Source organism: Myodes glareolus, chromosome 2 (genome assembly GCF_982192425.1).
Source record: "Myodes glareolus chromosome 2, mMyoGla1.1, whole genome shotgun sequence".
In the NCBI taxonomy this organism is placed as follows: domain Eukaryota; kingdom Metazoa; phylum Chordata; class Mammalia; order Rodentia; family Cricetidae; genus Myodes; species Myodes glareolus.
Window position 1 is genome coordinate 76986364 of NC_142027.1, and position 72089 is coordinate 77058452.

The window sequence follows — 72089 nt, forward strand, 5'->3', positions numbered from 1 at the left end:
GAGAAGCAGAAGGTTTTGTAGAGACAGGGCTTCCCCTTTGGTCTGAACATTAGTAGAGTTAAGAACTAGTGGATGGCTGTTCTGTTTCTCTGATCCTTCACCTTTCACCCCATGATAACTGACTCCGAGTTTTTATTAAGACCAATTAGAATTCACGCTACACTCTGTTGGAATCCCAAAGAAATTGTTTCTAATATCAGTGAAGAAATACAACAGTCATAGGCTTGATAAATTTGTCAACTAAGGTGAAAGCAAGCAGGCAAAAAGTGATGTTCTCTCCTCCCATCTCTGGTGATGCAGGAGGATGTAAACATCTCTTGCATGCCAAGAGACTGGGACTTTTTTTTTTTTTTGCCAAACTCACAGCCAGAGTTAATTATGTACCTGGAGATCCCTTAAGACCTATGACTGCTATCCTTCTGTGTGCTCAGCCTGTTTGTTTAGCCTGCTTTTAAAGACAGCAATTTAGCAACTAGCGTACTTGTCTTGTATCCCCCATGCAATCAGCTTTCCTAACCTAAGGTAAAGCATAGCTGTAATCTTAAGTTATGTACTCTTCCAAGGCCATGACCGAGAGTAGGGCAATCATATTCTAATCATTTGCCAAAACCAGCAAAAATAAAGATTAAAAGCAATCATATAAAATCCACTGTAAATGTTGAATACAACATACAGATATTACTTGATGAACAGTGTGATGCTTGTAATGCTGCTTAGTATCTGGGCCAGTTGGAATCAGTGACTTAATCCCTTATAGAACAACCACCTATTTTTGTAAAGAAGCTCTTATTCCTTCCCCACATGATGCTTTCTGTGCTGTTTAATAAATACATACCTAAGATCTTTGTTAGGGACACACAGACACAGGCAAACACAGATAGACATGGACACAGACAGACACAGAGAGACACAGACACAGACAGACATGGATACAAGACAGACACAGACAGACACACAGATATGTACATGGGTACAGACAGACACAGACAGACATGGACATGTGATATAGGATACCCTTCTGCATGCTGTGATTATGTGTTTCTATTATTGGTTGGTGAATAAAGCTGTTCCAGCCAATAGTCAGGCAGAATATACCAAGGCAGGAAATCTGAACAGAGATACAGAGAGAAAAAGAAGGCGGAGGAGGGTGGGGGGAGAAGACATCATGTAGCCACTCAAGAAGAGAGAGACCAGCAGCAGCCTAAGAAGAAAGATGCCAGAAGAGAGGTAAGGCCATGGCCATGTGGCGGTACACAGATCGGTAGAAATGACTTAATTTATAAGAGAGAGCTAGCCAGTGAGAAGCCTAAGCCCCTGGCCGAACAACTGATACTAAGCCCCAGAGTGGTTCTTTCGTAAGCAGCTATGGGGACCCAGCAAGAGGAGAGAAACTGGTCCAGTGGGACCAGCAGGATGGAGAGAGCCTTCCATTTACAGACATGGACACAGGTAGACACAGACAGATAGACAGACAGAGGTAGGCATAGAAAGATATGGGGGAGATTGACAATATGACCTTCTATCAGGCACAGATTCAGAATCACATAACAGACAGGCGTGGGACAGAAGACAGAACAGGGGATAGGGGAACAAAGTTGAGAATTCAGATCTGGGTTGTCTTAGTTAAATGACCCCAGAGGGAAATGCTTTGATCTCCTAAATGTGTCACCAGCACATTATTGGTGACTCGGAGTTTATCATTAATGTGTTCAAACCAACCACAAATTTCCTTTTAGCTGGGCTGCCACCAAAATGTGGCACCCAGAGTTAGGGTTGTCCCTTATAGAAACTGAGCGGGTAAGTCCCTTATAGAAAGTGCCTAGTAACTTGTATTTCAGTTGATTCCAGACCTCATCAGGTTGACAGTCATCACGAAGCCTCACAAGTCCACCCCTTATCAAGTTGACACCCAATCACATCTCCTTAAATCATGTTTAGTTTCCATAGAAAAGGAGAGCAAGATCATAATTTTACCAAGCATAACACCATGATTCCAAATACAATCATAGGCACAGTGTGCATTTTAGATAAAGTGGCAAAGTCCCTTGAGGAGTATTTAGTCTTTGAATGTCTCATAACTTAAATGCTATAACACAGACTCGCAACACTTAACCACTGATATTGTCTGTAATTGAAGCTACATATCACGATAGAGAAATATAGAAAAGAGAACACAACTCTCAGGTTAATATATGTGTCTATATGTAGAAACACAAAATAAGATAACACACTCGTGTGAATTACTATCTTCGTTTTTTTTTGCATCTGGTTACATGACTTAAGCTGATATTAACATCCATCAGTAGTCCAATGACCCTTTCCTGGGTCTCTGCCCCGGTATATATGATGGCGTGAATGAGTGAGACATCTCCCATAGTCTCAGGCATTTGAATACTTAGTCTCCAGTTGATAACACTATTTGGGAGGTTGACGAGGTGTGGCCTAAATGAAGGAAGTGTGTTCCTTGGGGCGGGCTTTGTGCGTTAAAAGACTTGGGTTGTTTCTCATTCTCTCCCTGTTTCATGCTTGAGATTCAAGATGTGAGCTCTCAGTTTTCTGCTGATGGTACCACGCCTTTACCTGGCCACCATGTCTGGAACTGCAGGCCCAAATCAGCCTGCTTTTAATAAGTTGCCTTGGTCATGGTGCTTTATCACAGCAAGAAAAAACTAACATGGTGTAACTAGATAGTTTGTGGCCACTCTCTTTTTTATAAGGGTCCTAGAGCTCAAACTCCGCCCTTGTTTATCTAGGCAAGTGTTCTTCTACCTCTGAGACATATCCATAGACCAGACATCCTGATTATTTTAAATATAAATTAATTTAAATAAACATGTAAAAATTAAAAATTATTTGAGGGTATTATACAATGCTTAGAGATACATGTATACACTGTGTAATGTTAAAATTAAGACGGACATATCTGTTTCCTCAAGAATTTATTACTTATTTACGGTGAGAATATTCAAAATAACTTTCCTAGTTTTTTGAAATATCCAGTATAGCAACATTATCCTTAGTCACCCTTGTGTGCAAGTGCACACCAGAACTCTTTATTCTTGCCTCATCATTGAGTTGATTACGAGCCAACAGGGGCTGGAAGAAGGTAGGGAGAGCTAAAGTCCTGGAATATTAGTGGTGGTAGAATGTGGTCAGCTGCTGTTTGCTCTGGCTGCTGCTCACGGATGAAAGGGCAATGCGGGCAATGTGCCTTCTTCGCTAGGCACCACTATTGGGTGCCTGTGAACTTTTCTGACCCGGAGGACTGTCCTAAGACTCCAAGGTCATTTCCACCTAAAGAGTGGCTCACGGACCACGGTGAGCTGAGTGCTGTGGTCTGTAGAGGGAGAAGCCTTTCAAAATAATTTGCAAAGGGTCCACCAAGGACCTTCTAAGGTTATTTGAACTTGGAGACAGAAAGGTATAACACCGCTTTTGTTTCCCTGGATTTCTTTAGCAGTATCACGAGCCATTAAGTTATTTAACTTCAACTTTTGGGACCCAATGGGTTAGTAGATGCCCATCAGTAACAATGGCTTGCTGTGGGGGGACTCAGCCCAGCATGGAACTGGTGGATGGTGACTGTGTTCCCTAAAGAGCATGTGCAGACATCTCCGGGGGGTGACTCCCAGACGATTCTGGTTTACATACTTTCCTAGCTTTTCATTGCTTCTCCATGTTAGGCCCCACACTGATGTGTCTATCATACGGTATTCTGACAATTAAACTCTAAATAATGAACATTTTGCAAAAGCATTTATTACTTAGCATTCCATACAGGAGTACAAGAGTGGCCCATTTTTCTTGTGGGAGATGGGTGGACAGTGTTATTTTATTAAGGTTAAAATTAGTTCATTGTAAAGAATATCACCCAGAGTGCTGAGGAGGAGGCTCTGAACCATGAGCTGCCAGTAAACAATGTACCCACATGGAGAGCTTTTGAATGGTGCAGCCCAGCACCACACTGAGAAGACCGAGGTAGTAATTGCTACCTTGTTGTATAGTAATTGCTACACCCATTGTCTAGTCATTGCTACACCCATTGATGGTACCCCAGGAAAGACTTTCCAGCACAAAGGGCACTGTTGTACAGAAAGATGAACAACATTGTTCTCTGCTTAAAGGTTTCATTCTAACTTAAGTGTGATCCTGTGCCTATGGGGATTGCATCATCTGAGGGAAACGCAAAGCAAAGCAAAACAGATGAACCCTGGCAATCCTCGTGGTCCCTTTGTCTTCCCTTCACTACCATGTGGTCTGGGAACAACGGCATAGCATAGTACGTCTCAGAGCTGGACCATGGCACATAGCTCTAGGCCAGGCCAAATCTGCTCTCAGCTTTCTTCAGTTCCTGGAAATTCCTGGGTCCTGCAGGCCGCCTGCTTTGTAGCTGATTACAGGACAGTCCTCAGGGAGCCCCCCAGCCCTGGGTTCCTTTGGGGAGTAGTTGCCTATTTCTAGGCCCCGGTTGTCCTGATTCACTATGAAGAGATTTGGGTTGGGTGTGGTGGTCTAAGCCTTTAGTCCCAGCACTAAGCAGGTGAATCTCTCTGAGTTTTAGGCCAGTGTGGTTTACATAGGGAGTCCCAGGCCAGTCAAGGCTACATAGTGAGACCTTTCCAAAAAAGAAATAAATAAAAATAAATAATTAAAAGTAAAAAGAAAAAGGAAAGGAAAAGAGGGCTGGGGTGTGGGGATTTGAGTTGAGAACAAGAGAAAAATCAGAAATCAGTGTTCTTCACGGCTTTATAACACAGCTTCGTCCTTTCTGAGGTTGTGGGCACAAAGGTAGAGGAAGATCTCGTCTCTACTCTAAAGGACACCAGAGGACACCCGGTGGCACTGCTCCAAACTCATCCCACATGGGAAAGATACGGAGGCACGTGACAACTCTGGAACCCTGCAGCCCTGAGAACTCCCAGTCCCAGCAACCCTCTTTAGTTCTGCACGCTTCTGCTGTCTCCAGGGCTCTAGGGAGCCAGAGCGTTCATTAAAGAACTGACAACTGACGGACAACAGGCATCATGGATCCCTCACAGCTTTCTGAGCAGAACCCAGGTATAACACCACACCCACTGGGGTTCTCCCTGCCCAAGACTGCCTTCCCTTTGCCGGGGGAAATCACCTTCTCCTGGATTATGTAAGCCTAGAGTTAAGTCCCCTCTGGTCTCTAAAGAATTTGACTTGGGCATCAGGGAGCTGAGGTGTTCTGTTGCCTGCCCTGCAGCAGCTGAGGCAGCAGCAACCTGCAACTCTGAAGGAACTGGCTCCCCTATCAGCAGCCTCAGTGAGCCTTGGGAGCAGGGCGTGGATGTTGCAACTGTGTAGTCTGAATTGCCCTCATTGTGCTTGGTGTATTACATTACTTCGGTCTCACCAACTGGACCGAGAATTCTCCAGCGGAGGGCTAAGTGTCATTCCTCTCTTAATCACTCTGCCAGGAGCCTAATTACTCTTGCAACAATCAAAGGGATAGGTATCGTTTGGGAAGGCCTGGATCTGAACTGTGGATGAGCTTTTGGGGGTTATGTAAGCCTGTTTTCTGATCTGTCTGGGCTAATGCACAGGTCAAGTAGCTAGTGTTTGGCACGCAACGAACAGTGGTCTGAGGGCATCAGCAGTGTGGGAGCGTCAGGTCCCTTACCTCCATCCTGTTTCTCCAGGGCTCCCTAGGGTACTACGGTTGCCATAGCACACAGCTGGAGAAAGTGTGGAAGAGCAGTGGGGTGAACAGGGCCACCACATAGCCTTTGTCCCCTGGGGACCTCTGTCAGCCCCGGGTAGTTTGGGCTGGGGCTCACCCACTTACTTGCTTTCTCCACCTGGTCAGTATTCCTACTCCTTTTCCTCTATGGTCTAGTTCAGAACCCTGGAACTCCCACTTGGGACTTTCCTCCTCCCTAGTTCTGGCTCCTGGTACCTGCCTGGCTGTCATAGCAACGGCTTCCAGGGTGACCAAGAGGGAGCTGGGTCTTGTGGGTGAGGCTTTTTGGACCCCAGAGACAGCCCGAGCTGCATCCATCCACGCTTTCTGTGTTCTTCTTCAGACAGTGCTCACATTTCCATCCAGGCCGGCGGGATCATGTCCACCAGCCTGACCACTTGCGAGTGGAAGAAGGTCTTCTATGAGAAGATGGAGGTGGCAAAGCCAGCTGACAGCTGGGAGCTCATCATAGACCCCAACCTCAAGCCCAACGAACTGGGCCCGGGCTGGAAGCAGTATCTGGAGCAGCATGCCTCAGGCAGGTGAGAGGCTGGTAGGGGGGGTCGTGTGTGCAGCACCTCCCCCTTGCTGGGGAGGGTCCACAGACTTTCCAAGTCTGGTCCGGCACTGGGTCTCGTCATGTCAGCTCAGGTGACAAGCAGAGAATAGACAGCCTCACAGGCTTGGCATCTAACCACAGCTCTTCAGACTCCCCCGTTACTCGGAGCAAATTGTGTTCTGCATTTGAGTATCAAGTTTCCATGAAAAGATCAAGAGTGGTAATTCTTCAGTGCCTTGAAAATTCAGGTGCTTGGTGTAGTTGGAATGGAGAGGAGATGCCAAGGGGATTGCCAACCTAGGAGTCAGGGGACTTGTGCTCTGGGCCTCCCGTGTCTGTCTGCTGTCACACGCAACTGGACTTGAAGACAGAATAAGTTATTGAACACATGGTGCATTTGAGAACTTGATTCCGTAGCTCTGCGGACTTGGGCATGTCCTCTTCTTTCCCCGACTCCCAGCATATCACACCTTAGCTCCTCTCAGCATCTAATTCAAACCCTTCCGACTTCACTCTGTGAATGGACGATGAAACTGCTGACCTCAGGCAGGGCTTCCCCTAGACTCTCTTTCTTTTTTCCCTTTTTTGTCATTTTATGATGACTTTTCCAAAATGTATTCTATATGTCTTTTCCATCATGTATCTTGATCCCATTCATTCCCCTGTCCCTTTCCACCAGCCCTTCAAGCCTGAACCACCGCATCTCCCCAAAATAAAACAAAATTTCAGAGAAAAAATTTGAAAAATATTTTAAAAGGGAAAAGAATTAAAAATCTCATCATGGACGCCGCAATGTGACACATTGAGTCATGCTATCAACCCCTTTGCCCATGTAGCTTTCGCAGCAAGTGTTCACTGCGAAGAGTCCTTGGTCTGGTTTGAAGTCTCTGGTTTCTCCTACATAATGGATACTCAGTCCTCTCTGGGACTCTTCCTGGAAATCCTGTTGTTGCCCTGTTCTGTGGAGATCCTGCAACTTTGGATCTGCAGGACAGGTTCCTCCACATGCTTCAGTAGGCCACAGATGGGGTGGATGTTGGGGTGGGCCACGTCATAACCCCAGGTCTAGGCCTGGGTAGCTGTAGGGTTAGCCGGCCGGATGAGAAGCGGGGACAGCTCTCCCATGTTTACAACTTTGGGGATGGCTCACTCACACCTACAATAACAGGGTTGTCTTTCCTGCTCTTATGACCACAGGGCCAGCTCTCCCACCTGCTCCAGGCACTGATGGGCATGGGGGGAGGGAACATGTGGCCACAGTGCATGCAGGGTAATGGGAATAGCTCTCCCATGCTCACAGTTTCAGGGCTGGCTCACCGATACCTGTGTGAACCATGTTGGCTCTATTGCGCTGTCCTGGTGAGATGCAGGGCTTGCTCTCCTGAGTGTTGCAGTTGGTGGGGGTCAGAGACAGCGCCCCCACGCTTATGACCACAGGGCCAGTTCTCCCACCTGCATCAGACAATAGAGACTCTCCACTTTCTAAGTGTTCCTCACTTCCCACCATGCCGAGTGTCCCTTGTGGCTTTCTAAAGCCGACATCATTTCCCCTTCAGACTGAGGCTTTGGGACTGGGGTCACAGTTTCCCGCTCACACGGCCTCCAGCCCACCTGCAGGAGCGCTAACCAGTTCTCCTCTTTGGTCATTTGAATTCATGTGAGACCAGCTGGTGATTAAGTTGTGGAGGTGTGAACAGAACAAGGGTTGCCCAAAGTGTATGGGTGCGAAGCCTCTTGGGTAGAGAACGGCATGAGGGTGGGAGCAGAAAGAGGCAGATTATGGGCGGGGACTGAGCATCTGGAGTCTTACCGCCGACCGCGCAAACCTTCATTGACATCAGTCAGAGAACAGAGGCTGAAGGGTTTATGTTGGCACCTGTTACAGACACTGGGCACAGGGAGGTCCTCTAAGTAGCTGCATGTTCTCTTATTTCTTATGCTTCAGTTTCATTGCTCCCACAATGCTCTCCCACGTCAGGTACTTCTGGAGATGTGGGGTTTGGCTTGAGAGAGGGGAAATAATTCTGGATTGACTTATTTAAAAAGATATAGGAGACTGAAATCACAAAGCGTTTGAACCTCCTGGAGGACAATGTGCAGAAGGCTGGAACAGGTATGTGGGGCTTCCGGAGTTTAGGGACAGCTCCGAAGGCTCTTAGATCTTCTTATCTCAGGGCTTAGTTCCAGCCAGCCTCCGGAAGAACTGAAACACAGTCATTCTGTGCAAAGCTCTTCGGCTTTTAATCTTTCATATGTATTCAATCTCAGGCCCGACAGTGCAGGGATGGAGGAGAGCAGAAGCCTTCCAATTCAGGACCAGCCCGATTCCCCTTCCCTTTTGACTATGTCTTGGGTAGCGTATCGTTCAATGCTCATGCTGTCAGTGACTTCCAGGGGTCAGAGGTGGCTTTGCTTTCACTGCTATTCCACAGTGGCTGAGGAGTGCTTAACACACAGCTGGTGCTGGCTAGATTGATTGAGTTCTTCCTCAGAGGTCCTTTGAAGTCTTTGAGCAGCGAGGACAGAAACGGCCCAGTGGACATGCAAGCGCCTCTGAAGCTTTTGTGAGCAGGGGCTTACAAGGGGACATTCCAGGGTCACAGGTGCCTCCCTGGAGTTAAGGGGTGCTCCATCACAGGCTAGTGTAGGAGGAGCTGGGCTTGGCCTGTGAGCCCCAGGCCACCTCCCTCCAGCTGTCTGGGGCTGTGGCTCTAGGAGTTCAGATTAGACAAAGTGGCCTGCATGAAGGTCAGGGTGGGGGTGGGTATGCGAGGGAACAGAGTCTAGTTTTCCCATCTCACACAGGATCGCTGTGGTGCCTAGGGGTGAATCGTTATAGGCAGTGAAGGTGTAAGAACCCAACTTAGCATTCTTTTCTCTGATCCTGTCTATTGCAGGCTGTCGATCTATCCTGCTTTTCTGGCTAGCTTACTACAATTCTACACTCTGCTCGGATCTGAGCTTGTACATCATCTCCTCGGAGCAGGCCATATTCAGGAGTCAGAGGGTGACGTTGCCGCCCCTTTTCAGATTGATATCTGAGCGCAAAGCCCAGCATGGACACCATCAGGCTGCAGGTAGCAGATGAGAAACGAGTTGCAGAAAAGGGGAGCCATACTTTCTTTGCAGGTTGACCGGATGTCACTCTGCAATAGGCTGGGAGAAGGGCAGAAGCCATAGGAGGGCCCACAGAAGGCAGCTTCCAGATGATAACTGACCGGTTACCCAGTGGCTCCAGTGCTAGGCTAAGGATGCTACTTGGGTCCCCCAGAGTGACCGCTAGGAGGATATGGTCGCTGGTTACCTCCAGTGATAATAAACCCACAGACTGGTAAACATGTTCTTCCATTTTCAGCCTCCAAGGCTCTGGCCTTTTCTTACCTGTGCTCCCCAGCTCTGACTGTCCATGAGAGTCTCACCTGCTCTATTCCTCCTTTCTTTCCTGCCAGGTTCCACTGCTCCTGGTGCTGGCACACCTGGCAGTCGGCTAATGTAGTCATCCTCTTCCATATGCACCTTGACCGCGCCCAGCGTGTTGGTTCGGTGCGCATGCGCGTGTTCAAGCAACTGTGCTACCAGTGCGGCACCTCACGGCTGGACGAGTCCAGCATGCTGGAGGAGAACATCGAGGGCCTGGTGGACAACCTCATCACCAGCCTGCGCGAACAATGCTACGACGAAGATGGTGGTCAGTACCGCATCCACGTGGCCAGCCGACCAGACAGCGGGCTGCACCGCGGCGAGTTCTGCGAGGCCTGCCAGGAAGGCATCGTGCACTGGAAGCCCAGCGAGAAGCTGCTGGAGGAGGACGCTGCCTATACCGATGCCTCCAAGAGGAAAGGCCAGGCCGGTTTTGTCTACAACTTCTTCTCATTTCGCTGGTGTCTGTTTTGGGGTGCCCTCTGCCTGGTTATTGTCTACCTGCAGTTCTTCCGAGGCCGCTCTGGCTTTCTTTAGGGAAGCTGGTTAGGAGAGGGGGAGAGGGAACGGTGGGGTTGAGACTGAGGACTCGGTCTCTTGATTCTGCTGCAAGTTCAATCATCTGCACCCTGCTCACTCGTCTACCAAACAAGGAAGCTGCCCTCGGAGATGCTCAGTGGTCCTTCTACTAATTTGACAGCAAGGAGGGGAAGGAGGGAAAGGTGGGAATTTGGGCAGCTTGCTGGGCTTCGGTGTGAGTCTGAAGTCTACAGGGCTGTCTTGTCCCCTTCATTTCTCACTCTGCAGCCACCTCCAGTCCTTTTTTTGTTTTATGTTCGTAGCCTTAGGTCTCCTCTTGCTCCTGTCACCTCCTCATGCTCACTTTCAGCTCTCTCTTGTCTTCCTGCATGGTTCCCCTTGGAGACAGCGGTGCCTCGTGCCTACCTTCCGTTCAGTGTACAGGGACAGTCACCTGGTCCTCCTGGGCATCTGGCTTCTAGTGCTGTGAAAGATTTCACTCTGGTGCTAGCTGGGTCTGGAATAAGAGTGGAGGTGGGAGTGGTGGAAATCGGGGTGGGTTGGGGGGGTTGGATGGTTAATGGCACATGCCCCAATGGGTTAGCCACTGGCCACGTGTGGCTGTTTCCACTTAAATTAATTAAAATGAAATACAAACTGTTCCTTAGAAGTTCTGAGCTCAGTTAGACTTTTACAGAATTTGTCCCCAAAGGGACAATTGCTCAATGGCAGACAAGGGTGACTTCTAGGAAGAAGAACACCAAAGGTTTGGGTATCAAGTAGTTCCCAGAGGACTTCAATCCCCGCTTTGTCTACCCTGGGATCCTCAAGGCAACACTGAGCGACAGGACTGGATAAAGAGGCGCCAGCCTGCATCTCTTGCTAAAATGTGGTTTTTGTGTCTAGAAACATATCGCCAAGATTCTGTCAAAGGGGACAGGTCATGTCTCAGATGATCAGGAAAGCTGGAGCATTTGGCCACTGCCTTAGAGGGAGGAAACCCTGCTGCAAAATGGATGCAGGGCAAGGAAGCTAGAATAGGTGAAGAGAAACAAGGCGGGGCATTTCCAGAAGAAAAGTTTTTTCACTAGCTAGTTTTTCTCAGAAAAGAATGATTTCTTCATTTGCATGTTTAGCTAGAGTGAGCTTGTTCCCTGACTTGACATCTGTCCTCTCCCAACCATAGCGATGTTTTTACCCTTTCAGGATTGAGGGAGTAGATTATGTTTGTTTCCAAGACATATGTCCTCTTTAATTCATTAAATCTCATTTCTATGCCCCTACAGCCAGCACTCCAAACTTCACTATCAAAACATTGGCTGCTTCTCTGTTTGTGTCTGTCTCCTGTGTCTGCAGCCTTCACAGGCCTCCTTTTCTGTAACTGCTCTGTTAATTGAAAAAGAGAGTTTCACTCTCCTGTTCCCATACACACAGACCATGTATTTAGACCACACCCACCCATCTGTCACCTTTCCTGGTCCCCTTGTCCCCAAGCGATCCCTTTCCTGCTTTCATATTCGTGTTTAAAAATCTCCATTTCACACACGAGGGAAAGCATATGATACCTCCCTCTCTTAGTCTAACTTATTTAGCTTAATATGATCTCCAGTCCCATCCACTTCCCAGTAAATGGCATTATTTCATTTTTCTTTATGACTGACTATATTCCATTGTGTGCATATCACATATTCTTTTCTGTTCATTGATCTGTTAATGGGTACCTTCCTTGTCTGATTTCATAACTTGACTATTGTAAATACTGTCATAATAAACATGGGTGCGTAGGCACTTCTGTGCTTCTCTGACTTAGATTCCTTGGAGTATATACCAACTTCTAGTTTTAGTTTTTTTCTAGGAACTTCTATAGTGGCTGCATGGCACCAGCTCTTCATATTTAATCATCTTCCCTCTCCATTGCAATATTCTTTGGGGACATTTCCTCTCATTCATCCTTTCTATGCTTGGGGTGCCCAAGATTCCCGTCTTCTCAACTTTCTCCTCACAACTTGGATTCTTACCAAATATGACCTCTCAGTCTTTATGGGTTTCCAAGCTTTTTCACGGAGCTCCAGACACAAAAACCAGGCTCTCTGACCACCAGGCGCTCCCTACCAAATTGGCCTGGCCAAACCCAGGTCTTCTGCTTCTTTGCAATCTGGTATTCTCTTCTTGTCTTTCTTTGCCTCTCTGCCCCACTCCACAGAATCTGTTCACCATGTCCCATGTAGTGTTGAGTGTTGTTTGCTCATCCCGCTTCTTTGCCTTACTCCACCCCATGCGGCTTGGCCACCATTTCCCATGCCATGTTGGTTGTATGCTGTGTTCTGTTCTCCCGGACTGTGCTACCTCACCCCACATGGCTTAACCAACACTCTCTGTCCTTTACTGAATGCTGTCTTCTCACCTTCTTCACTGCCTATTCCACCTCCCATTCCTTGGCCACCATGTCCCATGTTGTGTTTGTGACATGTTGCCATCAGATGCCTCGTTACTGCTCTACCCCACCCCATAGGTCTTGACCACAAGGCTTGATTCTATACTTCTTGGCATTCTGGGTTCCAGTACCAGCTTCCAGGCAATTACAAAGCTTACAATACTGACTTCACTAAGCCTCAATTTCCTGGGTCAGTAACTATAGCATGTAAATCCTGAGTTATTAGGAATAAATTAAAATGTGAGTGATGGCTCAAAGTCAAGATTTTCTTCTCATCTCTACTGGAGGAATTATAATCCGTGCAATTTGTCCTTGGGGTAAAGAGAGGTAACATAAGGAATATCGTACTCAACAGGACAAGAATTAGTCAACTGTGCTTATTAAACAGTAACTCTGTATTGGGTATCGGGGACCAACAGATGAAGAACAACTTACAGTGACACCACAAAGCCTGCCCCCTAGTGACACACTTCCTTCAACAATGCCACACCTACTTTAACAAAGCCACATCTAATAGTGCCATTCCCTATGAGCCTGTGGGGCCACTTTCTTTCAAATCACCACATTCTGGCCCCCATAGGCTTGTAACCATATCATAATACATGAATACATTAAGTCTAACTTTAAAAGTACCCAGGATCTATAATAATTCCATCACAGTCCCTAACTTGTTTTTTGGTCATGATGCTTCATCATAGCAACAGAAACCCTAAGACAGACTGGTATAGGAGGGAAGGCCCGCTTGTTCATCCCGGCCACCCGGCTAGCTTAGACCTGAAATAACCACACAGAAACTGCATTAATTAAATCACTGCTTGGCCCATTAGCTCCAGCTTCTTATTGGCTAACTCTTACATTTTAATTTAACCCATCTTCATTAATGTGTGGATCACCGCAAGGTCATGGCCTACCAGCAAAATTTCAGCATGTCTATCTCAGGCAGCGGCTCCATGGCATTTCTCTCTGACTCCACCTTTCTTCCTCCCAGCATTCAGTTTAGTTTCCATGCCTACCTAAGTTCTGCCCTATCAGTAGGCCAAGGCAGTTTCTTTATTCATTAACCAATACAAGCAACACATAGACAGAAGGACCTCCCATATCAGACTGGTACCAGGACTGTGGGGTATTTTTGCTACTGACCTGACCGTGTTGTTTTGAGGAGGATTGTGGAAGTACTTTGGAACTTTGTACAAGCAAAGTACATTGAGTGTCTAGTGCTTGGTGAGCTGTTCTGCAGTAGCTTGAAAGATAAGAACATTGATAACACTACAGATGATGGAGGCCTAGCTTGTGAAGTTACCTAGGGAAGCAAAACCTCTTTGGGGCCATTTGTGTGAAGAATCTGTGGTGTCTGGTCAGCTGGAGCTAAAGAATCAGCCATGATTAACAAGAGACCAGTACCGTAAAGTAAAACCTTCAAGTTATTGGGAGAGTAGATGCTGGTTAGCCAGAGCTGAGAAGTTAGCAGTGAAAAAGGGACCGGCACCATTGATGTGAAATCTTCTGGAAAATGTTTCCTGAGAACACACAGAAACTATGTTCCAGAGGGGGCCAAGGTTATACCTGACACAAGGAGACACACTTGGTAGTGTAAGAGTCATCCAGGTGGTACTGGTTTTAAAGGCATGAAGGGGTCATAGAGAGCATCTGAGACTTGGCACTGTGAGAGGCCAGGAGAGGCCACTGGTGAAGGTGCAACCTCAGTGGCAGTTGAAGGCTCAAGATCGAAGGGGTCATGGGGGGAACTCAAGGCTTGGCACCATGAAGAGAGCCTAGGAGAGGCTATTGGTGAAAGTGTAACCCAGTTGCAGCAGAAGACCCCAGCATTTTGGAGACGCCAGAACCATGGAATGACCATCAAGAACAGCAGCAGCAGTGGAGTGGAGCCCCCTGGATCCTGGAAGACAAACTGTGCGTGTTGTAGGGGGTGGAGCTAGAGAAGTGACCCAAGCCCCTTGGAGGAGCCCGGAAGATTGTGAGTAAATCCCGGATAGTGAACGTTGAGTTATTTACACTGTTGAAGTAGGGTTTTGCTTTTTTTTTTTTTTACAGATTGTATCTGTGCCCTGGCTCTTTCCTCTTGAATTAAGAAAGCATTTCATTTAGTTTTGATTTTTATAGGCGCCCACAGTGGAGAGACTTTGAACTTTTAGAAGAGATTTAGGATTTTTAACTGAACTTGTAATGTGTTTGAATCTATAAAGACTTACACTTTAAAAGTTATTTATGTTTTATATTGTGATACAAATATTAATGTGTTATACTGAGGACAAAAGAGAAAGGAAGGCTTCTAATTGAAAAGTGATGTTTGCGTGTCAAGTTGTGCTGGTTGGTTTCATGTCAACCTGACACAAGCTAAAGTCATCTGAGACAGAACCTCAACGGAGAAATGTCCCAATAAGATCAGGCCTGTAGGACATTTTCTTAATTAGTGACTCATGGGGAAACAGCCAGTCAATTGTGGATGGTGCCATCCCTGGCATAGTGGTACTAGGGTCTAAAAGAAAGTAGGTTGAGCAAGTAATAAGGAGGAAGCACCCTTCAAAGGCCTCTGCATCAGCCTCTGCCTCCAGGATCCTGCCCTGCTTGAGTTCCTCCCCTCGCTTCTTTTGATGATGAATTGTTACATGGAACTGTGAGTGAAATAATTCCTTTCCTTTCCAAGTTTCTTTTGGTCATAGTGTTTCATCACAGCAATAGAAACCCTAACCAAGGCAATAGCTCATCATGAGGCTCAATTCAAAGGCCATTGCAAGGACCATGACACCTTGTCAAGAGAGCAGAACTGAGCCACTAATATCTGGGTGACAGCTTGGCTTCCCAGCACCATCTGGAGACAGAAAGTAATCTGTTTTTAAAAGCACAACGTAATAACCAACCTTATTTGCCTTGGATTTCCCATGTAATCAATTTTTGCAAACTAAGCTAATACACAGCTGTAATCTTAAGTAGCATGCTCTTCTATGCCCCTGACATAAGCAACACACATGTATCGTTTGCTGAAAGCAGCAAATCCAGAAGTTAAAAGCAACCATTTATGGATATTGCTTGATAAATGATGATGCTTGTAGTCTGGTTCAGTTGGGATCAATTGCAACCAGTTACTCCATCCTTGGAAAACTCTGTTAAAGATTTCTGTAACCTACCTTTTCTTCCTTCCCCAGTGTGATGCTTTCTAGCCTGTCCAATAAAGACAGAATAAAGTTCTTTGTTAGGGAAAGACACACATAGACAGAAGACACAGTTCCACATACAGAGACAGGCACAGATGCATGGACAGACAAATTTACCAGACAGCCTTTTCCAGGCAGTCGCAGATAGGGACTCACTCAACAGTCAGAAGAATGGAAGATGCAGGTGGAGAGAATTCAGAGCTGGACTAGTTCTTGGTCACATGACTCCAGTGGGAATGCTTTCATTTCTTTCCTTAAAGAAACAGTGGTGCGTTATTGGTGACTTAGAGGTAATCGCCAATGCATTTAAACCACAAATGTTCCGTTTGGAATACCCACAGAGGTCAGAAAATTAGTGAGGGTCCATGGCTGGGAGATTTAAAGAGAGGGTAGATAGAAGACAGCACTATAAAGGGTTAAATGGAATAATAGTACAAGAAGGATTCAATGGAGAGAGGGATGGGAGGGCATCATAGATGAGGGGATGGGGGTAAAAACAATCTAATGCTAAAGACATTTTTAAAAAGTAATATAGAAACTTGCTACTGTATAAGCTTTTGAACACACACACACACACACACACACACAGAGAGAGAGAGAGAGAGAGAGAGAGAGAGAGAGAGAGAAAGTGTGAGAGAGAATGCTTTTAAAGAGTATTGCCATTTTTGGAGTTGTTGGTCAGTGAGGTCCCACTGACACCCTATTGCTAATGGTACCACACACCTGAGTCCTAGACAATGGTGAAATCAACCTGGGGCATCCCTGAAAGTTTCATCCCTACTAGCTAGCTATCTCAAAACCGGAAGGGTCTATGCATCCTACCAGGGAAGAATAACCATCAGCTTTATCCAGAAGTGAATGCAGAAAGTTGCAACAAAGACCTGCCTGTCAAGACATGCCCACTGGTGAAGTATTAGTATGAAGGGCATGGGAGTAACCAACCTCTGGGTTGGATTTAAGGCCTGCTCCATAAGTTAAAACTAGCACCTGACATTGTCACTGGGGACAAGAATCTGTGGTTAGACAGGTCATAGACCGCAGAAAAGAATCTACTATTATTTGTGCTCAATGGGTATAGTGCTGACTTGACTCCTAATTCATCATTTCTTGATAAATAATTTATCAGTACTTCTCAGTATGTGCATAGATTAATGCACCAGTGAACCCCCATCAAAGGAGCTGCCTTTTGTAGTACATGGCACTTAACACAGAGACCCACAACTGGCCAAGGTGCCAAGAATAAGAGATCGTAGAGTGCCCAGCCCTGAATGGAATGTTTATAGCACATCCGTCCCTCCCAGGACCATTGCCTTCAAGGAGTCATTGAAGAAAAGGGGACAGAAAGGTTGGAACTGTCATAGACATGACAATGAATGACTCCAGGGAGACTCTTCTTCAGACACGGCAGTCACACATATGAACTCCCAGCAGTTGAGACAGCACACATGAGACCTCCACAGGCTCAGACCAGATAAAATTCCAGCACGGAGAGGTGGACATAAAGCCCCACCCTTGGCTTAGGCGTTCCAGGCAGTTGGCAGCTACGGGAGGAAGAAGAGTTAGTTTGCTTTAAGGTGGACTACCCTCCAGGGAAGGCCACACCTGCCTCTTCCTGGGGGTGAGATTCCTCTTCCCCCAGTCTTGGCACTGCTGCCAGGACCGTGGGCCTCGATGTATCAAGTGTACACCCAAGATAAAAACTGTTCCCTAAGCTCTCTAACTAACTCTACCCTCTGTCTCTAGTCTACATCTGTCACAGCAGATCTCCTGTCAACTATGGATGTCCTATTGCATGCCTGCAATGGGCCAGCCCCAGGTGTTCTTGGAACCTGCATCCCAGATGGCTCCAATCAGCCTGTACTTCCCTAGGCCCAGGTGGTCCTGAGAACCTGCGCAGCTAGTGGATCAGATGTCTCCCGGTCTCTCCTTTGACCATCATTCCAGTCCTCCTGGGCTCCCTGACGATGATGCCCTGATTTCAGCCAGAAGGAGGTAGAGAAGAGATTGTCACCCATTTTCTCATCGACAGAAGGCAGAGATGCTAGGTCTCGATCTCAAGACAGGTCTCATTTAGTACCTATGGCTACCAAAGCTCTCCTGGTATCCTTCAGTACCCATGGTTCCTCTCAGCAATTCTTACCACACCTCCTAGGAACCGCTCACCCTCAGGGGCTGGCTCAGCTTCCAATTCCCTTCCCTTAGACCAATCCCTCTATAATTCAGCCATTTTGGCTACTCCAGTCTCCTGGTCTCTTGACCTGGGTCACTTCTTGGCTCCTCTCTTCCTTTCCTTCTTCTTCTCTCCTCTCATAGTCCTGTTTAGTCTGCCAGCCATATTCAGTCTGGACTTTTCTTTCTGCCTGCTTTCTCTCTTATATTCACAGTAAAAATCTTCTCCATACTTGAAGAGTAGTCTTGTCTTCCTCCTTTTATTTCATTCATGGGGAAGTTTGTAAATATAATCAAAATAAATTATATAAAATTCTGAAAGAACTAATAACAGCTGAGAAAATAGAAAGTTTATGCAAGAGCCTCTATAGAACTCATGCAAGTTGATTCTGCAGCTGTGTCCACAGACCCTAGTTTTGTTTGTGTATAGTCCGTACCTGCCCCTGCGTTGTATGCATTAGTCGAGGCTCTGCTCGTTAAATGCCTTGTGTTTCTTCCTGCTCACTTTGCACCCCTGAATAAGCAAGCCCTTCACTGACTGCTGTCTGGCAGACGGTGACAGTCTACTTGACAAAGAGGGCAGAAGGCGTGCGAAGGAAAGCGCGTGCTGGGGCTCCAGAAATCTCACCGCACTCAGACAAGGCAGTCGAAGGATTGAGTCCGTTATCACCCATGGGAAAACAAAGCACTAAAGAGCCAACCCTGTTGGCTGATGTGTGGGTGAGGCAGCCCCAAAGTCGTGAGCATGGGAGAGCTGTCCCCATCACTCATCTGTCAAGTGGTGGCATGGGCGGAGGTGGGGAGTGATGCTTTCATATCCCTTCCGCCCGCCCTTCCACACCAGAGGTGGGTGGGAGAGCTGGCCCTGAGGGCATAGGAGCAGGAGGGGCTGTCCCTGCCCCTCATCAGCTGCAGCACTCAGGACAGTGGTGCATACACCTCACCTGGGTAGTAGAGCTGACCCTGAGGGTGTGGGTGTGGGGGACACACCCTGAGGATATGAAAGCAGCAGAACAGGCCCCACCCCTTGTTCATCACTGTAAGGGGTGAACTAGCCAGGGTAATGCAGGAGAGCTCACCCTGGTGGTGAAGACAGGGGAGAGCTGGCGGGCTGACCAACCCTGCAACTATCCAGGCTCAGAACCAAGATTATGGTTGGCCCACCCCAACAACCACCCCATCTGTGATCTGCCAGATCACAGGACTGTGGGGTCAGTCCTGTGGATTCAGGGCTGCAGGATCTCCACAGCAAACGGCAGCAGCAGAATGTCCAGGAAGAGTCCCAGGGAGGGTCCAGTGTCAGTGGTGTAGCAGAGGGCAGGGGCCTCCAACCAAACCAACAGTTCTTTGCGGTGAACTCCTGCATGTAAAACTGTATGTATAGCTGAAGGGTTTACTGTGTGACTCACTGTGGCATATTGCAGATTTCATGATGAGATTGTCCCTTTCTCCCCCCCACTTTTTTTCTCTCAAATTTCATTTTGTTTTATTCTGGGGTAGGGAGAGAGAGGGAGATGGGTGGGATCAGAAGACCTGATGTGAAAGATACAGAGAATAAATAAAAAGAAAGTTAAAAAGTTGTGTTGCCATAGTATCCATACCTTTAATGAATTATGATTTGATATTTTGATTCATGTGTCTACTGAAGATCATAAATTCAGGATACATAATGTATCGATAACCTTAAGCTTTTATCATTTTCATGAGTACATTAAATCCTTCTCCTTTAACCACCTCACAACAAATTAATAAATTAATGAGCTAATAAATTGATAGCTCTTTGTTGATGAAATCTTTTGAGACAAAGTTTCACCACAGAGCTCAGCCTAGCCTGGAACTTAGGACCCCGCCTTGCCTCCTGAGTTCCAGGTGTGCATGAACACACCCAGGAGAATAATAGCTTCTGATTGAATAGGCAGACATTTGTACTTATTTGTCAAGGTATCTGTACAAGGGCAGAGAGAGGAAAAGAGCCCGTTCTGTTTGGGAGCTGGCCTGGCATTCACAGGCCAGGCTGTGAAGTTCACCTGTTCAGTGCGAACAATTCTGGACAGTACCATTTTCATCCATGACCACGATGGGATGACAAGCAATCAAGGTAAGGTCAACTTCACTCCAGAATTATGTTGGGACACAGACACCAGCATGAATAATTCCAACCACGGAAATGCTTCCTGTTCCCCATTCTGGGCCAGAGAATAGTTGCAGTTTCTTTGTTAGTCCAAGTGTTAGCATCATTCTCTTTCCAATTTGTCTCAGCACTGCTCCTGTCAACTTTGAGCTGCGAGTCAAGCTGGGGACAAGACAGAAGCCTTCCCAGCTCCTGATATCACCAAGTGCCTTGGCATCCTTGGATCATCAAGCAAGAATTCAAGAAAGAAACAAGGGGCTCTGCTTCAAAAGCCGCTGCGGTTTTATCTTTGTCCCAGGAGGTAGACCTAATCATGACCATCTATCAGTCTCATCTAGGCGACATGTTCTCACACTGGAGCTGCACTTCCATGGCCCTGTGCCTTGTCCTTTAAGCTGCTTCCTGCCCTTAAACACCCAACCTCCCAGCCTACAAGGTCTGATTCTCATTCTCAGCAAAAGGTGGCTTATTCTAGTCCAACCAACTGTGCTAACCTTGACTGTCAGTCAGTGTCTCCGTATCAGAGACTTTCTTTGTGGTCTGAGGTAGAATTAGAGACAGCAACATCCCATCTAGCACGTCTTCATATTCTCTCTCTTGAATCTGTTCTCAGTGAGTGCATCTTGTCCTGCATCATCAATGTTGATATAGTTCCCTTTCTCTTGCTGTAAAGTATGGGGTTTTTAGAGGTGAGCAACATTTTATGTTCGTCTTTACCACCCCCCCACCAGGCAACTTTCTTGAAAATTTAATTTAGAATCTTGATCCTTACATATTTCGATCTCTTTGTGCACTGAATTTCTATTAATCTCCATACTCTGTGAAGATAGAGTTCTGTATTTATAAGAATTAAAAGTCCCTCCACCCTTTTTGGTTTGTCAAGACAAGCGCTGGCTGTCCTGGAACTTGCTTTGTAGACCAGACTGGCCTCAAACTCACAGAGATTTTCCTGCTTCTGCCTCCCAAATACGGGGATCAAAGGTGTGTGCCACCATAGCCAGGCAACATAACATTTTCTTTCATAAGGAGCCCATGCCACCCCATACCAAATTGCAGGAGCTCCACTTTCTTCTGGAGGCTAGGAAGCAGAAAGTTCTGAGCCAAGTGCGTGCTAGCGGAGATGGGTGTGGCCATACTACAGCAGTCTTAGGGAATGGTGAGCACACGTGACTTCTGAATGAGGCCATGTGGCCATGTGTGCATTGAACAAAACTGAAGAAGTTAGAAGGTCGTTCTGAAGGACCTCAAGACTCAGTGTCAGGACTGGGGACCTCCCACGCATGCAGATGGCAACGATTTCTACGTAAATTATTTAGTGGAGACAGTTACACGGTCCAATTAATATTAGAAGTTGAGTGAGGACACATGCTATAGGGTAAATCGGAAGGGACAGAGTTGGTGGTGCTGATGGGGAAACCAGGTGATGGGAGAGATAGTTAGAAAGCTTTTTAAAATGTCTACAAGAGAGAGACTGTGGTCCTGAGTTGGAGTGGGGGCTTAATTTGATGATAATGGAGAGAAACTTAAGAAGAAATACTTAAATAACCCACAAAGGCTGTAGTTAAAAACAACATCAGAAAGGAAAGAGACAGAGGGACAAAGAGGCAGGCAGATGAGGAAAGGGGGTGTGTGTTAGTTTAGAAGCCATTTGCATAAAGCTGATAGCTGAAGATTATGATTGACATTACACATTCATGCAATGCTCTGTAAGTGTTTTTGCAAGAAGTTACTATATATATCCAGGCAGTTTTCAGGGCAAACCAAGGCAAGAAAGCATGTCTCTAAATCTTAAGAAAAGCTCTCTGGTAACAAAGGCAAAGCCTCTTTAACAAGGAACCAACAGACAGGAGAGCTAAAGACAAATAATAAAGCAATTGCTATAATGAAAAACAAGCAAGCATCTAACATGTCTTGTTTCAGAATTATTTAGGAGTACGTTTGCCCCTTTGTCCTGTGGCTTCTCAGAAGGCAGGATGTATGCTTTTGCCTGGATCCTATAGTGTGTAGAGGGCCAGGACTATAACTCACTGAGAGAACACTTGCCTGGCATGCACAATGCCATGGCTACAAAAATGCGTGTCCTCTTTTTAAGAGAGGAAAATACAACCCTCGATGAGCATAGGCCGAGGCATGAGTGTTGGTGGGGGTGGGGTGAGAGAAGAGCATCTTCTGCACTCCTCGGTACATTGCAGGAATCCTTCCTGCCTGGGGCTCATCTCTCCTTTGGAGGCATCTAAGAACAGCTTTCTGCTGAGCCAGTCCTCTTGGTAGGAGCCCAAAGTTGACATCTGCTTCCCTGTGACTCCTGCTGTCAAATGTTGCTTAGCCAATGGTTTATTTTCTTTTCCCGAGGCTTGACACTGGTTCATCAATTTATCTGAAAGTTTTCATGAGTCAGAGGTGCCGAGCTAGGGTAAACGAGAGTGTGGGAGCGATGAGTCCCTTCCAGCAAGTGGAGCAGATGGCAACGGAAACAGGTTCAAAGCTGTTTCCGTTTTTGATGCAAAACTCTCCCGTTGCATTTCGCTTTGACCTTGCCTACCTAGTATATCTTCTTTAACGCTATTGGAATGAGGTAAATATCCCCAAACTCTTCCTCATGATGTTGCTAACAGTCACCTGTCTCTACTTCAGTGTATTTTGGGCAAACCTTCTCACTCCTTGGGACTTGAACCCTCCCACTCAGCCTACCATATTGCTCTAGCAATGCTAAGCCTGGCTTTCAGGTCAACAAGAGTGGCCAGCAGCGTGCCCCCAGTTGGAATTTAACTGATTAAGACGGAGCCGGATGACCGTCAAGGAACTCGCTTTAAGTGACAGTGGTAAGTAGACTCTAGAGGCCTGAGTAGGGTCTAGTCTTTGGGGAAAAGCACCCGGATGTCTGGGCCTGGCTCTGGGAACCCAGTTGAGGTGGACCGGAAGTGTGGTCCCAGTGTAGAGCAGAATTGAGCCGGTCTTAACTAGCTCTCTGGGCCAGTCTGAGTCAGGAGAACGCAGAGAACAGGGTAGTGGTAGTGTGCTCCCATGGCTGCTATTAATCGTTACAACGACAGTGACTTAAAACCGAAGAAATGTCTTCTCTTCCAGCTCTGGGGGTGGGGATGGAAATCTAAAACTGAGGTGTGGGCCAAGGCCACACTTCGAAAGATGGAAGGGTAGAAGGCTTTGTGGTACCTTCTAACTTCTGGTGGCTCTGTGTGTACCAGGGCTCAGGGTCGTGTCCCTTCCCTGCTGGTCTTCAGTTTACACAAGGCCTTCTCCACCGCCTTTTCTTTCGTCTCCAGTAAGGATTCCGGTCGTTGGCTACAGTCTCCCCTGGATAACCCAGGAGACCTAATGGGGAGATCCCTAACTGACTTCCTTCTGCAAATTCCCACTTCTCTTTGTTTTTCTTAAAAATGTATTTATTTATTAGATATGCATTGTTCTGGAAGAGCCGTCAGTGTTCCTAACCTCTGAGCACTCTCCAGCTGCCAAACTCCCATTTCGGAATACGTGCATATTGGAAGTTTCTAGGGGTTCAGAAAGAGATGAGAATTTGGGGAGAGGGGCACCACTCAGCCTACTACGGTTAGTAAACTCTGTGTTTCAATAAACAGGGAGCCGGGCAGTTCCATGATGAGATTGTGTAAAAGAGTGGTTCTCAACTTTTCCTGATGCTGGGAGCTCTCATACACTTCTTTATGCTGTAGCAACCCCCAGCCTTAAAACTATTTTCGTTACTCCTTCATAACTTTAATCTTGCTACTGCTATGAATAGTCAAGTAAACTCTGTGTTTACCAATGGTTTTAGGTAACCCCTGTGAGAGAGTCACGTGAAGCCCAATGGATCGCGGCCCACAGGGTAAGAAACACTGGTCTAGCAGGATGGGAGAGAAGAGGGGAGCACCAGCGTCTCCAGAATGGAAGGGCAGCTACAGAGCACCCAGTCAGGATTGATGAGCTGCAAGAAAACACTGAGCCGGGAACTTCAGTGGTCCAGCCATTTGCCCTGCGGGGTTCCGGGGACCTAGGCCCCAAAGTTACACAGTTCATTTCTTCATGGAAGATTAAATAAGAAGCGTCAGAATTTATTGCAAATATTTAAAAGCAAGTATCTAAGAATTGGATGCATGTGGGCATTAGGGTAAGAAGTAAGGCGTTTCTCTGCGCATCAGGAAGAGAGGTGCTGATCAGGAAGGGTTCTTGGTTCCCAGACAGAGATTCACTGGGAGCCCTGAAAGGCCTTGTAAGGCACGGCAACAATGCAGAGAAGAGCCACAAGAGGGAGCTCACAACACACAAGATTCCTCTACTTCCGCCGGCCAGAGAAGTGAGATCTGCTGGCGTGAAGGTGAGAAAAGGCCGTTAGGTCCGTGGTTCTGGCAGCAGCTTCTTAGAAATGCGACACCGATTGTACATATAGGTTCCGGAGTGGTCCATTCTCATACAGGAGAAGAGTTAGTTCTAGAATCCTTGCCGTCTAACTTGGTTTCCTTTCCAGCTCTTGTTCTTAGGAAACTTTCTGACATCAACCTGTCAATTGGGCAGAATTCCTGAAATGCACATGCTCTCTCTATCTGGGCACTCCCTGTGTGCGCGGGAGGGGGTAGTCCCCAAATGCCTTTGGGAAAGGGGGAAGGGAGGAGAGAGAGAGAGACAGAAAGAGTGAGAGACAGACAGAGACAGAGACACAGAGAGAAAGAGACTGACTTAGAGAGGGTTGGTGGCCCCTTTTAGTGTTAACCCTTTCATCCTATGGCTCAGGGGGAAAAAATCTGTTACTGGCCAAGCCCTTGGAATCTTCCTGAAGCCAAGCCAAGGATGGAGTCTTGCTCATGTCTGATTGCTCAGCATTTAACACAAACTGTTGAAACACTGGAAGTTTGAGAACAGAATTGATTTTGTGTGTTTTTGTGGGATTCCCACTTCAAGCACAATGCCTACAACACTGAGAATGAAACTCTGGCTAAAACCAGCCCTAAGCAGAATGTTCATCTGCTCTTGGTGAAGCCAGCAGAGGGCAGAGGAGCTCAGTTAACAACGGTAGACTCCCCTGTGAGTGCAGCCCAAGACAGCACAGCAGGTCTGGCTGGTTTTATGAGATTAGAAAACACCCCAAAGGACAGAGACATGGCATGTTAGCCTCTAGGATTTCCACATTTCTGCCTACTGATCACCAAAGCTTTTCCTGAAGGATAATACCCTTGTTGGGGAGTAAATCTCTGAGGCTTTGGGCATGCACGCTGTGGATCTGTAGAGAACAGAACAGGAGCTGCCACGATCACAGCATGGTTTCCAAACACTGGAGGGTGGGTGTGTGTGGAGGGGGGAGCAACCAAGGATTAACTCATGGGGTACTTGTCACAAGGCGAGAAAACAAACCAAGGGAAGTCAAGGTTCTGAATGGTGCCGGTCATGCAGCCCCAGCAGCGCTCCTTGTTTACTTGGCTTCTGCTTTCCTGTATGTGAATGAAGGTGCTTTCCAAGGCTCTGGTCTAGACTAGGCTTCATTTCCCACCGCAGTCCTGCCTCTGCCCTCAACCTGGGGAAACCCTGGGAAAGCTGCTGAGCAGGTTCTTCAGACTCCACAAAGCTGAGCCCGAGAGAGAAAGGGAGGGGGAGATTGTGATTGAGACAAAAGAGAGAATGGGAGCCAGGAAAACAATTGGGAGAGAGGACCAACAGGGAGGGACACAGCGAGGAGGAGGCAGAGGTGAACATGGGATGGAGGAAATGGACAAACAGGGGATGGGCAGTGGGTTGCAGTGGCCCGTGACCATAGATTGCCACAATTTACCTGTTCTGACCTCCGTGTGCTGGAATTGCAGGTACAGGTCACCAAGCCTGGCCTGTGTCTAACGAGAAAGCAGACATGGTTGGGACAAATGACTGTACTTCATGAACCCCTAGGCTTACAGATGAGGTGGAGACCCTCAAGACACAGAAGTATATAGAATGACCTGGGAGGGTCTCGGACAATGAATGCAGAAGACCCACTTTTGAGCACAGCAGAAAGCTGGTTCGTTCTTAGTATGGAGTCATTAGAAATATCTTGGAATGAACTATATACAACCTAACTGTCAGAGAGGGATCAAAGATATTCCAGCAAGAGGAGACAGCAGGTACAAGTGGCTATGGGAGAGAATAGGGCATGTGCACTGAGGAACCAGAGCTTAGGGGACCAGGAGGACTGACTGATGAGGAGTGGCCTGCTGTCAGCTTGATTAGAAAAGCCGGATCTGGGGAAATATGCCTGATTGGCTGGTGTGTCTGTATTGGGACTTGAGGGCAGTGAGGCCTCATTTAAAGCTTTTGCGGTGGAAGGGGAGAAGAGAAAGAAGAGATGAGATAGTTCCAAGATGTCACCACACATCCCTCCCTCCAGGCAATGTTAAACCTGCAAGCTTTTCACTCTTTATTATCTACGGCAGTCACTGTGGTATGGGCTCTGTGGAAGTTTGCAGCAGCATCTGTCTGCATCGGCATCAGCTGCTTCACGGGTGCAATCTGGACTCCTAAAGCCGAGAGGAATCCTTAGAGGACTATGCATGCTCATTCTTCAGCTCCTTGATGGGAGGGGCACTTAGGAGGAAAGGTCCTCATGGGAGTTTTGCTCAAGCAGCTTCACCCTTGGGGAAGAATAGGTTCTATACAGCTTGCTCTCATTTCCAGTACCAAACCCTGGCAAATCTGCTCTCTGTAAGGAGAGGGTTGTATGCTGCAAGTTCATCTTCCTCCACCTGACTTAAACCTTTTGTGAGCCAGCTCTAAATCTAGAAAGCAATTCTAGTGAAACCATACAAAAGAGTTAATCATTTCTAAATTACACCACATTTGTTTCCACAGTAAAGGTATGAAGGAGAAAAGAGGGTTTTCTAGTGTTTGTGTGGGGGTGAGGGTAGGGAGAGGTCAGCATCCATCTGCTGCCTATTTGTGTAAACCTCTTACTTGGCCTCTAGGGTCATGCCTTCTATGCCCCCAGGAGGAAAACTTGTCTAACTGGACCATGACATCAGCTTGAACAGCATACTTCCTACAGTATTTGGCTGACTCATTCGGTATCAGCCCTCAGGGTAGGTTTGGCTACTTCCATCTAGCAACAACAGCAACATCTTGCCTCCGTAGTCCCCCACTGATTCATGGCTACAAGCACCTTTACTTCCATTGCCTGACCTGGTCCTTAAACTTTGTAAGGACTGTTCTGGTGATGGTCAGCAAGAAAAACCTGGATGTCTGTGCCTGGGGTCTCAGACACGTAGCCCGTGTCCCTCTAGACTGTGTGAATTTACCCACCAATGGCTTTGTTCTCAGTTTATTCTCTCTGGAATGTAAAAAGGTTTCCATTTGCGAGATGCCCAAGAGAAGTCATTAGCATATGCCCAGGCTCCTCAAATTTTCAGGAACTCTCAGAAAAATTTCTTACATTTTCAGAAATGTGAAAACATTTTAGAGGAACACAGATATTGTTTGATGTGTGTGCATACATGCCCTAACGTGCGCCGTTACTAATAACAATTAAGCAGAAACACGCTAATTACAAACCGTCTTTCTGCAACTGGCCTTCGCTGGTGTTTATAACTACCTTCCTCTGTGTTCTGTGTGTCCTCCACTCTCAGACAGCAACAGGGCAGGGTTGGATTCTTTTTCTGGAGAAATGGACCCTATCTTCCTTCCCGAAGGGCCCTTTGACATCCTGCCTGGGTTAAGCTGCTGGTGTTTCTCATTGACTCTAAGTGAAGGACATGGCAACAACCAGAGACACCCTAAATGATCTCTTGCACCCCAGAAACAGCTTCACTTCCATTGTGGAGAAACAATTACATCACCTCAGCCCCCATACTGCCAATCTGGATTAATCACTCCTCCCAGTACTTTTGAGGCTGTTAGTTTAGGAGAATAAGAATCCCAGAGTGGCGGAGAAGAACTCTGAGCTTCCAGTTCAATGAAATGTTTGTGGTGTCTTCAAGCAGGGGTTCTGCCCCTTCTGGAACCCAAGCTTCTAGGCCAGCAGATCTTTTGATAACTGCAAGCAAGAATTCTCCTAGGCCACTAGGGGCGCTAGTGAGTCGAATCAAGTCCTGGCGAATCCTGGCTATGGGAGAAATACGTTGCATTTTTTCTTTGACCATATTACTCCCCTCCTCAGGCCCCAGTGCAAAGTCCTTATGCTCTCAGGACCTCAGTCTCCTTCTGTGACATGTGCCACTTAGCCTGCAGTGTTGGTGACCCCTTGAGGCTGCACAATGAAGCCTCAAGTCACAATGGTGACTCTGGGTGACCACCAGGGCAGTCTACCTTCCCCTTTCAGCCTCTCGCTGGGACAAAGGTTCTGGGTGTGTAGGCTAGCAAGTTTGAGGCAGTTCAATGCTAAACCGTCCTTTGTACTAAGATCGCCTGTTGTGGGGTATGAAAAAAATGTGCCCTGCCTCTGCCTCTTCTTTTAAGTGGATCTCAGATTCATAACAATCCAAGGATTGTAAGACAAAATCAAACCCCAGGAGTCATCTCGTCCATCTGCAGCCTCAGCCCTTCAGGGGGAGTGTGGGAGAAGCAGCTCCCGCTCCACAATTCCTGAGTAGGTGCTCAAACTGCTCCCGATCAGAAGAGTATTTCCAGCAGGAAACAGCCAAAGAGACAAGACAGGGAAGGGGGACCAGAGAGGAAAGCTGCCGAGAGGCAGAGGCTGAGCTAGGCACTGGCCAGGCACGGTGAGAAAGGGGGATGGGGAGGCAAAGGCAGGAAACAGTCACTTGAAACCCTGAAAGCAGAGGGAGGGTCAGAAAGTAACTGAAATGTGAGGTTAAGAACAGAAGCAAAGCTGGGAGTGTAGGGAGAGGGTAGACAAGGGCCGAGTGAGAAACCGTCTGAGAGAGATTTAGGAGAAGGGTATGGAAAGAAGAAAAAGAGAGAGGACAAACTGGAGAGGGAAAGGGCAGGTGTGTGCATGGTCCGGAGAAGGAGGCAGGCGACAGAGAGACGGCCAAATGCCACTTGTTCTTTAACTGGTTGTCTTCTTCTGCATCGTGGGGCTGTCGAGAGCCAAGTCCACAGTAGGAGAGAGGGGGGTTGGCCAAATGAGGATGCCTCATAATGGGTGACCAGTGCAGACTCTGAGGCCACAACCTGGGGCCTAGAAGGATCTTAGGGTGCAGAGGGTACTATTTATTTTCTAGGATTGGGTTGCCTAGCTTTGTTCTTGCAGACTGTTCCAACACATGAGTAATTTTTTTTTCAATTTAACGCTTTATTTTGGGCTTCCCCTGCCTGGAATTGGTGAGTCCAAGAAGCTTTAGCACTTCCTGCTGTTAATGCTCTCTTTGCTTTGGTTTACAGATACAAAAGGGGATGTTATCCAAATCACTTCAAGATACCGGCCAACCCCTCTCACCTGTATACTTCATAACCTGGATGCAAGTATTGAGAATGGTCTAACTCACGATGCACGGTCCACAGCAGCACTGGACAAATCCTCTGCTTCATTTGACTTCTGGGGTTGTACATTTAAAAAAAGGAAAAAAGAAAAAAACCCTCTACTATTGACTTCTCTAACACTCCCAAAATATTGATCCTTGAGGAGCCTGTGAAGATCACCTGTTCTGTGCCAGGATTAGAGCTGGCATCTTCCTAATAAGCAGTCACTTTGAAAACTGCAGCCAGAGCCCCCAACTAGATTCAAACATCAAACTGGATGACAAGCAGACCTTCTTAAACTTCCTCTGTAGTAGAAGGAGAGGCTCCGAGAGTCTCTTGATCCTTTCCCAACACAGATACACAATGACCATCACATTGCTGGGGCTCCTGGATTTTTATATGCCCGTTCTGGGGATTCCTAAGCTAGGGTTCCTTCTACTAGCCAGGACTCTGTCAGAACAAGGCTAGGGTGAGCAAGAACCCTAGCCTTGGAATCCAGATATCTGGTCTTTGCTCCAACGGTACAGAGCAATTGTCTGCCAATCCCTGCGGCATTCTTCACTGAACTTCTGAGGCGTATTATATGATTTCCAAGACTGCTTTGTAGGGCTGTTTCCAGGTGTGGTTCCCCTCCCTCCTCTTCTCTCTCATGTGTGTTTGTCCCTCCAAGGTCTTTCTTTTGTCACACTAGAAGGATAGGTAGATTAGACAAAAGTGAGGTCCCCTTAAGGGCCAAGTCATCCTTTTTCCTACAAAGCTCTAGGAGATGGAGAGAGAGGAAATAGTTAGCTCCCTTAAATGAATATTTTGTTTTCACATCTGCTCCGAGATGATGGCTATAAGTCTCATTTATCATACAACACCGTTAAGCAGGATGGCTAGTTTTGTAGTCCGGGTACAAAGACAGGTACCCAGCTATGTGTGATGCTGTGTTTGCTGGCCAAGGGCTGGGTGTTTTCTCTGTAATTGAATGTGACTGAACTATGGAATACCCATGTCAGCACTGAGTGAAAGTAAGATCGTGTGGTCTGTGTGGCGTGGGGAATTTCATGTGCCTGCGTGGGTGCAGGCTTTTTTTTTTCTTTTCTTATTCTTTTTAAAAATAAGCCACTTTAGATTATGTCGCCTCCCCTCACTTCTGTGATTGATTTTGCGAGGCTAATGGTGCGTAAAAGCACTGGTGAGATCTGGGGGCGCCTCCTTGACTGACGTCAGAGAGAGAGTTTAAAAGGGGGAGACCGTGGAGAGCTCGATAGCGGCTGAAGGAGACGCTACCCGGAGCCGTCGTTGCTGCTGAGGACCCGCGTCCGCTGACCCACCGCGCTCCAGCTCGGCTGCCTGTGGCCGCGGAGATGCTGTCCTGCCGCCTCCAGTGCGCACTGGCCGCGCTCTGCATCGTCCTGGCCCTGGGCGGTGTCACCGGCGCCCCCTCGGACCCCAGACTCCGTCAGTTTCTGCAGAAGTCTCTGGCAGCTGCCGCAGGAAAACAGGTATGAAAATGCCCGGGACTCGTCTCTCTCGCGTATTCCCCACCTTCCCGAACCCTTAGCTTTGCTGCAGCCCCTGCGACAGGTGTTTGGCTAGCGCTTCTCAGAGTCGCTCAGTCCCTAAGCTCCCAGGGAAACTTTTGAAGTGTGGGGTCCCCTCTTACTCTATCCCGACCTGATCAGAGCTGTTGGATCATCCTACGGGTAAGTTCCTCCCTGGCGTCCAAGAAAATTCACAAACTGGGTAACTGAGCCCCGGAGGGACTGGGCTCTATCCCTGGTGCTGCCACGAGGGTTGCTGACCCAGGTCCTGAAGCGCGGTGCTAGTCCACAAAACGAGGCTGGGGCGAGGGAGTCTGCAGTCCCCATGAAGCTTTGCCTTTACCTCGGGGGATGGGGTAGGGGTGGGGGCCCGGAAAGAATTCAGGTCCACTCTGTATCTTAGAGAAGGAAAATAGAGCTGCGCAAACGGTTGGCTTTCCATTTATTTATAAAACCACCTTTGTTTTAATCACCTGCGGTTTCAGCGTGTTTTAAGCCTGTAGAGACAGAGCACTTGATGGGAGATTTGGGATTTTGGAAGACTCCCTGCCCCCATAATCTAGTGAATATATCAGCTATCCGTATTATTATGAAAACTGGATTTTGAGTGGCTATTACTTTCAAACTATATTTTCCCCTTTCTCCCATTCCTCCTTTTGCTCCTCTCTCTGCCCCATCCAGGAACTGGCCAAGTACTTCTTGGCAGAGCTGCTGTCCGAGCCCAACCAGACAGAGAATGATGCCCTGGAGCCCGAGGATTTGCCCCAGGCAGCGGAGCAGGATGAAATGAGGTTGGAGCTGCAGAGGTCTGCCAACTCGAACCCAGCCATGGCACCCCGGGAACGCAAGGCGGGCTGCAAGAACTTCTTCTGGAAAACGTTCACATCCTGCTAGCTTTAACATCGTTGTCTCAGCCAGACCTCTGACCCTCTCTTCCAAACCCAATCTCTCTTCCTTAACCCCCATCCCCTCAATGCTCAACTAGACCCTGCATTAGAAATCGAAGACTGTAAATAAAAAAATAAAATTATGATGAAATTATGAAAAAAACATGCGTTTGACTTCTTATTGAGTAAACAGTTTTGCTCAAAAAATACATGATAAACCTGAGTGGTGGCTTTCATAAACACATTTTAGGTATGTGTAAAAATGCTCACAAACACGTATTTAAAATTCCCCGTGGTAATAAAGGTTGGATTTTGAAAGATGGGTCAGTTAAAACTTACATAACTTCAAATGTCCGTACAGTGAAGCCTGTATCCAAATGATGGCTATTGGGAACAGCTGCCATAAGCATCATTTACATATTAAAGACATTTGGAAATAGATGTTGGGTTGTCGGAATGTCTTCTAGAACTTATGGGCAGGCAGGCTGACGTATTCAGCTGTGTACTGTGGTGCTGCACAGAATATATGACGTATTTAAATCAGAAAGAAAACGATGGAGAAGAGGTGGAAGGACTTGGTTTAAACGGCTAAAATAAACTTTCGGCCTTTAGAATCTGTTTTCGGTTTATGAAGTACAGCTCTAGAAATGCCACTGGCTTTATATCTCCTTTGACAGTTCTCTCTGCACCTGAAGAGGGCAAGAAGATCGCCCCATTTTAAAGGCATGCACCTAGTGTTCACAGGGGAGTTATCCCTTGTTATCAAATTAAAGCCCAGGACTTCTGTGGGCCACAAGAAAAGTGTCGGGTTCCTCCAGCAGACGCTGCGCTGTACTAAAGGTATCCATGCTCAAACCCTTAGCACAGAGTGTTGGGAGGAGCCATCCCAAGCCTTTTTGATCCTGGCAACACGGGAGTCGGATAAAAAGCAAAATCCCAATACTAAATAACCAATAAATTACAACGGTTATTATTATCATTAAACAACATAGTAAATGAGACTACTCAAGATGAAGATTAGAATATTGATGATTTAACTCATAGAGTACAGAAATAGAGGTCTTTTGGGGGAGGAGATATGCGTTTTAACTCTCACAGCTGCTGGATTAGCAAAGCAAATATAAAATGAACATAAATAGAATAGCAAAAACTTACTAAAGGGGCAAATAAAGACCAAAGAGGAATTTCAAATTTTACAGGAAATATGTGTGCTCAGTAAAGCATACTTTGAATAAGAATGTGTTTTTTGTGGATGCTAATTTCTGAGCAGCAGTAAAGGGAGAGTACCCTACTCCCTTTACTGATCTCTGTGAGAACAAAACTCCCTCGGGGGGTTGGGTGCCTCATCTGGGGTGGGTGTTCAGGATGGCGTCAGTGCATGTCCACTTAAAGGCTGCGTTGTGTGTTGACATGACAGCCTCATGCATGTCGGCTGCCCATAAACTGCAGAGGAATAGAATCCTGTTAGTAAGAGAACCTAGTACCACTGTTTTCTGAACAGTACATAAGCTGCATGCGTGCAAGGAGTTTTCAAACGTCTGGTACCATCTTTAGCTGTCAGTGTCTAACAGCAGCATGGGCATCAGCAGGAATTACCCAGCCATGTGCCTGCACATAAATGGGGCCGTTAACACTTAAATGCCGTAAGACTTTTGAACCACGTAACCTACCTTTCAGCCCCAATACTTCTGCCTCCATAAGAAGAATCGTGTTGTAAGTAAAGGGGACTCATATCCCTTTCAGTTTCCCCTGACATTTGAGGCTTTGACCATGACAGAGGTACCTGAGGAGTACTGGTCTGGTTCACTTAGAATAATGTGTAAGGGATATGTGTTGTGAGCCAAGGGGGAAACCGGAGGGGAAGGACGCAGTTTAGAACACAGAATAGCACATGTGAAATTGCCATAATGAAAACCATTACTTTCTGTGTCAGCCTAGAGGTTCAGAAGAAAGAAAAGTGCATAAAGGTTATTATCATTCTACCTCTCTGCATTTAAACATACAGAGGCCCGTGCCACTTACTTTTCAAGCTCCTCCTAGTTGGATTCTCTGGACAATCACCTGACTGCTGACCACTTCTCACTCAGCCACAAGGCAGCTCTCAGGAGCTTCCATCTTCCCCGACTCAGGCTTCGGCACTCCTGAACGACCTGCTGTCTCTTCCAGGAGTGAGCTTGGGTAAACATTGTTATTTTCTAGATCTTAGTGTCCCCATCTGAGAGAGGAGTGCAAGCCTGTGGACCCATACCCCACCCCCAGCCTGGGGAGGCTTTGTTTGATCAGCGATTTAAAGTTTTTAGGACAAGATGAGCCCTGGCTTTTGTTCAATGATGCTAGGGTTGAGCTTGTTTTGCAATGGGATGCATTTTCTAAACGCTGCTAAGACAAGGGTCTGCTTTTTCCTCTTTCCATGAGCAAAACACCTAACACAGCCTTTAAAACCCACTTATATGCTTCTTGATCTATGAAATTCTTGCTTTACTCTGTCCAATGAATGCAGCCTTTCCTGATCACTTACTGTGTCTCTGCCACGCTGCTGACGTATCTTATTCTGCTATGGTTTGCTACGGTTGTTCGAGTGTGTATTGGAGAGAAAACATTCACATATGAACTTCTTTGGAGGCAAACATATGTTCAGGCACTATCTCATACACTGTTGTTTTTTTTTAATGTATTTTATTTTTAACTGTGGGGGTGTATGTTTGTGTGTGCAAGTGCTCGTGTGCGCACACACATGCACACTTGGGCATTTATATTGGTGCCTGCAAAGGTCAGAGTTACAGGAAGTTGAGCGTCACCCAGTATGGGTGCTGAGACTCTAACCTGGATCCTCAGCAATAACAGCAAGTACTGGCAACCCTAACTTGTATGTGTTCACTGACAAAACAATAAATGACCTATGAGCTTCCCTGTCAATGAAGCAAACTTCTACTTCCTAGTTGACAAGACTCTTCTTCAATACTTGATTCAGCGTTAGCATTCACTGTATTTGTGGCTGGTGTGGCACTGGAAAAGTACAGTGCATTGCTGGGAGTTTAATCTAAGCACTGAAGCATGAGCCTTGCAAACCTCCTCGGATCTAGCTGTCTTTAACCCATCTCATCAAAGCCCTCAGCAGGGGCTGATTCATTGCCCACCAATCATGGCTCACCAGCACAGAGAACAAAACCATTAGCGTTTTCTTTAGGTTTGTTTATTCTGACATAACTGAAGTTCTGTTCTGGATGCAAACGCAGATTTAGTTTCTGCTTCTAATTCAACTGAAGATGCAACAAGGTCTTTACCCCTCAGGCTAAGCTGTACCACTGATCGCTGTTTTTAGGGGAGGTCAAGGGGGGGAGGTATGGTATCATTAAGTAGCCAAGACTGGACTTCAGCTTTCGACTTCCTGCTTCAACTCTCTATGGGATGGAGTTATAGGTGTGCGCCACCTCGTTCAGCTCTCTTTTCCTTTATGCGCCTATTAACTGAACAAAACCAGTTATTGAGTAAAGACTTCACACCAAGTCATCCTGGGTATTAGAAGACAGGAGCTGTCAGAGACATTTCCAAAAGATTGAATGCACACTAGGCAGTGAGACAGAGAGAGAGCGCGTGTGTACACACACACACACACACAAACCTCACTTGAATTTGTTGGATGCCTGGCAGGGAATATCCAAAATACATGTCACAGGGCTACCACTTCAAGTTTCTTGCTTGTAGCTCTAACTGTGCATGATGCAAACACAATCCTGTTTTCTGGAGACATAACTCATGCCTGTCATTCTGAATGGTCAACATGGGAGGGGGCTGTTCGTGGAAGGGAGTTGTAAAATCAGCTTGCTTGCCTTACCTCTTTTACTGAAAGAAGGCAGGAATTATTTGAACTCCCTAATAACACAGTAACTTGATGTAGAGTTTGGGAAAATCCTAGGTTACTCTTGCTATCCTCCGCAAGGTGGTTGACTTGGTTATTTGACCCCAAAGGCGTCTGGCAGTCTCCATAATTGATGTTTCATTAGCCTGGTGTAAATACTTAGGCTTTGTAGTTTCCTCACTTTCTACCAGACACATGGTCTGCGTCTGGGAGGGGCAAGAAAGTGTTATAGAACAAACATTAGAAAGAAATGATGAAGGCACCGATTAAGGGGGAAAGAAACTCAAGCGTAACACTGCATTAGACCTATGATGTGAGGGATGAGTCTGTCTTGGAATAGAGACAAAGGAGCTGTCCTGCGAGGTAGATGGATCACTACAATGATCTGGCAGGGCTGGTGAGGTGACCTTCCCAGAATTCTTCATCCACATCTTCACAACTAGGGGACACATATCTCCCAGCCCTCCCCAGCTCTTTAACAAGGTAGAGGGAATGCTTTAGTTCTGGTGTTTGGTTTTTCATTAAAGGGCTTCTGAAAACTTGGAAGCTGTGCTTGTATAATATGTTTCCAGCCTTCAGTGAACTGAGGACAGTGATTGGGACGCGTTAATCAGGAACGACCAAAGGCTGCCGGAGGGATTTGTGCCGAGTAACAGGAGAGCAGAGGCCACCGGAAACTCCTCTTTTCCCTAAGCCAGATTTCTTACTAGTTTTACATAATGGTTTCCAAGCCTTAATGATTCCATTCCAGATGGAATAAATAAACTATAGGTTTACTGATGCAGTCTGCCTTTCTATAATATAGGATAACTTAAAACATGCTATAACATTCCTGTTTTGCAGATGAGGAAAATGAATCACAGACTCAGTAACTTGTTTAAGAGACACAGTGCTGGAACCAGAGTGTCTAATTTTTAATCCAATTTTCTTCCCACTGGTTCTTAGGGGAAGGGGTGGAGTTACACGAAAACTGTAACTTGTTGAGTGAATTAGAAACAGCTTGACTTTAGACAGCCTTGACTTAGTTCTCCACACAATACAAAAGAGATTTACTTCTCCATTATTGCTAGAGTAACAGGGGACTTGTGCTCTGGGATTGGGGTTCGGTTTTCCGAATTTGCTAGAAGCGCTATTTCTCAGGAATTATTGGTAACTTTTCTTTTTCACATGCTAAACATTATGTCCTTGGCTTTGCTGAAGAAGGGAATGGAAGCCAGAGAGCAGCGTCATCGGCCTCTGGGCTTAAACCCTCCTCTTCCCTCATGCACGAGTTTTACCGAAAGCCAGCGTTGACACAGATACAAATCTATCGGCTGCAGTGCTAAGTGTGCAGGGCAAATCAGTCGCGACACTGAAGGCTGGGTAATAGCCACTGCTATTGTTTGTCCCACAGCGGTCGATGGGTTTGGTGCGTGCTCACCAATGTGACAGCAGTAACCCACGGTGAATCTTTCAGAGGTGGACCCTCTGTAGAGGGGATTAGGTCATGGAGGCACCATGCGGGAGGAGATGAATGCTGATTTTTGTAAAGTAGGTTGGGTCTCGCAGGAATGATTCTTTTCTCACAAGAGTGAATTGTTGCAAAGAGCAAGCTCAGGGCTTCCCTTAGGTTTCTTCCTTATCTTTCTCATTGTGTGACCCCCTCTCTCACACTTGTGCCCTGTCACACAGTACCATCTGCTGTATCTTGACAGAGCCAGAAGGTTGACATCAGAAGTTGAACAGATGGGGCCTCCTGATCTTCAATTTTCAACCTCTGCACTTGTGAGATAATGAAACACCTCTCCCGTTCAAAGCACCTAGGCTCAGACTGCTTTGATTGCTTGTGTGTTTGTATGTCTGTCTGTTTTTCAGGCAGAATCTCACTCTATTACCCTTGCTGGTCTTCAGGCTTGTCTTGTTCCAGTATCAGTTATCCATGTAGCTGGAATTACAGGCATGTGCCAACATTCCTAGATTTTCTTTCTTTCTTTCTTTCTTTCTTTCTTTCTTTCTTTCTTTCTTTCTTCCTTCCTTCCTTCCTTCCTTCCTTCCTTCCTTCCTTCCTTCCTTCCTTCCTTTCTTTCCAGTTGAATCTAAAGTACAGAAAGAAAGAATCTGAGATTTAGAGGTTGGGAAACTTTTTTCTCTTCCTTCTTCTTTTACTTTATTTTAGTATAAATTAACTTGAAATCTATTCTTTGAGAATTTCATACACATATACAATATATTACGAATACATTTCCCACCATTTCCCACCTCTAATTCCTCCCTTAGCCCTCCTAACTTTTTGTGCTCTTTATAAAAACACTACACAACTGTGTCCAATTAGTGTTACTTATATGTGCATAGGTATTGGGTCATCTGCTGGTGTTTTGGCAAACTGCTAGTGGCCCTAAAAGAAAGAGAATGATTCTCCATTCCCAGCCGAAACCAATTGCCAATAGTGCCTCAGCTAGGGGTGGACCCCACGAGAGGCCCTCAGCTAGGGGTGGACCCCAGGAGATGTTCTCAGTTAGGGGTGGACCCCAGGAGAGGCCCTCAGCTAGGGGTGGGCCCCAGGGAAGGAATCCTTTCCCCCATGCTGGAATTTTGACAGGCAGGATAATGTGTGGGTAGCCACAACTTCTGCGACCTCATGAGTAGAACGACCATTTCCAGAGGACAACATTTCATAGCACTATTCCCAGCTTTGAGGCACTTGCGTTCTCTCCTCCTCCTCTTCCGCTATGTTCCCTGAGTATCCACGGAGAAGCTGATGAGAATGTTCCCATGGTGCTGAGCCCTCAGAGTCACTTTCTATCAGCGTTGACCAGTTAGAAGTCTCTTCTTTAGCGGCTGCTTACTTTTAAGAGAAGTGTTACTTTTTTCTGATAACAAGGTTGACAGCGTCCAGGCCATAGTATACATATTTAGAAGGCAATGTGAAAACATGACCATTTAGTAGGATTTCCCTACTAAATAGGTCCAAGGCCTACGACATAATGGCCTTTTTGATGAGTTTTACAGTACCATAGTAGGCATGCATTCTCTCCTGTGGATAGGCTTCAAATCCTGTTAGACATTAGATGGTGACCTTGTAACAGTCATGCCACGATTGAACTAACGGTAACATCTGGCAGGGCAGGTTGGTGTTGTAGCACACAGGATCCATCACTGGGTAAGATCATTAATGTCTTTTCCCTCAGCACCGTGAAGAGAACATTCTGGCATTGTGAACACTAGACAACACAGAGGAATTTCTATGCCAGTTTGAGATTGACTTCTCTATGTCCTACAACCGAAATATATGGCATCTTCAGAAATAGGGTCTTACCATTTAGTTACAGTTGTTAACCAAGAGCAAGGGCAAGAGCTTGTGTTATTTTTGGAGGCATCTGGGCCTCCCTGACTAATAGATCATGGGGAAGTATCCCATGTTTTTGTTTAATAACCCATATTTTCTGGAAACAACATTGTCTATTCATACAGGATGCCTCTATTTGAACTCAATTTTGATTATTACTATTTGAAATTAGTTTAGTAGTTAGTCTGTTTCCATAGGACTTTTTCATATTACTTTTGGTTAACTCACCCTTCAACGTTTTCTCTCTACTATTCCCCATTCTACCCTCAACATTTCTCCTACCCATTCCATCCCATCACTCTCCCCATCCATTCAACCCCATCATTTCCCCCATCCATTCAACCTGCATCACTCTCCCCATCCATTCAACCCCCATCATTTCCCCCATCCATTCAACCTGTATCACTCTCCCTATCCATTCAACCCTATCATTCTCCCCCATCCGTTCAACCCACATCGTTCTTCCCCATCCATCAACTCGCATCATTTCCCCCATTCATTCAAACTGCATCATTCCCCCAATCTTTTATATAATATGTGTTCTACTATCCCTCCCAATTGTCTTTTTAAATTGAGTTTTATGATAGTATGTTTCCCTGTGTCTCCTTCATGTATTCTTCCTTTGGTTAATTCTTTCTTCCATGATTTCCCACATCCCCTGACATCCCTCCTTGATTAAGCTTTTCTGACCCCCCATACTTATATTTATCTGTAATCTACATCATCCTTTCCCTCAATGCCTCTCTCTCAATACCACCTTTCCAGCCCTTGAAACTATTGGGAGCAACTTTTATAAGTAAGCATTTATGTCACTGAAGTTACTATGTCTCACAGGGTCTCAAATAAATATTCTAGGTCACCCAAATGGTCACTTCATTTTTACTAACTTCACATATGTGGTACATTAAGATGATGACATCATTATCTCAATATTAAATGGTATTATCAAAATAAATATCTCCAAGAAATTCATGCATTTAAAATAGAGTTCAAATTGTTAGGAAAGTGAAGTGCACTGCCAGATAATTGCTGCTTAATTCTACATTTCCTGTTTTAAAATGTAAAATTTTAGTTGCAGTGTGCATTAAGGCCAGACAGCACGTTTGCAAAGGAAAACATGAAGCTGCCCTGGATTGCCACCCTTGGAGAGCCATTTGCTGGCTGTGAAATGCAAGCGCGAGGAGTTGAGATTTGTAAAGCAGACTAAGGCACAGTTCTTTGTCTTTCTGTTCCATCTCCATTCGCCACGCAGCAGTGTGACACTGGTCTTACAAGTGGCACCCGTCCTCTGTCCTGTGTCCACTTCTTCTGAGTTGAGCCATTTCCCTCCTGAAAAGAGAAGGGAGGAAGACAAGGATCAGGAAATAAACACAACTTGTAAGATCCGAAAGCTACTGAAACAAGATTTGAAAGGCCTCTCTCTGAGGGTACAGAGGCAATAAGCAATGTCTGGGAGGAGAGCATTCTGGTCCTAGATCTGTCTCCAACCTGTTGTAAGAACTCCGGGAGTGCAGGTTTCATGAGTTGGTACCTCTGTTGGGAGGACCTCCAGTATGCAGATGCCTTCGACTCTCCCAGGCAATCAAAACACACTCAGCACCTCACTGAGCTAAACTTGGGCGAATTGCTCCTTTGTTTTGGCATCTCACCCTATCAGGGGGCACAGGCATTTTTATCTCCCCTGGAAAGACCACTCAGCACAAATGTCATCTGGATAGGAACTGACGGAACTATGGATAAGTTGGAAAGGAGTGAGCAGATGCCCCTTCATGAAACCAAGGCAGAGTCATATGAGGGTGGAGAGTATGCATAGACAAGCCCAGTATTGCTGCCCTTTCCCACGTGGCTGGTACAGGATGCTATGCCTCTGTTCTTTAGCGGTGATTGCATTACTCCCTGCAACGAGTACTAGACACACAACCAAGGTCAAGGCATCTGAGAGCAGAGGTCCCTGGGAAGGTTCCCAAAGTGGTTGTCTTCCTCTGGTGTGGGCGTGGAACGGCATGACTATTTGATGAGTGAAAGGCAATCCACCAATATAAGGAGGCCTCCAAACCATAAAATGGACCGTAGACCACATTGCAAATCCTGAAAGTAGCATATAGGGGAAGGGACCACAAGCAGATGGCAGCTTCATTTGTGTGGCCATTCTCATAGGTGAAAAGATATGTGATTGAGCCTCAGCTGTCTTCCCAGAGAGAGCTTGTTCCAGTAAGGAAGAGATTACAATAGGAAAATAGATTCTGTCCATTCTAGTCTATCCTCTGCATCAGCCTCTTATTTGACAGGAAGGAAAAGAAACAGAGGTGCTGGGTTTTTATTTCTTTTGAGCGAAAACTCAACAGGAAAGAAACTATAAGTTGGATCCATGCCAAAGAGCCCTCCTTTGGGGATGCATAAATATGAAATCAGGTGAAGAATCAGATAGCACAGAGGAAGAGAATGAGGTGGATGTGCTAGAAGGCACCCCCAGATCTGACCTTCAATATAGAAGAAAACATGTATGAGTTTTGATAATGGTCCAGTAGAGGAAACTAATGGTCATCAGCAAATATGCTGAATCTAGACTGCTCAAGCTGGGACTTTCAAATAAGCAATGAAAGAGCCTCCCACCAGTCTGTCACATGGGGGAGTAGGGCACAGGTGGATGACATCCTTCAACGTCGATGGAAACAAAGGAGCAGGGTAATAAAGCTACACAACCCTCCTCGAGACAAAGGCTGCAGAATGGTAGACAAGACAAGGTAAATCACAAGACTGGCTCATAAGAGGCATTAGAGACAGTTTATCACTGCCTGAGATCTTCACTGGAAGACGGGAAAGAGGGACAGGGCATTGCTGAAACAATTGAGCTTTAGGTGCAGTGTCTCATGTTCAGTTCACAGAGATTTAAGAGGTCAGTTCAGCAGGGATCTCAGGTTGGTAAGGGGTCTTGGGGGCTTTGCTAAGTTCCATAGTGGGCTGTGGTCTCCAAAAGGCAGGAGCATCCGTTGTGGAATATTAGTGTAAGATGTGTTACATTCATTTCTGCTGTGGAATATTTGCTTAATGATGCAAAGATGTGCTGCATTCTTTTATATTGCATTTGTTAACTCTGTGAAACTGTGTTACTTTGCCTGTCTAAAACATCTGATGGTTCTAATAAAGAGCAAAATGGCCAATAGCTAGGCAAGAGATGGATAGGCAGGGCTGGCATGCAGAGAGAATAAAAAGGAGAGAGAAGCAGGAGGAGCAAAAAAAAAGAGAAGAGGAGGATGTCAGGGGCCAGCCACCCAGCCAGCCATGGAGTAAGAGGAAAAGAGAGGTATATAGAATAGAGAAAGGTAAAGGTCCAGAGGCAAAAGGTAGACAGAATAATTTAAGCCAAGAAAAGCTGGCTAGAAGCAAGCCAAGCTAAGACCAGGTATTTGTAAGCAAGAGTAAGTTTCTGAGTATTTATTGGGAGCTGGATGGCGGGGTCCCCAAGAGTCAGGCTCACCAGAACCCATAGGAACAGTGACTACAGAGGAGCATCAGTGCCTAGGCTGAGAAGCAGGATGGTTCATAGACTGTGAACAGAGCTGGGTGGGGTAATGTCTCCCATTCATGCTGCTATGGCCAATGTTGCTTCTGTGAGAAAAACTGATAGAAGTGATGAGCTGTGCTGAGCCTTGTTAAGGTTTATTTTTAGAATAGCCATAGTTGTCCAATACTAGCTGACACTTGCCTTTCTAACAGTGTGCCTTCACAGATATTGCTACTTTCTTGTTTAAAAAAGTTTCTTTTATATAGTTCTAACCTTTGAGTGTCCTAGTGATTAGGAAAATCATCTGATAAAAGCAGCAAAATCTTCAAACAAAGAATTTCAAGAATGTTGCCATACATGGGTGGAAAAGGACACTCCCAGGGGCCAAACAGTTGTTGGGTAAAAATCTCAGTGCCAAGGATAGGCAATTTCCCTATTATCCATTGGCCAAGAAGAATCTTAGGTCCCACAAGCCAGAAGGCTATTTTAACTGTTTTTGGTTACAAACCAGAATTGGATGATAAATCCAAATGACTGAAAACACTGACTGCTTATTTTAGCTACAGGCCATAGAAAACATGTTGGAAATGAACTGGGGCCTCCTTACCTGCTGGCTGGCTTTTACAGTTCTCGTAGATAGGGTCTAAACTTCTGGCAGAGAATTGTAACTAATATTTTGTGTGATTATGTGCCACATGCCAAAATGCCTGGCACGATGTGTCTACTTGTGCAACATTGGCATGACTGTTATGGCTGTAACCTGCTGCTTTCCAATGGATATAAGGCTCCCTTCAACTGTAAACCAGTGGAGATTGGAACAAAGGAATGGAACATGGCAAACCTTTCTAAACATCTTAATGAGATACTTCATGAAGTAACAAATGGGATATTCTTTTTAAATCTGATATTGGGCGTATGGTTCATTCCGTAAACCACCTGCCACACAAGCTTGATGATATGTGTTTGATCCCTAGCAACAACCTAAAAGTCCAAGTATGGTGGCACACACTTGTAATTCCAGCATTGGAAAGATGAAGACAGAAAGTCCCTTGAGTTCACTGGCCACTGAGCCGTGCGTAATTCGGAAGTTCCAGGACCCAGTGAGAGACACGGTTCCGAAAACACCCAAGGCAAATAACTTTGGGAAATGGCACCCAATGTCAGCTTCCAGCCTCTACACACATGGGGACACATACACACACATACACACACATGCATACATATGCAAAAAACATTCTTGCACTTGTACAATACAAAGATCTTCAACTTCGGTGAAATTTCTAGGGACCTGGTGACTGTAATATATTCAAATGAAGAACCTATTCCTCCTAGTTCCAGAAAACACAAAATAGTTAGTGGGTAGTTTGGGAATTTCCTAAAACCATATATACCTATTTGGGTATACTACCATGGTGTATACCCTAACTGAACTGGTACGGAGGCGCAAGGAATAACCAGACACAACTTACACCATTATTATGGAAAAAGGCATCTCAGGCATCTTCCTCCTGAAGATCTCCCCCTCAGCTCTCCTTGTTTATTCTCCAAACATCTTTTATACCAATACATAAACTGGGTCGGAAAATACATCATCATTCTGTCACCTAGGCAACCAGGTGAATGGCCTTTTGTCACATCTGCATCTACCTGTCTGCTGAGTATGCTAGCTGTCATATAGGCTTGAATTAGCATCTCTATAAGGCATCCTCTAAATTACAAAGAAAAGGAGCAGGCAACATCCTGATCTTTGTCAGGCAGATTCTGGCCTGTCTGCAGGGCTATGTGATCACTTCGGATCAGCCCAATGGCTTCAGAGTCTGGCTGCTACACCAATAAGAAATATGGGCCTACACCAAGGCTCATTAAAAATATTTCAGGTTTTGTGAAAACTCAGAAGAAAGAGTCTTTGAAATAGTCTAGGCTGATTAATCTACAAGCACCTCTATCATTTTAATCATAGTGCTTGAGACACAGTGCATGGTCACATAGGAAAGGTTTTGAGTGACATTTTGGCTATTGGTAGAACATGGATCATAGACTGGAATTCAGTTATTCTCTCTTTTATAAATATCTAGACTCTTTAAACAAACAAACAAACAAATGGATTCCAGCTTCTTCCTGGGAATTAGTAGAGACTGAAGGGTTGACCTTGACCCCAGCCTACTAAGTTCTAGCTACAGTCTGACTAATCGATTTTGAGTCCCATAACCTTTAGTAAAGACACAGCATTCTATCAACACATAGGGAAGAGCAAGCTCTCCAGTCACTGAATCCTCTCGTATTTCTTCTGGTCATACTGTCTTTGTCTCAGGAAAGGATGCGTAGTTACGTTACTCCGATTCCAGGGACCTCAGACAGATGCCATCTCCTCTATGTCCCACATAGTAGGCTACTCATAGTAGCCTCCTGAGTCTGCCTGTAAGAGGTTTTCACTGCTTACTGACAACTCTTTCCCACCCCAAGCGTTTCAAGGCAAATGGGCTCAGGTGACCCTGGGCTGAATCCTCTGCAATCAAGAGCCCAAACAAACTTTTCTTCTGCCCAAGTTGATTTTCTCAGGCAGTCTGTTAGAGTACCAAAGAACTGACAAACATTCTCCTCTTCCACTGGATAATTTTTTTCTACAGTAACCCAAGAAAACACAGCTTAAACCTTATTTAGTAAAGGGCAATTTAGGCTTTAGGATTAAAGCAACTAAGCGTGAAAAATGTGAGCGCTACTCTAGCCACTGGAACTAGCACACACTAGCCAGAGCAACGGATTTCTTCTTTGTAAACTGGTGTGCACAAATTCAGTCTAACCTGAAGCCCTTCTTCTTTGACCCCGGCTGTTCATATTTATACAAATCCCCCAGTTTCCTGTTGACACACACTGGGGAAAATCATAGTTTTCTGGAAAGTGCGTTCTCAAAGTGTCGCTGGTACTCTGACATCTAGAGACAATCAGGAGGACAGTGTTATAAGCATTCGAGAGAGAAAGGCAATTAATTAATGTAGAGCCTGGGGGCCAGGGAGGGGGCAGAAACCAACTCTCTGTGGGCTGCACATTCATGAGATGCTAGAGGCATCAGGAGAATTACGGTATTCAGGCACAGAGAGAGAAAAAAGTATTGTTTCATTTTATGTGGAAAGTTTTGGAGGATAGATAAGTGGCTAGATCAAGAAACTATCCCTTTGAAGCTGGCATTGAACCTCCACCCCTGACAGGAAAGATTTATCATCCTACTTAGACTGGTCTTGAACTCATAGCTTAGTGTATTCCCCTGCCTCAGCCTTCTGAGTAGCTGGGATTGCAGGTATACATACCCAAACCTGATGTTCTATTTTTATGATTGTACTTTACTCTATTTTAAAATTTCTGACACATTCATATATATATATATATATATGTATACAATGTATTGCAATCCTACTCATCCTACCCTCTCTTAACTCCCTACTCCTGACCCCAACTAATCCTCTTCCTGTTTATTGGCTACAGGCAGCTACAGCTACTACCTGTTCATGATTGCAACCATGATGCCTTGTCCAGCAGATAGCTTTTCATAGGCTCCATCCCCTCCTCTGCCTTTCACACCCTCTCTGCTCCCTGCTCTGCAGTGACTCCTGGGACTTAGAGTGGCTACAGATGTCCCATAGGGTGGCATACCCAACAGCCGCTTATTCTTAGCACTCTGACCTGTTTGGCTGTGTGTGCTCCTGGCTTAACTGTCACCTACTACAATCAAAGCCTTTTACCAAGACTGAGAGCAACACTAGCTTATAAGTAAAGATATAAATACTTAGAAGGCAGTTTGACTACATCTCCCTTAGGTTTCCCTTTGGGACCTGTGACCTCCACAATGATGCACTTTGAGCAGGCTTACAGTCTAGGCAAGTATTTATCCGAAAAGCAGGCCTCAAATTCAATCAGAGAACGGTTGGTTACCGGCAGCAGTCATGTCACTGAAAGACCCCCGAGGGATGTCTTCCTAGCGAGAGAGGCCCCGAACCCACAAACCCGACGAAGCCACACTTACGGATGCAAACAGCAAGAGGTTTATTCGAATACACAGGTACCTGGGGCGACAAGGTCTCTCGGAAGACTTGCGCGCCCCCAGGTTGGGGGTGAGGGGTTCTTATAGGAGAGCAAAAGCGCGGGTACAGAAGCAAAAAAAAGCGTGGTTACGGGGATTCATTCCATTGGTCAATTCAAATAAGGCTAAGCTGAGTGGCACATTCTTGACCTTTCACCTAAATACCAAGGAGGGGGTTGTCCAGGAGCTTCCTGTTTCCTTATCTCTTCCTGCCTTCCTAGCTGGAGACCCACCTGGATACCAAGGTGGGGGTTGTCCAGGGTGGTATTTCTTTTCCTTTTCAGCCACGAGTACACTAGTGCCCATATCTTCCTGGCAGGTCTCTGCTGTGCAGCCAGGGTCTACAGGAAGGTGAACCTTTCTCCCCCCATCACTTCTTCTTGCTCCCTCCTGGCACTATGCATGCTAACCATCAGGGAGCGAGGATCTAATTCAGTCCCATCTGGATCTGCCTGCATTCTACACCCGGGCTGTGTGCTGTCCTCAGCAACAGGTTATCACTGTTTAGTTCTGGTGGGCAGCCAAGAGCAATGGCGACAGTTTGTGCTGTTCGGGATGTCTCTGCGATCCCTGTGCACGCCTGGCTTTAAGCTGTCTTGTAACAAGTACTGTGTGCCATTAAGTCTAATTTGCAACCAATTTCCCGAATAGCAGTGAATTTCACTGATTTTATTTTATTTTTTTTTTAACAGAAAAACATAAAATCTCATTACGTTAGAATACAGTTCCAGGAACTGTTCTGTATGCAAATAGTTTATCTTTGTTTTATATCAATATATAGAACACACACTTTTATAAACACTTTTGATTCTACTACTCTGTTTGCAAGTTTCTGTGAGCTTCCATGCTGACTGCCTCTACCAATTGCATCCCATGTACAGCAGTTGAGTAACAACTTTGTGCCAGCTGGCGAGTCTGAGTTCCTCTGCACTCACAGAAGAGAGAAAACCGTAGTAGTCTTTCCTAACACACAGGAATACCAGGAGATAAAAAGAAATGGGCCATTTTGTAAAGAAAGGTAAATATGTATAAATAATGCCTTAAGTTAAATATGAAAACTCCAGAATTTAACACTTATTGACTTTTTTGTTCTTTTGTTTATATTCCCAAGCTCAGAGTATTTTGTTTATTGTTGAAGATGCTCTCAAATTGGAAGGAGGGAAAGAGGGAATGAGGGAGGAAAAAGGAAAGGAAGGAAGAAAGAAAAAAATCAGCACATCAATATGATGTTCTGAGAGTCACCCATCTATCTGTCTGTCTGTCTGTCTATCTATCATCTGTCTTTCTATATTATCTATCTATCTATCTATCTATCTATCTATCTATCTATCTATTTATCTATAATCTGTCTTTCTATATTGCCTATCTATCATCTGTGTCTTAGTATCTCAGGATCTGTGGGGTGGTCCCAGATTTGAGAGGGGTTTCAAGATTCTACATAACACTTGCTATTGCAGGTGATAAAACACCGAACCATATGAAGACTCAACCCACAGGAAGAAAATAAAATTTAAGATCCATAATAAGAAGCGCTTTTGTAGATCCACGTTTTGTAAAGATCACAGAAGCTTGCGGAAGAAAATTGCAATTTAACATGGAGTCATTAAGAGAAGCTGTTTGGAAGAGACAGAACATGAAGGATGGGGGAAATACCACAACTGGAGAGTTCCCTGGTATTAATAAATGATATGTCATTCTACACTGGAAACATGTCAGGGACAATCGGTATATCTTCATTTCTCTGAGGGTTGAATGCATTTTAACTGAATGAGAGAAAGTCATTTTATACCCATATGACTGTGTCCATAGAACCTGAGTGTGCATTCAGGTTGCTCTTGTTGAAGAGGATGAGGAGTAGAAAGGAAGAGTTATTAAAAGAGACAGAAGAACTCAGATTACAGGAAAAACCTCCTTCCTGAAAACTGGAGAGAGGGGCAAGTGGAGAGACCACCGGAGAAATGAGTTTACTGGAGGCAGAAGCGACTGTGACTGCTCCGGGCAGGAACAACTGGATTGCAGTTTTGTCATGCTTCTGAAGGCTCAGTGAGGGGTGATTGAAGAGTTAAGTCTTCTGGGGACCTGGTCTTAGGAAGATACCCATACTTTCCTAAGTCTTACAGCCTGAAGTCATACCAGAGTATTGCATGTAGCATTGGAGACAAATTCACTCCTGTTTAAGATGGGAATCTTTTTTGAAATATGCCTAGGGGAAACTCCTTCAGTCATAAGCAAGCTCCTCTCAAAGCAAGCTACCAGAATCTTATCTGATTTGGGAGAAGAGAAGTTGTTAACTCCATACACCTCTAACCTTCATGTCTTACGTAAGAGGAGAAAACTATCTTAGGAATATATAGAAATTCACAGTGCAGAGACTCGGGCCAGTGAGCACAATTTAGATTCACCATAAGATTATGGTGTGACTTCTGCGCAGCATCTTACTGCCAGGTCAGTAGGACTCTAGGATAATTACATTCGATAAAAGTTCAAATGGCTGGCTGCAAACTCTAAACTACTTTAAAATGAGTTCTCAGGAAAGCTAAAGATTGTCATCTTTAGGGAAAATGAAACTCAGAGAGCAGATGAAACTGACCTCTCTCTCTTCCACAGCCGTGCCAAACAGAGTTACAAAGTACAGCTCTGTTCCCAGCTAGATTTACATACAACTTCCTATATCGTCCCTATGATGAGATACAGGCAAGTAGCACACACTCCAGAAGATAAGGCACCTTCCAGAACCAGACTTGTATAAAAGAAGATGTTGGGAGTATTAGAAAAAAAATTAAATCATTACCATTACCATGCTAAAGGAATAAAAACAAAGATAGGTTGTATGGTAGAAATACAAAACTATGCAAAAGACCTGTGACCAAGGAGAAGTCTCTAAGACTATCAATGGAGAAATTAATTCAGGACCTAGACAAAAAAGTTACAAAATCAAGTCAAGGGTCTTTCTAAAATAAATGAAAGAATTTGTATCTTGGGAAAAAATTGAAAACATTGAAGAAAGAGTAAAAAAAAATTAAGATACTGAGAAAAGAACCAAACAGAAATTCTGGAAATTAAAGAACCAGTCCATCCCAAAAGCACAACAGAATACACCAACAGCAGGGAGACCAAGCAGAAGAACAAATGTTGGAAACCAAAGGTAAAGTTGAGTCAATAATACATATAATTATATACAAAGAAAATATCAATTAACATGATGAAAACTGTCAAGAAACTGGGGATACATTCAGAAATACAAACCTGACAATCCATATAATAGGAAAACAGGAGGTATGACAAAGCCAAAGGGCTTAGACAAGCTATTCAATGAAATTGTAGCCAAGAATCCCCCCCCCAAAAAGAGGTATTCATATATAGGAAGCATTCAGAACTCCAAAAGTGTTGACCAGAAAAGAACCTGTTCATGACACATCACAGTTAAGATGTCAAAACACAAAGCAAAAAATCAAGTCTACATGCTGTAAGGGAAAACTAACCCACACAGAAGCAGAAACATGAAATAATCAGATATATCACCAGCAGTTCTAAAGAACAGGAAAGCATGAAACAGTATATTTCTATCCCTGAAAGAAAAAATTAACCAATATTGTTATTCTCAGCAAAACTATATATCAAAAATTGATGGAAAATTAAGAGTATTTCAAGACAAATATAAATTAAAGTAGTTTATGACAACCAAGCCAAAATCACAGAAGATTCTTAAAAGAATATTATATGCAGGCAGGGGAAGCAGGAGAGGGAGGAAGAGGAAGAACATGAGGAAGAGAACAGTTTCTTCCATGAACACATGAAAAAAATGTTTCATGAAAGGGACAGAGAAACAGAGAAGAACAGGGAAGGATCAACCATGTTCAACACAGCAAACAAACTAATTCCCATACTACTAGAAGAGGAAGAAATGAACACCCAACAGAGTGATCAGTAACAGCAAACCCCTTTCAATTACAACCTCACGTTCTGATGACCTTCACTCGCCAATTCAAGACACTGACTGGATTATGAAACACGAGTCAGACACCTTTGTTACCACGAAACTCACATAACTAGGAAAAATACAGAGAGAGAGAGAGACAAGAATGGAAAATCATACAACCAAGCAAAAAGAAACTGTAATAGGCTGTCATGGTGTTTCTAATAGCCCCACAGAACTTTTGAATCTCCCAGCATCTCCAGATGCTATTGCAAACTTGGATGGCAGGGCAGGGTGGTAGTGGTGATGCTGGTGTTGCTGGTGATGGTGGTGGTGGTTGTGGCGGTGGTGGCAGCAGTGGTGGTAGAACAGTCCTGATCCAGGGAAGGGCCTGTTGGTGTTTGGACAGTTCCATATTCTGTAGCAGCTTCAGAAGAAACTACAGAACCATGGTGAGGACCAGAATTAACTCTTGGTTAGTCCCACAGGGGCATGGGAAGCTCCATATCTTTCTGAAGTTACGTGGTAACTGAGGAAACAGGTTGAGGACTAGATTTGACTCTGGGTAAGACCCAATGATGTGTGGAGAACTTTACAACTCACAGGGAAATACAGACCCAGGAGAAGACAGTTCTAGGTGACAGAGAATAATACTTGACTCTAAAGGAAGACTCTAGAGAGCATCTCTGATCCTAAATGCCAGTCCTATGAAGAGGAAGCCATCTCAACCTACTGAACACTGCAAACACCATCAGTGAAAAAAAAAGACTAGAATTTAAAAAATACACAATAAAAATGAAAGAAAGAAAAGTTTGACTAATGAGCTAACTCCATATTTGCAGTCCCAGCACAGAAACGACATGAAAATCAAGACAACATATTTCCTGTACAAATCTCTATCCCATAATAAAAGCACCTCTAACCCATAATAATAGCACCTCTATCCCATAATAATGCACCTAATAGAAATGACTTGGAAGAACTGCCAAACTAAGAATTGAAAAGACTGATTGGACTTATTTTGGATCCATCTAGAGAGGACATGAGTATACTCCAAAAGATTAAAATTGGAGATGAAGGAAATGAGGAAGTCAATCTGAGGCATGGCAAAGAAATAGAATTTGGTTTACTGAGTTTTTCATTTCTATAAAAAAAATCAATAAACTGAGTAAAAACCTCAATAAGCCGCAGAAAAAGAACACATGATGCAGAAAACAGAGGATCCAGGAGAAGACAAGGCAAGGATCAACCAGTAAAGGTAAATGATACATTTAAAAAGAAACATGAACAGAAAACAAAAGAGTATTGGTATTCTAACAATAAAAAACCCAACTTTGAGGCCATGGGCATAGAAGAAAAATGCCATAATGAATAAGTTGAGAATATTTTAAACTGAAATCATAGAAGAAAATTTCTAAAACCTGGAGAAAGATGCCTGTAAAAACTCCAAACAGACAGGACTAAGAAATAAAACACTATCATATATTATAGCTAAAACATTAAAAGCACAGTACATTGTATTGAAAACTGCCAGAGAGAAAGGCCAAATTACTTGTAAAGAACCTAATCAAATGGTGGACTTTGACCCCAACTCCAGCAGGCTTTCCCTGAGAACCTATTGGCTATTCAGGCTAGTGAACTGCAGATTTTCACCATCCTCCTCTCCTCTAAATCCAGTCTTTCAGTCTCATCCCCAGCCCTGCAGCAGACCCCATGCCACAGCCTTTCCTCCTTCCCTGCCCCCATCTCCTAGGGATCACATATGTTTGCTCCTTCAACCTTCCCCACTTATCCTGTTTTTCTCAGCACTCAGCTCCAGCAAGCACTCCCTGGGAGTCACCAAGGCCAGCCTGTCAGAGAAACATAGAGGCCAGCTAAGCAGCTAGGTAAGCTTAGACCTTCACTCTCCCTCCTCTCCTCCGAATCCAATCCCCCAGCCTCATCCCCAGATCTGTGGTAGACTACCTGCTCTGGATTCTGTTCACTCTTTTGCCCCCACCCCCGCTTACCCGTTCCCAGTGAACAAAGCAGATGCTGGTGGAGCATCCTTCTTTCCTCCCTCCTGCGGACCCCATATCTAGCCCATCCCCAGTCCTAGTGTTAACTCCCAGTACCTAGAAACACTCTGTACTAGGAAACCTCAGAGATCACACATGTTAGGACCATTCTCTGCCAGGCCACAGAATCACCACACTCTCCTAAGAACCAGTAAGAACAACAGAAACCAGGGAAAAAGCACACACCCTATAACGACAAGACCAGATACCGGTACCTAGAATTGCAATAATCTCAAACTCAGATGTCTAGATGCCAGGGTAAAGACACAATCACTAGTGGCCAGGGCAATATGTCTCTTCTGGAGCCCAGCAACCCTACTGCATTAGGCCCAGAGAAATGTAATGTAGATGAAGCACAAGACAAAGACCTAAAACTAGTCCTTATGAATATGGTAGAGGACTTAAAGAGTCGAATACATCCAGTAAAGAAATCTATGAAAACACAAAGCATGGAGGGCAATGAGTTAAACAGTTCAAGACCTGAAAGTGGAAATGGAATCAATAAAGAAAACCCAAACTGCAGGAACTTCGGTAATAAAAAATTTAGAAACTAGAACAGGAACCTTACAGGCAAGCTTTACTGGCAGATTACAAGTTATGGAAGAGAGAATCTCAGTCACTGAAGGCAAAGAGAAAAAATGAATATGCCAATCAAAGAAAATGTTAAATCTAAAACACTCCTGGGACACTTTGAAAGGACCAAAGCTAGGAATAATAGGAGCAGAAGAAGGGGGAGAAATCCAGGTCAAAGGCACAGAAAATATTTTCAACAAAATCGTAGAAGGAAATTTCCCTAACCTAAAGAAGGAGCTGCCTATCAAAGTGCAAGAAACAGGAAGAAAACCAAATAAACTGGACTGGAAGAGGAAGTTCCAATGTCACATAATAATCAGAACAGTAAATATGCTGAACAAAGCAAAGACGTTAAAATTTGCAAGGGAAAAAGGCCAAGTTACACATAAATGCAGACCTATTAGAATTACACCTGACTTCCCAATGGAGACTTGAACACCAGAAGGGCCTTGACAGATGCTCTACAAACTCTGAGAAATGGCAGATGCCCTCCCAGACTACTAGACACAGCAAAACTTGCAATCACAGTAGATGTAGAAGGATATTCCATGACAGAGGCAAATTTAAACAATATCTATCTACAAATTCAGCCCTGCAGAAGGCGATGGAAGAAAAACTTTAACCTGAAGAGGCTAATTACAGCCAAGAAATCACAAGAAATAAATTATTCTGGACAAGCATATCAAAAAGAGGGGAGGGAGAAGACACCACAAGAGCAAATAACTGAAATCAATAAACACGGCTCACTGATAACTCTCAAGATAAATAGTTTCAATTTATCTTGAATAAAAACACAGCCTAACAGGAAAACAGGATCCATCTTTCTGCTGCATTCAAGAAACACACTTTAAGATAAAGGATAGACATCTCCTCAGGGTAAAAGGATGGCAAAAGATATTCCAAACAAATTGACCAAAAAGAGAGCTGATGTAGCCATTTTATTTTCTGACAAAATAGACTTTAAACCAAAACTAATCATAAAAGATAGAAAAGGATACCACATACTCACCGAAGGAAAAATTCACAAAGAGGACATTGTACTTCTCAATATCTATGTAAAAAACACAAGGGCACCCAAGTTCATTAAAAACAACAACAAAACAAAAACAACAGCAAACCACCACTAAACTTAAATCAGGTGTCGACCCTCACATGGTGAAATTGACAGACTTCAGTATGTTACTCTTGTCAATAGGCAGGTCATGCAACAAACAAATAAACAGACAAACAAAAACAGAAGAAAAAAGCTGACACCAATTGATGTCTTAAACAAAATGGACCTAACAGATATTTATAGAACATTTTACCCAAATATAAAAAAATACACCCATTTCTCATGAAACTTTCTCCCAAATTGACTCACGAAAATACAGCCTTTCCATGTACAAATGACAAACAGACTGAGAAAGAAATCAGGGAGCACACCTTTCACAGCAGCCTCAAATAATATAAAATATCTCAGGGTAACTCTAGCCAAGCAAGTGAGGGACTTGTGTAATAAAAACCTTAAGATACCGAAGAAGATATCAGAAGATGGAAAGATCTCCCATGTACATGGATCAGTAGGATTGATACGATAAAAATGGCCATCCTACCAAGAGCAATACACAGACCCAATGTAATCCTTACCAAAATTCCAGCACAATTCTTCACAGACCTTGAAAGGAAAAATTTCAGCTTCATATGAAAGCACAAAAAACCCAGGATAGCAAAACAAGCATGAATAATAAAAGAACTGCTGGGGGTCTCACCATCCCCATCTCAAATTGTATTGCAGAGCTATAGTAATAAAAACAGCATGGTGTTGATATAAAAACAGACATGCTGATCGATGGAATTGATTGGAGACACAGGCATAAATCCACACAACTATGAACACCTGATTTTTTTTTTCAAAGAAGCCAGAAATACACATGGGAAAAAGATAACATCTTTGACAAATAGCACTGGTCAAACTGGATAGCTGCATGTATAAGAATCCAAATCTATACCTATCATCCTGTATAAAACTCTGGAAAGGCAAGTGATTAAGAAGCAAAATCCAGAAGAGATGATTCTTCTAAAAGATCGATAGAATTCATGAACCTCTAGTCAGAGAAACTGAGGAAAAAAGGCAAAAATAACTAGTATCAAAATTAAAACCAGCAATTCCAACTAATTCCTTGGTCACCACAATGAAAGTAAGGGAAAGGGAATGACAATTTCTTGGCTACCAATTTCATCATTTTGACAAAACAGACTCACTCCTTTGGAAAATCACAAAAGTCACACAAGGAAAAACAGTCTGAAGGTTGTTTTGTTTTGTTTTTATAAAAAAAATAATCAAACAACCTTTCAAATATAAAACACCAGGCCCCGGCAGGATTAGTGGAGACTAATACCAAACATTAAGAATACATTTTACCAGTTGTCTTTGGTCCCTTCCAGGACACAGAGGCACAGGGAAATAAATCACTCAGGAGGGAACACGGCACAAAGAGAGCAGAAAACTACAAACGACTATTTCTCGTAGACAGAGATCAGAATACAGGCTAACAAACCAAGCCCGGCCACCTCAAAAGATTACATGTACATCATAACCAAGTATTATTATTATTATTATTATTATTATTATTATTATTATTATTATTATTATCCATTACTGTCACTGTGCTGTCCAGGTTTCCTGTGGGCTTCTGTGTTTGAGTAACCTCCTTCCTCATCCTCTGAATACTGTGATTACAAGTGATAACCACTGGGCGTGCCTGGGAGTAATGTTTTTCCAAATGTAAGCATGTTGGGCGTCCTAAAATTAACTAATGTGACCCATCATGTCAGCAAGTTCAAGAGAAAAGTCATCTAAGAATATCAGAAGACCTATCAATAGACTAGTAAAAGCATTTCACAAACTTCAAAACCAGTGCATAGGCTTTGGAATGGATGTATAACATGTATGTGTGTGTGAGTGTGTGTGCATGTGAATGAATCTGTGCATATGCATGTACATCTGTGTTTGCACACATATGTATACACACATGTGCTTGTATGAGTATGTGAATGTGTGTGCACAAATATGCTTGTATACGTGAATATATGTATTGTGTGTACAAATATGCATGCATAATATGTAAGTGTACAAAATGCATGTGTGTACGTGTGTATGCACGTGTAATTGTGTGTATGTGCATATGTGCACATGCATGTGAACATGTGTTTATGGTGAATTATCAATCTAAAAATATTTTTGAAGGTTTATTTATTATATGTATGGAAAACACAAATATTAATAAGTTAAAAATCCGTAGCAAGGGACTGGAGAGATGGCTCAGAGGTTAAGAGCACTGACTGCTCTTCCAGAGGACCCGGGTTCAATTCCCAGCACCTACATGGCAGATTACAGCTGTCTGAAGATCCGGTTACAGGGGATCTAATACCTTCACACCAATGCACATAAAATAAAGTTAAATAAACCATAAAAATATTTTAAAAAAATCTGTAGCAAATCTTTCTCTATCCCGCCAGTCAGCTCCCAAATAACAACAAACTTCTTATTAATTATGAAAGTTCAGCCTATAGCTTAGACTTTTTCCTAACTAGCTCTTATAACTTAAATTAATCCATTTATGTTAATCTACACTCTATCATGTGGCATTACTTCTCTTCCATTTTGTACCTCTTGTTTCCTTTCCTTGTCTCCTGGCTTCTCCTGTGCACCAAGAGTCTCCTCCTCTTCTCCTCTCTCCCTGGAAATCCCTCCTGTACCTCCTGCTTAGCTATTGTTCGTTCAGCTTTATCACAGCAATCACAACAAATACATCTTCATACAGTCTCCAAATACTCCACAACAAAAAACTTTGTCCTTAGACAACTCAAAGTTTGAATTACACAGAGTTTGTAAACACTTGGTTCTGATCTCAGATTTATGGTGGTAATGACAACTCTGTTGGGGAGAGCACCTTCCAGAGTGTGGACAAGTCTTAGGAGGTTCAAATGCACGCTACATCCTAGTCTAAAACAACCAGGGGAAATGGCCTGGACTGAATGCTGTAGCAAGTAATAGTAACCATAGTGAAAATAATAGGGTTTTTCAGACATACATATTTATTTGACAATTTTATTAAGTCATTGAAAAAATGACACTGAATCAACTCTTTTTTCTCTTCCCCAGTTTTTTTTTCTTTCCCCATAGAGGGGGCTACTATAGAGAAATCTGTGTGTGTTCTTTCTGTCCATAGTTTTGTGTTTTTGCTATGTATACATGAAATCAAAATGAAAATGCACCATATTTCTTTGCACTGGTCGTTTTTTAAGAATAGGCACTTGTGCTTTTGAGAGCTACCCATTTAACGTCTGTCATGCTTCTTGCTGTAAAGTATTTCACTGTGCAAACACGCCTCAAAGTCTTCATTTCTGGTATCTGGTACTTGAGTTGTTTGAAACACATACAGGACAGAAAGTTGTCAGCGCCCTACTACCCCTGTATGACTGTGGTTTGTCTTTACTGCAGGGGAGGGGGATAGTCACACATCTAAGTAGCTGCTCGGCTTATAGCTTTTTCCATTTAGCCATAAGAATGTCATGCTTTCAGGTAACTTTTGCATTGTAATTTTCATTTGGAAAAATTGCTATTGATACAAAAATATGTACCTGGCAGTGCTTTTTGAGGTTTTATACTAACCTATCATTCAACACTTGACTTTGCTGTGGCAGATGAGGAACCGTCTCAACTTGGTTTATGTGCTTCTGGTGCCTGCATTTACTGCCAGTGACTTCCACGTCTTAGTTTTTTTTTTTTGCAGCTTTATGTGCATGTGTGTGTGTGTGATATGTGGTATGTATGTGTATATATGTGTAAGTGTGCGTATATGTGTGAGAGTGTGTGTGTATATATGTGTGTGTGTGGAGTATGGTATATTTGTGTGTGCATGGTATATGTGCTATATATGTGTGTGAGTGTGTGTGTGTGTGTGTGGTATATGTGTATATATGTGTGTAAGTGTGTGTGTGCTGTATGTGGTATATATGTGAATATGTGCTCTCTATGTAGATGTGTGTAGGTGTGTGTGTTGAGTATGTATGTAGTGTGTAATGAGTTCAGATCTTTTCACTCATCTTTGAACACACTTTGTGTTTGTTTTTGGGTATTTCTGAAATCAAGGAGGCATAATAAAGGTCTAGGAAGAAAGAATTTTAACTACAGGATTAAGCACATCGATTTGTTTTTGTTATATTTTTAATTGACCACTCTTTGGTACATTGACTATATTGATCATCACTTGGCTGAAATGTGCTGGCTTTTGGGTCCATTACTGCCACCAGACTATAGAAAAATATTTCCTCCCACACTTAAAGCTCAATTTTAAAGATGAGGAAAAAATGACATTTATGGAGGAAAAGTACCGTGTCCATTGCTGCATTCAAGGCTAAATCCTAATTCTGATTTTTTTTTTGTAAAAAATATACTTAAAAAGAAAGCATCTGTTCCATGCAGTCTGCTATCACTGTTATTTTGCCTTGTGGAGGTGCACTGTCAGCAGGCATTCACCATGGAGCCCCCCTCTCATTTCAAATAGTATTGACATAAAACAAAGGGATAGGGCCAAGCCAACAGGGACCATGGCTTACTCCAAACCCAAAGCACGGCCCACAGTTCAAAGACTGAAGGAGTGGATCAGGCCATTTGTTCTGTGGTGCCCGGATGTGAAGCACAATCAATAAAAACTCAGAGACAGAAATTGGGGCTCAACCTGAAGACCAGAAAAGCAAAGCAGCCTGCCTCTGACTCTTACCTCAACCTCAGTCCAAAAATGGCAATCCTGCCTCCCGGAATCTCAGAATGAGATGGAAACTGAGTGCTGTGTCCTCCCGTTTTATAATCCTCTCTAGTGCTGGAATTAAGGGTGTGCACCACTACCTCCTGGTTTTAATGGCAAGCTAGTGTAGCTACTGGGATTAAAGGTGTGTGTCATTGCTGCCTGGTCTATAAGGCTGGCTACTGCGGCTGTTTTCCTTTTCTGATCTTCAGGCAAGCTTTATTTATTAAAATACAAATGAAATGTCACTACGTGGATGCTCCAAGAACAATACAGCCCTAGACAACCCACCAGGACCCATGGTAGACATGGTTCCTATGGCCTTTATTGCAGAGTCTTGGTTCCATCTATGGTGACAAAGTTCCAACCACTTCCTCAGGCTTCTAGGGTGGCCAAAGGCAAGTTTTTTACATAGCTGGCTGGGGCAGTTCCAGCTGGGCTTAGCTGCATCTCTTGCTGTCCTGGATGTCAGGGCAGACACCCTACTTGCAGGGGCAGAGGCACTGAACATCTGGAGTGCAGAATTGGCCACCTTCCTTCTCTGGGGGTGCCCAGGGCAGGTGTCTGGCCTTACTCCGAGTTGTCTTGCTTTCTGTCTTCATCTTCTTCACAATCAAGCTGATCAACTCTATCTGCTGCCCAGGCCCACAACTTTCCTCTTGGCCTTTGGGGTCTTATCCAGGATGATGAAGGGTTTGGGCAATGTGGGTCAGACTTAGTTAAGTCAAGTCATTCTGGTCTTCTGAATCAAAATGCTCCAGAAGTCTGTGTTGGTGAGCCTTCTCCAGCAAGACCGTTGTTTCCATTGGTCCTCTTCTTTCTGGGACAGGCCGGGGTGCAGTAGCCTGGCCTAGAAGTTGAACTGTGCCTGTTGCTGGTCCAGATCATTCAGATCTTTGCAGTTCTCTAGCACCTCAGTCCCCAGCACCCCCATCTCCTATCTCTCCCCCATCTCCTGCATCGTCTCCAGCATCCCCATCTCCTGTCTCTCTTCCATCTTCCGAATCTCCTCCATTACCTCCATATCCTGCACCTCCTCCAGTAGTTCCATCTCCTGCATCATCTCCAGCAACTCCATCTCCTGTCTCACCTCCATCTCCCGCACCTCCTCCAGCACCTCCATCCCCAACTCCGAGTCCTTTGTGCACATCTCATGAACAATCCCATGGGTTTTTCAGCCTTTCATGAGCTCACTTCTTCTGCCACACACGTCCTCTTCCTTCAGAAGCTTCCCTGCCTGGAAACTCCCCAGGGCCTCATGTTCCAGGGTGTTATTCTGGATTTCCCGGAGCAGTCTTAAAGGTGACCTTCACAGGAAGCACTCATACCTCAAGGAAGAGTGATGATGGGCAGGCCCAGGTAGGGTCAGTTCTGTGTCATCTCCTTGTGTTGCTAAGCTTTTTCCATTTGTGCTTTTCTTCTCCTTACCTCTCATACCTCATGTCGACGGAAGTCATCAGCAACACTATGTCCCATGGGTCTCTGGGTAGCTTGAGTATGGGGAACATTAACAAATGGAAGTTAGGTGGGTGGTATTTGTTTAATACTTTCCACTCTGGCATCTTCACTTCCCGTCTGCAGCATGATTGACCAGACTCTGCACTCCCGGGTTTTCTTTTCTTAAATTATACCTAACTGGCAACCTCACCAAATGCCCAGGTCTAGTGGATTCTGCAGGAAAACCCATAGCTGTCACTTTACCAAACACCCATAATCCCTAAATACATTCTAAATATTAATCCTTATACCCACGAATAAGTGTAGTCTTCACCTCGCATCATGGAAACGTCTCTTTGCAGCATACGGGGATCATTGCAGAAAACCACAACCAATCAAAATGCAGAGGCATGTAGCTTGGTCTAAAATGATGCTTCTCCAAAAACACTGGGAACCCTCAGGCTCAGGGATCATTGAGGAAGAGGAAACTGAAAGAAGAACTGAGATCCAGAAGATCAGGAAGCTTGCTGAGAAATTGTTATTTACTAAGAATATCAAAAGCCACATCCATAAAGTGTCATCATGTGACTGCCTACACATGAGCTGAACAATGACATCAGACAGGCTAACATGGGTGACGTGGATGGAGGGAAGCCCAAGAGGTCTCAGTCCCACATGAAGAGCTAAGGCAACAAAGGAACGCCAAGAGCAAGGGAAATCGAACACACCAATTGGTTATTCAATACTAAAGGCGAGTAGTGAAAACAAACAAGCAACAGAATACAGACTGACCATATTATTATTATGGTTTTAGAACCTTATGCATATTCCTAAATACAAGGAAAGATGGGAAAGAAGTCTGAGTGGAAGCAACAGTCCCAATGTTTTACCATGATCTGGAGTCTTCTTTGCATACAACACCGATTTAGGCCACTTCTTGTTTGTCCGCTTGTGGGAAAGTTGATGTAGAAACATAAAATCTTACCTGGGAAGGATAGAGAATATATGTGTTCCCTTTTGAAATGCTCTATGAATGCTTTCCAAATTGTGACTGAAACTAAAAAGCATTTTTGGAGGTCAAAGCAAAGATACTTTTGCAATACCAGAAAAGAAACAGAATTAGGTGGCCTGTCAAAATGGCTTTTGACAATTCGCTTTAAAATGACTTCAAATGGGGGAAAAGTCAATTGGAAAGTCCATTCATTGGCTCAGAGCCATTAGTTTCTCTAAATTGCTCCTTTAGTACCTTTCTTTGTTCTTTGGCCTTAATTTTTGGTTAGTCTTTTTTGTTTAACTGTTGAGAATCAAAGGCAGGCAAGTGTTCTCCCACGGAGATGCACTTCCAGGCCTTTGTCTTAATTTTTATGGAAAGCTATTTGCTTGACAATGTCTATGATAGGTTCAAGCATCAGAATCCAGCATAGCCAGAATTGGAGGAGGCTCAGATGATCTAGTAGATGTGAAATGTCTTTACACAGGAAGTTTGGTGACTGCCTTGCCTGTCGTTGAACTTTTCCTTCTGGTCATTGCGTAGATTTTAGCAGTTTATAGGACACTCTTTCCAAGTGGCGATTCTTGAATTGGGTCCCGAGGATGAGCAGATATTTGAAAGAAGATTCAGTCAAAGAGAGAATCAAGAGGTAAACCTCTAAAGTAGGTACATGTTGAAGATTAACTTAGGCTCATTTGTGACCAACGAAAGAGACCCATAGCATCCTTGCTTAAACAAAAATATGACTACTGTAAAAAAAAAAAACCCATTAGCATGCTCCAGACCATGAGGTCAGGGTGCTGTCTAACCACTGGACAGGCCCTTCCAAGACCTTAAAATCAATTCACCGAACCACAGATAGCTCCTTTACAGATCTCAAGCTGGCTCCACATTCTTGGTAGCATCAACTGCCTGGACCAGAGCCTAGAATCTACTCCTGCCTAAAGTGATAACTACATGCTAGAATTGTATCTTCTGAGGCTCTTCACCATGGGTAAAGACTGAAAGGAGGGGTTTCAAAAGCTAACGAGACCCCCAGGCATTTCAAGCTGATGTGAGGCTTCTTCAAACATTTCTAGGTCGTGTCAACAGCAGTGGAGGGGATGAGTTAACGGTGGCAGTTGAGAACAGAGACTGACGGGGCGAACACGGTGTTCTTTCCATTTTTCATTGCTGTTATTTTGTTTTAAGATGATAAGGCTTTTATGTATGGAGTAAAATCATAGGGATTGTCTTGTACACAGTTGACTATGGTGGCATGGAGGCGGATTTGAAAGGGACAGGCTGGGGGAACAAAGGACTGGTTAAGAGTATTTGAAGCAGGATGATGGCGTGAAGTAAAAAGGAGGAGGAGGGGAGGAAGAGGAAAAGAGGAGGAGGGGTGATGAGGAAGAGCGGCGGAGAGGCAGAGGAGGAGAAGAGGAGAAAAAAGAGGAGGAGGAGAGTTCCCTGGAAGCCAAGAACAGAGTTTTGGGAGACGAAGAGTTGTTGGAAAATATCCTCTTTGTGCTGCAGAGCAGGGAGACGCCATTCCTGTCTAGTGAGCAAACTGACATTTAAAGACAAAAAAGACTTGTTCCCTTCCCAGCAGATTAGCAGCACAGAAAAGAGTAGAGTAGAAACCTCTGTCTTGGAAACTGTTGGCCTTCAATGGCAGAGGCCACAGAGCCCCAAGACTGCTGTGTCAGATTCTCCCTAGGGCAGCCACCCTGGTCCTTAAGGAAAGGTGTTCCTTCCCACTGCTGTGTGTCCCCAGCTCCCAGAGCAGAGGGACAGGACTCTCAGGTGTGACACCAGCCTGGGGGCCTGCTCAGCCTTCAGCTGGCCCTGACATTAGCTGGGCTGGGCCTCAGTCTCTTCTGTAGCCTGAGATGTTGGATTGTGTGATTCCCACTTCTGCTTTTATGGTTCTTTTTTATGACATGGTTTATTGGTTTTTCCTTGTTATGGAGGGAACACATCCTCATAAATTTCCAATCCTGTCTCCAAACACAAAGGTGAGTGGCAGCAGGGGAACCAGGGACCTTTGCCTTTATAGACACAGGTCATTCTGAATTTTACCAGCCTCCATAGAGCACGGGTGAAGGTGACGGGGTGACAGAGAGATAGGTAAAGGAGGCAGGCACTGGTGAAGTCCGAGGGTCAACAACAAGTCACCCAGAGTAATAACTTTTGAAAAATGAAGCCACACTAATTAAAAATAGCAGAGGCCCTGGAGAGGTATTGGAGAGAAATCTCATAGGATTGTTCAAACTAAGAACAACAAAGAAATGGCTGGGCAAGCTCACTCCAGATTCTAAGTGCTTTTTATTTATTTTTTAATTAACTGATATGGGGGGGAGTGTTTTTATTTGTTTACTTTTTTTTGAGAATATTCCCCATGTTGCAGAAAGAGAAAATGCCGCCACCATTTTTCTTTAGCATTTGCATTCTGGAGTTAAAGAAGAACGAAATTAAGTTGACTTCAAGTGTTTTCCTTCCAGGCTGTAAAGTTACTGGCATCATTTATTCCAGCACTGGCACTTACATAATCTAGATACCATGGGAGCCCTTGGAAGTCATTAAATAAAAGAAAACATCAAATAATAAAAGAAAAAGGTAGGTAGTTAAAATAGGTAGGCAGAAGACGTGATTTACATGCAAGCCCAGGATCCATGCTACTGACCATTAGTGAGGGAATTCAACTGCGGTGTGGAGGCAGTTGAAAGAACACTATTAGGAGTGTGGAGAGGGTGGGTGCATTGTGACTATGTAGTCTTTCTCTAGGAAGAGAAGAAAGGGCATCACCAAACTTGCTGGCTCTCTAAGGCTCCCTGAGTCTTGGAGGGAAGGTGGGTATTGAGCAGAATGAGTGAGGAAGGCAATGTCTAGCTTCCACTGAGATGGATTATTTGTATTTAAAAAATTTATTTATTCATCCTTTTATTTGCATGTATGTGCATGAGAGGTCTGTAGCATGAGGGGGGCCTACTTGCTGGGGTATCTGTCCTGCACGGTACCCCACAGCCGCAAGCCTCCCCCCCCAAAATCTCACAGAATCTACGTTAGATTATAAACTGATTAGTCCATTAGCTCAGTCTTCTTATTAGCTCTTGTAGCTTATATTAACCCATTGTTCTTATCTATGCTAGCCACGTGGCTCAGTACCTTTCTCAGCCTGCAGGTTACATGGTGCTTCTCGGTGGTCTGGCCAGGAGTGGGAGGAATGGGCTTCCTTCTTCCTAGCATTCTCCTGTTCTCATTGCCCCACCTCTACCTCCTGTCTGGTTGACCCACCTATACTTCCTGCCTGGCCAATCAGTGTTTATTCAAAATAAACAAGATTGACAGAATACAGACAATTCTCCCGTACCAGAGGTCGACATTAAACGTCTGTCTTTATCCCTTTTCTTCCTTTTTGTTGAGTTCAGGTTTCTCACTAAACCTAGAGTTCATCATTTGTCTAGATGGCCTGACTAGCAAGACTCGGGGACCACCCTGCCTCTGCCTCCCCAGCACTGGGATTACAAACACACTACCATAATTATTTTTAATGTGGATGCAGGGAATCCAGACATCCATGGTTGCGCAGGAGCACACTGCCCACTGAGCTACCTTCTCACTCCAGTGTGGGGTATTTAGTAAGAAGAAGACATCCAGCATAGGGAGTATGACCTGGAGCCTGTCTTCTTTCTCTCTTGTTTCTGGCCTTCCTGACCCTCATAATGGTCAGAAGTTCTTGCTTAGACAAGCAGTCTCCATGCATGCATGCCTCAAGCTCTACTGATCTAGACCTGAACCTTCCTGGGGTTGGGGTTGATGTTAACCTGGGAAGTTAGGCTCTTCCAACAGATGGTTTAAGATGGCTTTTGTGGCCCCCATGATAGAGCAGGGTCAAGCTTTTCAAGATCTCGTAGCCTCCCTGACTGCCTACTATTGCCCCTGAATCTGCTCTTGATTGCCCTTCAAGGATCTGAGGATGTGGCAGGTACACTCACAAATGAGGAAGACTAGAATCAAGCCCAAGTTTAAGGGGAAGAGTAAGATGCAGCCAGGGCCGTCTGGGAAGGGCAATAACCCTCAGAAAAGGAAGTGTGATGATCTCTCTTAGATCCCTCTTCAACTGGTACCACAGTGGGGATGCTTTGGAAAAGAGGGCCTGCAGGCTTCTCAGCAGGCGGTCCTACCACTAAGCCCTCCTATAACTTTGGAAGGCAACAGATTCAGCACTCTTTCCTAATTCCCTCAATTCTCCTCCCACTTCCACATATAAGTAGCTTAAGGGCACCAGCAGGAGGCTGAATAATAATTCCCAAACAGCTCAGAATCTGATGTCGGGAACCCATGCATGTTAGCTGATCGGGCACAAGATGTTTGGCCGGTGTTGTTAAATTAAGGATACTTAGATGAAGAGATGATCCCAGACTACCACAATCTCCAGGGTCTTTATTGAAGGGTTGGGTGTGTGTAGGAGGTGGTGAGGTGACTCAGTGGTTAAGAGCACTTGCTTGTGAGGACTTAGGTTCGGTTTCCAGGGCTCACAGGGCAGCTCACAATTGTCTGTAACTCCAGTTCCAGTTGATCCAATGTATGTCGTCTTCTGACCTCAGGCACCAGGCATGTACACAGTGCACATACATTCGTGCAGGCAACACACACACACACACACACACACACACACACACCATAGTCAAAAAGGAAGGGATGGGTGATCTTGTACAGAGTAAATGAACAGGGGTAGCTAAGCTCCTGGCTTTGAAACTGGAGTGAATCCGGAGCCAGAGGTTACAGCCCTGGAAGCTGAAGAGAGCAAGGAAACAAAGTTCTCCTTCATCCAGCGTAGGGACATGGATCTTGACCCAATGACAATGATTTCAGACTTCCCCTGCAGAATTATAAACAACTGCTGGGTGATAGTAGCCAACACTTTTAAGCTCAACATTTGAGAGGCAGAGACAGGCAGATCTCTTGAGTTCTAGGCCAGCCTGGTCTACAGAGCAAGTCCCAGGACAGCCAGGGTTGCACAGAGAAACCTTGTGTTGAAAACAAAAACGTAAACAACCAAATAATGTCTGCATATTGTTATATATCACTGTTTATTGTCACAAATAGACACAAGGAACAAACAGGCCCTTTCAGCCACAGGAGTGGAATTTGTTTGCTTGTTTTGGCAGAGAGATGAAAAGAAAATAAGGTATTTTCAACCCTGGGAGTTAGGCTCCATGGTTAGGTTTAGGTTGAACCTCACTGCTTTAGGATGTTTACTTCTGATGACCACATCAAAGACAGAAGACCTGAAGGACTGGGGTGCTCCCCCTGCCCCCCATAGATGCAAGATAATAGCAGACAAGATAAGGAATGTGGGCCTTTCTAGCGATATCAGGGGCTCTGCAACCTCTTTGGTGGTGATGGCAACAAGGGCTAGGTCAGCAGAGAAGGTGTAGGTATGAGGACTTGGGGTACAAGCATGTGGGTTCACTTCCTTCTGTTCATGACTCAAATGGAGTTATCAGTCTCTCCGTAGGCTGAATCCTCTTAGTGGTGGGGACCCACCATCGTAGAGGTCAGGAAGGATCTGGTAACTGAGGACTAAGGGCTACATTCTAATTTAGACCTCAAAGAGTGAATTCCCAAGGTCCTGACGTCACCAGGCACATCTCACCATCAGAGAAGAAGGTGAGTATTTAGGGGAAGCGGTGGCTTGAGCCTGCATCTTCAGTAGGACTGGAGTAGAAACAGGCAAGCTGACCCAATCAAACTATCTGTGGCAGCTTCGGGCTGCCACTGGGAGCAGGGCGTTTGGTTGTGGGGCCTTCCTTCTGGGAAGGCTCCTATTCCAGAACCTGTAGAGATCTGATCCTGGCCTGGGGACACCCTCAGATTTCAGGCTCAACTTAAGAAAAGAAATCGTAAATCAGCATGCTTTCCCTTGCACATGGAGTATGAAACACAGATTTGGAGAAACAGAGTGGAGTTAATGCTTTTTATAATTACTACTTGCTTGGTTGATTTTCTTTTTTCTTTTTTGACACAAGTTGGAGTCTTCAGAGAACAGAGAACCACAATTCAGAAAATACATTCGTAAGACTGGCCTGTTGATAGGCCTGTGGGGTATTTTTTTGATTAATGGTTGATGTCAGTGGTCCAACTCACTGTGGGCAGTACCAAAGCAAAGATGGACAGCTATAGGAAGAGCTGGTGGTGTTTAAATAGCCGCAGATAAAGGTGTGGGCATCTGAGTCTCAGACCAGGTGATGAACAGGGCAGATGGAGCAGCTGTTGCCAAAGTGCACTGTGGCCCTCATGGTTGGATTTAGGTGGCCTGTGCTTCCCCTACTATGAAAAAATCTTTACCCTGAGTTCATCTGAATAATCCAAGATAATCTCACTTAAAGACTTTTATCTTAATCACAGTAGGTTAACATATATGGCAAAGACTCTAAAGCAGTGATTCTCAGACTTCTTAATTCTGCAGCCCTTTGATACCCTCTAAACCTTCATGTTGTGATGACCCCCAACCATAAAATTTTTTTCATGGCTACCTCACAACTGCAATTCTATTACTGTTATGCATCATAATCTAAATATTTGGTATGCAGGAAATCTGCTATGTAACTCCTGTGAAAGGGTCTTTCGACCCCCCAAGAGGATCACGATCCAAGGGTTGAGAACCACTGCTCTAAGGGTTTGGACATAACTGTTCTTGGGAAGCATCATTTTCTTTACTATTTATTACATTTTCTGCAAATGTGGTGAGCATCTAATTGAACAATATCCTTAAATTTAGGTGTCCTCTTTGAAATGGGCTGGATCTGAGAAGGTCAATGACAACGTTAAGACAGGTCACAGGAACGCATTGTTCAAGTTTAGTGGACTCCATGGATGCAAACAGCACCGTGATTAAAGGAAAGTGACAGAATAGTGTCACCTCTTTGCTACATAATGAACACATGACAGATTTTAGCTATAGACCTTTGCACTGACTTGAGGAGATGCTGTGCCTTTGTGGTCCACATGTTAACAAAGAGATTCAAGATTCAAGTGATGGCAGGATTTGGGGACCCTGTAACTCTTGAAATTACTGCCGTCTATTTGCTCGCCCGATGAGTTGGAAGTAGACAGTCCATCTTGTTCAGGAACCACGGTGACTTGGTAGCAATTACCCACTGCGTATTTATAACGATGAGTCAAATCAAGTTTCAAAATTTACCAACAAGAAGCCAAAGTCCCGGGAGACAAAATGGACCGCACGCCCACAGCTTCCATTAAAGTTAATGAGAAGTTAATCATGTCAATCGATGTGACATAGCAGAGTCTCCAGAAATGAGGGGAATCAGAAGGCTCAGACTGCCATTGGCTGAATACTAATTCAAATAACTCAACTTCCCATAGAGTGCGGAGGATAAAGGACGGCAAGAGATTGCATTAAGGCTTTGCAGAGCACTCTAATTCTAGCTGCAGCAACATTCCTCTTAGCTTGAAGTGTTTGTCCAAATGAAACACTTCATTAAAAAAGAGTGGTCTGAGCCGCTTTAATAGCTTCGCTCTCTGTCAGGAAGGCCTGGAAAAGGTGGCTTTGCCATGAAGTAATTCACATCCTGCCTCGGAAGCATCCAGCCTCAATCCCGACATCCCTCTCTACTTCCTCTTTTCATACTTCTCACCCCGATGTAGCTAATGCTGTTACTTGGGTACTATGTCCTATAAGGTGCGGTCTGAATCAGCTGTGCTTGTGTGCAAATGACCGAAGTGGAGGGGTGATGGACGTGTGTGAGTGGACAGCGGAAGGCCAGAGAGGGAGATGCCGCATCTCTTGGCCAAACTGTAAAGCCCTAGTATGCCACATATGGACAGGTTTCGTGCTTATCTGATGTAAATCGCTTCTTTTCTAGTTAAGAGCAGAGACTGGGCTCTCAACAAGTCGGGTGCTGTGACGGCTCTACTGACAAGGAAGCCTGTGGCTTCCTTTCCCCCGTGGTTTCGTGATTAACACACTGGCACTACCTATTATTGCTCTTAGGTATTCCCATTCGAAACTTGACATCTCTCCTCCCATAAAAAGTGATTCACCCTCTATCCCTACTTTGTGTCATGGGTCTCTTTATAGTCTGTACTGCTGTTCCTAGCAGACCTCTTTACATCATGTTTTTGTAGGCACCTTCTCACATATACCCTCCGGACTGCCTTCCTGGCCTCCCAAGCATCTCCTCCTTCCCTGTGGGGTTCTCATTCATGACCTCTGAACCTCCAGAGCTTTTCTTACGCTCTTCTTCCAGGATATATTATTTTCTAAATTGTACTACTTACCTGTAAAAGAGTCATAGCGCACATGGTGGCAAACAGGGCTCAGATCTGCATCTCTATACTCCACCCCAACCTTCACCATAGAACAGCCTGGCACATGAAGAAATTAATGATCATAGTGACCGCATGCACTAACACAATGCTAGCAATGCCAGAAGCTGTTTTTAAACATTTTGCATTGATTTATTTCTTTAATTTTACAACAATGATATGAATTGGGTATGTTGCTCAAGGGCACCCAGCTAGCCAGTAATTGAGCCAGAACTGGAACCAGGGAAACCGACTCAAGACTTCAACTCTTTGCCACTTTACGGAAGAGCTTGCTTCTGTGTGTTGGGATATGTGTACATGTGTTCATCTGTGCCTAGGTACATGTCTATCTATCAGCCTGCCACCTATCCATCAATCTACCCACCCATCATCTGTCTGCACATGTCTGTGTTCTTCTCATCTCGAAGTATAGAGAGTTAGTGCCCGTTAGATGGATACTCGTCCTAATTAAAGACTTCATTTTTACTGAGTTAAAACAGTGAGCACCAAGAACCGTAGAAATGCCAAGGCAAGCTGAGAGCATTACAGGGGCAAGCTAGGGGCAAGAGCAGGGCCTTCCTTTCTAAATCATCTCACCTAAGACTTGTCCTGGATTTTATGGGAAATGAAAATGACGAAAACCACTTTATTTTTAATTGCCTCTAAATGTGTGTGGCTTTCCTACGTACTGGAGACGCTCCAAGAGGCTCAGGCGTGGGCAGCTGTGACCAGGCTGTCTTCACGGGAATCAATATTAACTCCATCTGGTTGCCTTTTTTACCAAGATAAGCACCGGGAGCTTTAATAATTAATCAAATTAGGGCCTAAAAATCATTCCCCTTTTAGGAAGTTTGTTTTTGTTAGCTATCAATTAATGCTGATGACTTTGGCTCCCCTCTCAGCGTGTTTGGGAAGATGGGAAACAGAGAGGCTCCCAAGTGTGTTAATGGAGCCTAATACACATTGCCTAATGAAGCGGAAAGGCCTTGTTTGCTCTGAGCACTGCAATCATTTAGGAGCTTTTAAAACCCGGTGTCAAATCTTCCTCGGGACCTGAGTGATGCACTTAAGGTCTTATCTGTGCTTGGTGGAGCTTATTACACTTTCCATTTGCCAGATCTTTTCATTGCTGTGAAAGGCTTTTGCCCATCTGAGCTCCTGTGCAATGCTTTATGGCATCTTCCAGAACCACCACGTAATGAGAGTCTGGCACCGGTGATCTATATCTGTTGGGCCCCGAAGTATCTAAGGAACCCCACACAGGCTTGGAGCCCAGACCTTTTCTCCTTTTGCATCAGCAGGTCATGCTGTCTGCACACAGTTTTTGGAGTCTAGACTTCTGTTTGAAATGCAACATCCACTCTTTCCCCCTGTGTGACCTCAGGCAGGTGACTTAACCAGGACTTCTCCTTTATAAATGAGACTGGGGTGGATATTCTACACGTTAGTCTGGTTCCTCTAAATCCCTTTTCAAAGCCCCAATCTGCCCAGTTCCCTGCAATAGTTTCTTAGAGTCCTGATAAGGCAGTGTAGGCAGAGTTTCTAGACTGGGTATCTGACCTAATTCCTGATGATGCCTGTTCACCTTGGCCTGTCTTCCGCAAGGATCCTGGTGGGTTAGTCCTGCCCGTTTCCCAGCTCTTGTGTCTCTGCTTAGCAATTTTCCACCCACTAATATACCTTCTCTCCCAATTTGCTCAGAGCCTGCATATTCCCAATTGTTCTGACTGGATTTGGAATTGCGTGCTGTTCTGAACCGGACTCCCTCTTGCCCAGTTGCAAGTGTTGAACGAATCCCTTCCTTCCTGTTTTAGATTCTGTGTGGTTTTTCTGAGCATCTGAGAATTACAGCAGAACCTCCCTCAAGGGGTTGCCACGTGGGTGAACATTCTGCAGTGAATCCTTCTGAAAAAATGCCCACCGTGTTCTAAGAGAGCAACAGAGGTTAGCAACGGTTATCACCTCAATTTTATACCATGGCCTCTGAAAGTCTCAAACAAGCAAGCAAACAAACAAACAACCATGCCCTGCATGTAGCGAAGAAGCGTGAGACTGGGAATTGGAGCATCCGCACCCAGCTTTCTTCAGCAGCCTCTTCAGCTGGCACCTGTGAGCAAATCATTTCTCCCTTCTGCACTGTCGTCCCCATCTGTCAATTGGTGTTTGAATCCTTCCTGCCTGCCTGTCCTTTGCACCCGCTGTGAACACTAATGGCTGCAGCAATGCAAGAGGAGCCTGAGATGGGCTGGAACATTGCTGTAAGGGGACCTGAGGGCTTGTTGTTGTCGCACACACTCTGAAAGGTGGAAAAAAGGCAATATTCACCGT

At 44.8% G+C, this 72089-nt stretch overlaps 2 protein-coding genes across 2 annotated transcripts; both read left to right on the forward strand.

The window, feature by feature from the left end:
- The first annotated feature begins 6056 nt into the window (after nt 1–6056).
- On the forward strand, nt 6057–10717 carry Rtp2 (receptor transporter protein 2). The gene is made up of 2 exons (XM_048453749.3): nt 6057–6246; nt 9713–10717. Exons 1-2 carry the CDS (start codon nt 6083–6085, stop codon nt 10218–10220), a joined length of 672 nt encoding a protein of 223 aa, XP_048309706.1. The 5' UTR covers nt 6057–6082; the 3' UTR covers nt 10221–10717.
- A 20031-nt stretch (nt 10718–30748) lies between these two features.
- Nucleotides 30749–32081, forward strand: Sst (somatostatin). The gene is made up of 2 exons (XM_048453886.3): nt 30749–30992; nt 31713–32081. The coding sequence occupies exons 1-2, from the start codon at nt 30855–30857 to the stop codon at nt 31923–31925; spliced, it is 351 nt and encodes a 116-aa protein (XP_048309843.1). The 5' UTR covers nt 30749–30854; the 3' UTR covers nt 31926–32081.
- Nucleotides 32082–72089: the final 40008 nt, after the last annotated feature.

Bases quoted from the DNA above. Each gene is read 5' to 3' on its own strand.
- Rtp2 (XM_048453749.3), top strand. From the start codon at position 6,083: ATGTCCACCAGCCTGACCACTTGCGAGTGGAAGAAGGTCTTCTATGAG. The intron at 6,247-9,712 runs GTGAGAGGCTGG...CTTTCCTGCCAG, and splicing joins GAGCAGCATGCCTCAGGCAG to GTTCCACTGCTCCTGGTGCT.
- Sst (XM_048453886.3), top strand. From the start codon at position 30,855: ATGCTGTCCTGCCGCCTCCAGTGCGCACTGGCCGCGCTCTGCATCGTC. The intron at 30,993-31,712 runs GTATGAAAATGC...TGCCCCATCCAG, and splicing joins CAGCTGCCGCAGGAAAACAG to GAACTGGCCAAGTACTTCTT.